This window comes from Papio anubis, chromosome 4 (assembly GCF_008728515.1).
Source record: "Papio anubis isolate 15944 chromosome 4, Panubis1.0, whole genome shotgun sequence".
NCBI classification, from domain to species: Eukaryota; Metazoa; Chordata; class Mammalia; order Primates; family Cercopithecidae; genus Papio; species Papio anubis.
In genome coordinates, this window is record NC_044979.1 from 162990638 (window position 1) to 163062726 (window position 72089).

General features: G+C 36.7%; 1 long non-coding RNA gene across 1 annotated transcript; it reads left to right on the forward strand.

Moving 5' to 3' along the window:
* The first annotated feature begins 23845 nt into the window (after positions 1-23845).
* LOC101001140 lies at positions 23846-53964 on the forward strand. The gene is made up of 4 exons (XR_160238.3): positions 23846-23880; positions 45768-45879; positions 48511-48725; positions 53800-53964. It is a non-coding gene; the product is annotated as an uncharacterized LOC101001140 (long non-coding RNA).
* Positions 53965-72089: the final 18125 nt, after the last annotated feature.

Consider the following 72089-nt stretch of genomic DNA (forward strand, 5'->3'; position numbering starts at 1 on the left):
GGTCTGTTGCCATCCTACCACCACCATCACTTGTTCCTTTATACTGCTACAGCTGAGACCCTGCTAGCTTTTCTCACTTGGAGCAATAACTAACATCTGGTGGCCTTCCAGTCCTCTTCCCTGGCCCACTATTTGTCAGCCAGTTGTCCTTACTAGGAGAACTGGTCAGACCTTATTGGAGATAGTGAGAACAGCAGAGAGAAATCCTTTTGAATAACATTAGACAATTGATTCTGTTTCTTTAAGTCTTTTGGTGTACTTTGCTTTCTTTTTTCTTCTACAGATGCCTAAGGGAGAAAAAAAAAAAGGGAAAGCCCGAAAGGAATCTCTGGTTCACTGGAGAATACAGGAAATATGTGTCATTTCGAAACTCAATTTTACATCAGACCAAGGGTTGGTAGTGACACATCCTACTAATAAAACCATCCAGACAAGTCCGCACAAGCTACTAGTTTGTTTTTTGATTTCTGTGGTGACCTCACTTAGAGGAGATGCCGTTGGTTTGGTGGATATTACTGAAAATGAACAGGGGACACTTATGTACCCGAGGAAGTGAAAACAAAAACATTCTGATGAAACTGTTTTCAATTTATTGTGCCTAAATTTTTAGCTAATTTTTTTCTACCATGATCAACTTGAGGAATCCTGTTCCTTTGATATCAGTTAGTGTTATGAAGGCATCAAATTCACTGGAGTACGGGAAGGGGTTATTGTCATTGTTTGTAGGTGTTGGGGGATGGGCATGCTGCCAGGGGACATGAGAGTTCAGAGATATTGTAAAAAATAGAAATTATATTTAATAACGCAAAAGGTATTCGCTAATATAAAAAATAAAGACATAGACTATACTTTTATAATTATATTAATTCATATTTTATAAACTAACAGTTCTATTTTTAACTGAGTCAATGACATTTTAAAACACTTTTTGTGAAAAAAATAATTTTGTTTGAATTATCAGCAGTTTCTAGATGTGAGGATTTGATTTTAATTTACTTGTTTATCAACATTTACGAGGTTAGAAATATTGAAAGAAAAGTGTGAAAAAAATTAGACTAACAAAAGCTTAAACATCAAACAAAAGTTAAAAAAATGAAGTTATCTCTGACAACTACATGGTTGATAGATAACTGCTGAATTATGTAAATAATATTACAAATATTTTAATTTATTTAATAATTCTCATGACATGTTGATTGCCTACATATTTGTGTTCATATAACAACCACATTTATTCACTACTTTTAAAAATCATATTAATATAATGTTTTTATAATTTTAATAGAAGGAATGTTAAAATAACCCTTCAATCAGATCTTCCTCTTATACAGATAAAATGGCACTTTTTAAATAAAAATACCTCATTAAATCATTTTTTCCACACAAAGGACACAAATAGCAAATACCTTCATTATAAAGAAAAAAAGTCTTCTGAGATCCTTCCCGATTTAGAAGTCTACTATTCTGAATTGGCTAAAATAAAAGCAATGACTTTACATAGTCGAACCCACTCCCCCCTTTAAAACTGAAATGTGTTAAGAGAGTGGTGAATAAAAATAACTGAGCTGACAGATTACATCATCTAATTTACACCCACACAACCACTAGCTCCTTTATTTCAAATAAAGCTCCTTTGAGTCTTGATGGTAGAGTCACATAATCTCAGATCTGCATGGCATTCCCATTTACGGTGTTTCTCCACCAGGGAAAATCGGTGAAACTCAAAGTTCCCAGGATTATGCTGGGAAGAACTTAGAGAGAAAACATGCACTGCCTAAGAGGAGTGGAATGTGAATGGAGATGAGGCTGTAGACCTAGGCAGGGGTCTGACCTGAGGACCCTGGTGTCAGGCAAAGATTCTATCCTGCAGAAACTGAGAATCATCAGAGAATTTTATCCAGAAGAGAAACACAATAGCATCTCTGCCCTTTATAAACCTCATTCCAAGCAAGAGTGACATACATTAATACCTTTAACAGACTGTTTATTTAAATAAAATTTTTAGAAAATATGAAATACCTCTAAAACCTGAAAATTTTTATGAAGCTCCCTTCCTTTCTTCCTCCCTCCCTCCCTCCTTCCCTTTCTCTTTTCATTTCTCTTTTTTCTTTTTCTTTCTTCTCTTTCTTCTTTCTCTTTCTTTCCTTCCTTCTTTCCTTCCTTCCTTCTTCCCTCCCTCCCTCTTTTCTTTTCTTTCTTTTTTCTTTCTTTCTTCTTTCTCTTTCTCTTTTCCTTCCTTCCTTCCTCCGTCTCTCCCTCCCTCTCTGCCTCCTTCCTTCCCTCCCTCTCTCTCTTTCTTTCTTCCTTTTTCTTTCTTTCTTTCTTTTTCTTTCTTCCTTTTTTTTTCTTTCTTTCTTCCTTCCTTTCTTTCTTTCTTTCTTTTTTCTTCCTTTCTCCTCTTTCTTTCATTCTCCTCTCCTTCTGTCTCTCTCTCTTCCTTTCCTGTTCTTTCTTTCCTTTCTTTACTTATAAGACCTGAATAGTCCTCAATAGCTTTACTTGTTTGTGTTTAGGAGTTATTCTAAGAATTATGGTTTTAATTGGTACAGGCAAGTGAAAAATGTGCAAAAGCATTCTACTAGGGTATTGCTAAGTGTTATTAAATAAGGATGACTTAAATAATGGAAATAAGATTAATTCATTATATTCTTAGTCACAGTGAGCAACCACATTTCAAATGACTTCTTTTGGTAAGTGATTAATGCGGTTTTATGTAATGACATAATAAAGAGAATTATATGATTGATAGCAAAAATAAGTGTGAAAATGACTTTTAATTGTAATTCTTCTCTCTTCAAAAGGCTATAAATTAAATTACTGTGGAATCCTTATCTAATATTAATCTTTACTTTGAAGGTTGGGTAACAGCTGCTTGGGTAACAGGTGCACCAAAATCTCAGAAATCACCACTAAATAACTTATCCATGTAACCAAAATAACATTAATCTTTACTAATCTTTAAAACCGCAATGTTCTCCTCAATGTATAAAAAGAGTTCTAAATATGAAAAATGTTAACTCTAGGCCAGCCACGGTGGCTCACGCCTGTAATCCCAGCACTTTGGGAGGCTGAGGCAGGTGGATCAAGAGGTCAAGAGATCCACAGCTTCCTGGCCAACATGGTGAAACCCCGTTTCTACTAAAAATACAAAGATTAGCTGGGCCTGGTGTCGCATGCCTGTAGTCCCAGCTACTTGGGAGGCTGAGGCAGAAGAATCCCTTGAACCCGGGAGGCAGAGGTTGCAGTGAGCCAAGATTGCACCACTGTACTCCAGCCTGGCCACAGAGCAAGACTCCGTCTCAAAAAAAAGAAAAAGAAAAATGTTAACTCTATATGCATTATGTTTCATAAGTCTTGGAAATAAAAGTTGTTTCATATTCATTTAAAAGGAGCTACTCAAAACATTAGAAATAATTTAAATAGCTTAAAATAAGGTATTGAATATGTAAATAATGCATATTGATACAATATCATACAAAGCTGCTACACGTTATAATGTAGAATGATATTAAATGACAGGAAACTTGTCAACAACAAGTTATTAAGTGCAAAGTAGAAGCAGGTTACACAACGCCTGATTCTAAGTTTGAGAAAGGCAAACTGTGATAAATAAAAGCATCTTGATCTAAAATACATCTTAACAAAATGCACCAACATCTTACAGTAGTTCCCTTCGAATATTGAGATGAAGCCTGCTTAGTATTTTTTTCCTTTTTGTAACTCAGTAATTTCTGTTTTCAACGATAAAGTAGGTATTACTTTTGTAATCATAAAATAATTTTTAAAAGATCTGAGATCACAAATTTTGCCGTATGCTAGTCAGTAGTTTCTGTTTACTCTTCTCTTGTTACAACAATATTTTGCTTTGTACAGTTAATATGTAGAGGGCAATAACCATCTGTAAAATATCTTCTTCACCTGTATCAATGTTTAATGAGTAAAACAGAAAATTGGAATTGAGAAAATGTATTTTTTTATTTTACAAAAATACAGAGTGTAGTTTTTAAATGAATGATATATTTTGAGTTCGTGGTTATAATACAAAATGACTTGTTTTTATCGACGATCTAGTTTGTAAAAAATTAATTGCACCAGTTTTATAGAGAGAGCAATACGCTTCTTTCTCTTTAAGAAAAATGAGCGGTGACATACTTTTGTGATCCAAGCCTGCCCCCTGGTGGCCAACCGGTCACCATGAGGCTGCAGACTGTGAGGCAGGCGGCGCCCTCTTTAAAGCTGCTCAGAAGTAACCTCGAAATGAAAACGTGGCGTTACTGGAGGTGTATTTCCCTGTAATGCCCCAGGCATCTCCATTAGTGTCTCAACATCATCACGTGCGGGAAAGATAGTATTAAAAAGTTATAAGATAAAAAAGTTATTTTCGTACTATCTTGACGTGCACACCGTGATGTTGAGACAGACACTGATGGAGAAGCATAAGAATGATATCATGGTCTTTGGGGACTCAGGGAACAAGAGTGGGAGGGGGGTGAGGGATAAAAGACTGCACATTGGGTACAGTGTACACTGCTTGGGTAACAGGTGCACCAAAATCTCAGAAAGCACCACTAAATAACATCCATGTAACCAAAAACCACCTTACCCCACAAAACTATGGAAATAAAAATAAAAATTAAAACATAATAGCGAGGTATAACAGGAATGTACAAACTGAAACGACAGGGTTAATTCTCAACACACTCGTCTGCTCCTTCTTAAAGGGAAAAAAATAACACAGATTTGGCCAATCTGAAGGAGGATCTCTAATAGGAAATAATCTGATGAAATTTATTCACCAGGTGCTAAGAAAATTGTATTTAAGCATCCATGTTAAAATCGAACGGGTCATGAACACTAAGTGAAATATATAAAGTATCAGTCTATTTCTATTATTATTCTAGACTTTTTTGTCTCTAATTCTGAGAGAAATAATATTTAGAATGGGAATTCAAAGAGGAAGCATGAGGAGAGCTTCGAGAGTAAGAGCAGCTTTGCCAGAAAGCAGTGACACAGTCGTCAGTCCCTTTCTTTGGGGAAAATACAGTCACCAATGCTACCTGTTATTTTGTTAAAACAAGACCGCACTTTTCTCCCTCTATAAAAGGCAGTACTGATCCTGGCATCATAATGAAGCCATAAGGCCATTTGGTAAAATGTGGTGCTTCCAGGGCCTCCATTTAGGTAGTTCAAAATTGCACTCAAAAATAACACCACCACCCTAAGGGGACGAAAGTAAGAATATCTGGTCCACATTGACATCACTGTCTGTCTTTTATAGTGGCTTTAAATGTATGTATGAATGTCAACATTCTTGATATAATTTTACCTTTTTCTTAGACATTGAAACCAGAGTCTTAAATTACATTACAAAGTTATTCAACCACTATTAGCATTCCTTTTTTAAAAATTGCCATAGGAAACTTGAGGTCAGGTGAGTCAGTTAACTTAACCATTAAGATTTGATTTGGGACCCTTAAAAGTCTTTAATGGAAGGCCTGTGTGTTCATAATATATGGAAAATTTGGAGCAGCAAGATCTGAAGTTAGAACATCAGAAAACCAGAATTAGAATCATGAGAAAACCTCCATGAAAATTTTCCTTCATTGTCTTAAGAATTTTAGTACTTGTCGTTGCTGAAATGCCACATTTTGGCAGGTCAAGGTGGGCGAATCACTTGAGCCCAGGAGTTTGAGACTAGCCTGGAGAGTATGGTGAAATCTTGTCTCTACAAAAAATAGAAAAAAAAAATTAGCCAGGTACAGTGGTGCACGTCTGTGGTCCCAACTACTCAGGAGACTGAGGTTGGAGGATCACTTCAGCCTGGGAGGTCCAGGCTGCAGTGAGCCGAGATCGCACCATTGCACTCCAAGTCTGGGGCCACCAGAGTGAGACCTGTCTCAAAAAAAAAAAAAAAAAAAAATTAAAATGGCATATAACTACTGCTTATATCCAGGAGCCTTATTAGTGAGATCAACAAATATATATCTTACTTGTTACTACAGTTCACATACAGGATCTTTATAAACTACACATTATGCTAAAAATAGACCAAACCAACAGTTTATGTAAAATCAAGTGGTATGTAGGATATAAATGGATTTTGATATTGACAGCATTGAAAATAAGAAGCAATTCAATGACTGTTAGGATTAAAAGGAATATAAGTTTTCCAGCCCTCATTCTTTAATTTACTTTTAAGGAAATAGGCCGTCAAAATATGGGCAATTTCCAGTCACGTAGACAGACACAGAGACAAAAATGAAATGAACATTCAGATGTAAACCCTCCTTCATCTGCACCCACTCCGTTCTCATCTCCTTCCTCTATCTATACTCTGAACCTATCCTTTCTCTAGGTCGTACGTATCTTGATATTTTTTCCCCCTCCTTTACCTTAGACAAGATTCTTTTCCATCAGCATTTGAATATATTCAAGTCTCTTTATCTAAAACAAAAATGAAACGGTCTCTCCGTCCAACACACACACACTCTCTTCCAGGCACTGCCCTACCTTCCTGACCTCTTTGCTGCCAAATATCTTGAAAAAAAATGTCCCACGTGCTAGCCTTGATGGTTTCACCTTCCACCTGCCTCATTATAATAAAATATGTATCGTTCCGCATGGCTTCTCCCTAGAGCTCACCAATGACTGGTGAGCTACTGAATCCGGAAGAAGGGTTCCGGTTGTTCTCTCCCTTGACATATCATCAATATCCAACATTATTAGACTATTAGCTGTGCCCTTTTCAAAGCACTCATCCTTTTGCTTACAGCCTCTTTGTCTTTTTCTGGGTTTGTCTTTGTTTTTTGCTTTTGTTTTGTTAGTTTGTTTGTTATTTGTCTTACTGGCTACTCATTTTCCATCTCATTCTCCTTCTAACATAGAACATTAACAGCTAGCATTTTTTCAAGGCTTGGCCCTGGGCTCCCTTTGCTTCTTATTCTAAGTTCTCTGGCTGGCAAGCTCAGTTGTACACATGGCTTTTATTACAAACCACATACTAGTAATTTCCAAGTTCACATCCACCTCTCAGACCTCTCCTCCGAGCACCAGGCATGTTACTCGAACTGCTCAGCTGACATCTCCACTTTTAATAGCTATCTCTCACGTAAAATGCGTTAATAGATTCACATTGTTTTATGGTTAAGGAACAGAACCTTTCCATATGGCCTGCAAGGCCGTGCATAATTTGGCCCCCTAACCTCAGAGGACTCACTATGCCCTACGATTACTCCATGCCCCACTTCAATTAGCTTTCTTTTACCATGTTTCTTTCATTCAGAAGAACTTTGCTATCTGTTCCCATTTGCTAAAAACCTCTTTTCTTTATCTCTCATTCTCTTTTCTGAAAGGTAAATTCCTACTTTAGTTCTCATTCTCATGTCGTATTTTTAGGAAAGCTTTGTTAGACTCATCAGACAAAGTTACAAACTGTTGGGTAACTACTCTCCCTGGCACCTATTAGAGCTTCTTTACGTGTTTATTTGTTTGATTGGTGTCTCCATTAGTATGTAAGAACCATGAAGGTGGAGACTATTTTCTTCTTATACACCATTGTGACCAAACAGTAAAAGGAGGCCTCACACTCAAGAAACATTTATTGAATAAATTAAAATAGAGTTTCATCTTTCATTATTCAGATGTGAATATTTGACACAGATATGTAGGTCCTGGTAAAAAAAAAAAAAAAAAGGCATTGGTGATGGCTCAGATTCTCATGGACTCCAGGCCAACAAACTGTTAGTTATATCCTTAACTGATAGAGAGAAGTGCTTGGCTCATGGCATGAGTTCAATAACTTGCTAAATGATTAACAAGAGAAGGTAGTAATCACAGAGAAAATAGGCTATTTAATTTATCTTGTTCCATAAAAATGTTCCATAAAAGTTTAGGGATTATAAAAGATTCAACAAGTAAGTGTGGCTATTTCGGACAAGAAAGAAAAAAGTGTTGGCAAGGACATGGAGAAATCGGAACCCTTGTTCATTGGTGACGGGAATGGAAAATGATGCAACCACTGTAGGAAACAGTATGATGCTCTCTCAGTCAATTAAACAGAGAATTACCATATGATCCAGCAATTCTAAGTATATGCCCCAAATAATTGAAAACACACCATACACACACACACACACACACACACACACACAGAGAGAGAGAGAGAGAGAGAGAGAGGAATATTATTCATCCTCGAAAAGGAATGGAAAGCCCCCCGTTTATACATTTATTTATTTCAGAGAGTATTGTAGATTCCTATTTCATTCAAGAGGGTGTAATAAAGATACCATGAATCTCCCCAGATTTGGCCAGTGGGAGCCACTTCAAGCTGGGCTCTGTCTTCATAACACGTCCCCATCATTCTTTGAGTACTTCTTTTATCTCATGCCTTCTTGTACTTTTTCTTCATGCCTCGTTGTACATCTTCATGTCTCCTTGTACATTTTTCTTCATGGCTTCATCTAGATTTTAAGCCCTGCATGCATTAGCTATTTGTCCTAATGCTCTCCCTTCTCTCTCCCCGCCCCTGACTGACCCTGGTGTGTGTTGTTCTTCTCCCTGTGTCCATTATGTTCTCATTGTTCAACTCCCACTTATGAGTGAGAACATGCAGTGTTTGGTTTTCCGTTTCTGTGTTAGTTTGCTGAGGATGATGGCTTCCAGCTTCATCCATGTCCCTGCAAAGGACATGATCTCATTCCTTTTTATGGCTGCATACTATTCCATAGTGTATATGTGCCACATTTTCTTGATTCACTCTATCATTGATGGGCATTTTGTTTGGTTCCAAGTCTTTGCTGTTGTAAACAGTGTTGGAATAAGCTTGTGTGTGCACGTGTCCTTATAGTAGAATGATTTACATTCCTTTGGGTATATACCTAGTAATGAGATTGCTGGGTCAAATGGTATTTCTGGCTATAGATTCTTAAGGAATCACTATACTGTCTTCTGCAATGGTTGAACTGTTTCCATCAACAGTAGAAAAGTGTTCCTATTTCTCCACAGCCTCATTGGCATCTATTGTTTCTTGACTTTTAAAAATCACCATTCTGACTGGCATGGGATGGTATCTTGAGGTTTTGATTGGCATTTCTCTAATGATCAGTTATGTTGAGCTTTTAAAAATATGTTTGGTGGATACATAAATGTCTTCTTTTGAGAAGTTTCTGTTCATATCCTTTGCCCACTTTTTGATGGGGTTGTTTTTTGTTGTAAATTTATTTAAGTTCCTTGTAGTTTCTGAATATTAGACCTTCGTCAGATGGGTAGATTGCAAATTTTTTCTCCCATTCTGTAGGTTACATGTTAATTTTAAGAGTTTCTTTTGCTGTGAAGAAGCTCTTTGGTTAGATCCCATTTGTCAATTTTGGCTTTTGTTGCAATTGCTTTTGGCATTTTCGTCATGAAATTTTGGCCCTGCCTATGTCCTGAATGGTATTGCCTAGGATTTCTTCTAGGGTTTTTAGGGTTTGGGGTTTTACATGTAAGTCTTTAATCCATCTTGAGTTAATTTTTGTATAACATTTAAGGAAGGGGTCCAGTTTTCTGCATATGGCTAGCCAGTTTTCCCACCACCGTGTATTAAATAGGAAATCCTTTCCTCATTGCTTGTTTTTGTCAGGTTTGTCAAAGATCAAATGGTTGTAGATGTGTGGTGTTATTTCTGAGGTCTCTGTTCTGTTCATTTGTTTGTTCTATATGTTTGTTTTGGTACCAGTACCATGCTGCTTTGGTTACTGTAGCCTTGTAGTATAAAGTCAGGTAGTGTGATGCAGTGGTTTGTAGTTCTCCTTGAAGAGGTCCTTCACATCCCTGTTAGCTATCTTTTTTTCTTAGCCTGGTTAAAGATATGTCAGGTTTGTTTAACATCTGAAAACACCCAACTTTTTGTTTCATTGATTCTTTGTATTTTTTTAATTTCATTTATTTTTGCTCTAATCTTTATTATTTCTATTTTTCTCTTAATTTTTTGTTTGGTTTGCTCTTGCTTTCCTAGTTCTTTTGGGTGCATTGTAGGATTCTTTATTTGAAGTTATTTTCCTTTTTTGATGTAGGCACTTATTGCTATAAACTTCCATCTGAGTGCTGCTTTTGCTGTATCCAATAGGTTTTGGTATGTTGTTTTTCCATATTCATTTGTTTCAAGATGTTTTTTTCAATTTCCTTAATTTCTTTATTGACCCACTGGTCATTCAGGAGCACATTGTTTAATTTCCATGTATTTGTAGAGTTTTCAAAATACCTCCTGCTTTAATTTCTAGTTTTGTTCCATTGTCGTTAGAGAAGGCGCTTGATATTATTTCATTTTTTTGCATAAGACTTATTATGTGATCTTACATATAGTCTATCCTTGAGAATAATCCATGTGCTGAGGAAAAGAATGTGTATTCTGCAACTATTGGATGAAATGTTCTGTAAATATTTACTAGATCCATTTGGTCTACAGTGCAAATTCAGTTCTACATTTCTTTGTTGATTTTCTGTCTGGAAGATCTGTTCAATGCTGAAAGTAGGGTGTTAAAGTCTCCAGCTATTATTATATTGAGGTCTATCTTTCTCTTTACCTCTAATAATATTTGCTTTCATATAATATCATGATGTTCCAGTGTTGGGTGCATATATATTTAAAATTGTTATATCTCCTTGATGAATTGACCTCTTTATCATTATGTAGTGAACTCGTTTGTTTCTTGTTATAGTTTTGGTCTTAAAATCTATTTGTCTGATATAAGTATAATGACTCCTCCCCTTTTTGGTTTCCATTGTCATGGAATATCTCTTTTCATCCCTGCATTTTCAGTCTATGTGTATCTTTATAAGTGAAATGTGTTTCTTGTAGGCATCAGATTTGTGGGGCTTGTTATTCATCCATTCAGCCAGTCTATGTCTTGATTGGAGTGTTTTGTCCATTTATATTCAATGTAATTATTGGTAAGTAAGGACTTACTCTTGCTGTTTTGTTATCTGTTTTCAGGTTGTTTTGTGGTTTCCTCTTCCTTCTTTCTTTCCTGCATATCTTTCTAGAGTGAAGGTGATTTTTTCCAGTGATATTTGGTTCCTTGCTTTTCAATTTTTTAATATTCATTGTATGATTTTTTGATTTGAGGTTGCCATGAGGCTTGCAAATACTATCTTATAACCCATTATTTTAACTTGATAACAACTTAACACTGTTTGCATAAACAGATAAACAAAAGGAAAACTAATAAAAATTCTACACCTTAATTTTGTCTCCAGACTTTTAAACATTTTCTGGTTTCTATTTATATCTTATCTTTCTATGTATGTCTGGAAAGGTTGTTGTACTTATTAGTTTTGATTGGCTCATCATTTGGTCTTTCTGCTTAGGATAAGAGTGGTTTACACACTATATTTACAGTGGTATAATGGTCTGTGTTTTTTTGTGTACTTACTATTATCAGTGAGTTTCGTACCTTCAAGTGATTTCTTACATCTCATTACCATTTTTTTTTTCTTTCTGATAAAAGTACTCTCTTCAGCATTTCTTGTAAGACAGGTATGGTGTTGATGAAATCCCTCAGCTTTTGTTTGTCTGGGAAAGTATTTCTCTTTAATGTTTTAAGGATATAGCAAAGTATTTTGAGGCAACTTAATGAAAAACAAAATAGTGAATAATATATAGAAGAATTTTACTTCCTGTTAAAGCCTTCTTAATACACTAAAGTCAAATTTAGACACTTGATGACTGACTTTCAGATTCCCATTTTGGCTCTCCGTGTACCTCTGCTGTGAATAAGAAAATAACAATCCTATATTCCCCCAGTATTCTCCTTTCTTTTATTTGAATCCTTAAATCACCAAGAAAAAGAGTACCTTTAGATGGCTTCCTCTTCAGTGTAAAAGAGGTAAATTTGGGTGATGCTGTTTTTGAAATGGGGACATTGATTTCACAACTTAAGTGTCACATGCAGGGAACAGAGCATGGGTATTTATTTGTCCTTGTCCATACAGCCAGCAGTGCTGACAGTCCCCCCTCTTCTGGAGTAACTGGAGCCAACACCTAGGCGGATTCCTAGAGGGATGTAGTTGGCAATGACATTGTTCAGACACAGAATAGTGAAATGAATGTTACAGCAACAGAAGCATTTCAGGCCATGGTGACGTTACCTTCAAAGTTTGCCTGGAAATAGAAATTTCTCTATTATGCTTTAATAAACACTTTTATATTCTATCTTTGATTTAGCTTACAAAACTAAAAAATGCTTGATCTGTTTAATATTTTACATTATACTGTTGATAGAATGATAAATAGGCTAAATTTTAACAAAATAGCAGATGTTCATTGTTGAGGTTATTTTATGTGCATGCTCTTAGTTTTCTTAATGAGCCCCTATGCCTCATGAGAGTAAATTCATCATTATTTATATTTTCTTTGGAAGGTCAGAGGCTTCAATGTGATTCATCCAGGGAAGAGCTTACTTTTCTTTTTCAAGTATAGTACAAATGAGGTGAAGTAAAGAGTAGGCTATTGAATTAAAAATATAATTGATGTTACTGTCTCCACATCTCAGTGATAAGGCAGACAGACATCAGCTTCAATGGATACGAATGTGTCACTATGTCAGTATTTGAGAAAATCTGCCTTCTATACCACCAGGTGAATGTTTGCCTGACTGAATGTTCACAGAAACGTAATACAGCTGAAAAAGGAAATTGAAAAAAATCCCAAAGTAAGTTTGACTCTGAAAGCTATAGATTTCCTAGAAAATACATGGTCACTGACTAGATCAATGGGGACAAGTTCCTTAGCTGTTTTCTGATAACATCTGTGGTGTGCAGGAGAGTTGAATATGCCGTGGCTTGCTGGGGATGGCAGTGAATTTGTATACAGGGAATAAAAAGATGGCTGAGCAAGCTAGCAGGAACAGAAATGAGTAATATATGCAGTTGCCAATGATACCCAAAAAGTTCAGTTATTAAAAGTGATCTTAGTTTCCCTTAATTGTAAATGATGTTACAAAATAGTTTTGTGGGAACATGTAAAAGCTATGGGACTTGAGATGATATAATTTGTTTAAAAATGGGCTAGGCATGTGAGTCACAGTGTACTATTTGGGTGTGTCAAAATAATAGATTTCCTTTATTTCTAGATGTACATTTAATTTCTGACACGAGGCCGCTGCCTTCCTAGTATGAACTCCTTAAACTAACTCACTGTGAATCCTCCATTTGTGCTTTTCTGAGAATTCTGCAATTAAACCAGAATTATTAGTCAGCATCTGCCTGGCTCACATCTCCATGTTACTCGGTCCTACTCCTCCTCTCAGTCCTGACCTAGCCCTCAAGGTTCATGGGTCTCTAGTCTACCAAAAGAAAGGACAAGTTACCCTAGGTGATTGTCACCTATTGGTGGTGGAAAAGGAGGGGCCTATTTCTTGTTCTCCTTTGCTGTTTGGCAGTGACATTAACTGGAACTGGCATGTTGGTACACATTTGGTTCACTGGCAACTCTCCGGCATTGCCTTTGAGGTTCCGGTTCTTTGTAGAAGTTGCAATTGCATTATAAACAACCTTCCATTCTTATTGATGTAAAACAGAAACTTTTTTTTCCTCATGAATGTGCTAGGTTAGCTGGGGCAACACAGCTACAAGAGGCTTGGTAAGTTCAGGTCTACTACAGGGTGAGCAACGCCCAGATGCTAACTGGAGTTTGCTCTTCTTATGGTGGTTGGCAGAAATCCAGGAGGAGAATAAGAAATGAATCGTGCCCCATAAGTTCTTGCTGGCCTAGTCTCGCTTTTTCCCATACGTCAAGCTCCAAAACAATCACGTGTCCAAGACCAACTGAAATGGTACGGGGAATTACACAGTACCACCTGGTGAAAGACGGCAAACATAGGGGTGAAGTAGACACACAATACAATGTAAAGGTCATATTTAATCAACCTCTGTCTGCCAAGTCCACTTTCAAATTCAAATCTAATGACAAGAAGAGTCAAACAGATGGCAGATCAAAAAATAGTATCCCAGCACTTTGGGAGGCCAAGGCAGGTGGATCATCTGAGGTCAGGAGTTCGAGACCAGCCTGGCCAACATGGTGAAACCCTGTCTCTGCTAAAAATAAATTTAAAAAAATAGCCAGGTATGGTGGCAGGCACCTGTAATCTCAGCTACTCAGGAGGCTGAGGCAGGAGAATCATTTGAACCTGAGAGTTGGAGGTTGCAGTGAGCTGAGGTCGTGCCATTGCACTCCAGCCTGGGCAACAGGAGTGAGACTCCATCTTTCTCTCTCTCTCTCTCTCTATGTATATATATATATACACACACACACACACACACACACATATCTGTCTCTCTCTATATATATATATCTGCCTGAATTTATATATATATATCTTATATCTCTCTCTCTATATCTCTTTATATATATATACACACACACACATATATATACATACACCTATGTGTGTGTGTGTGTGTGTGTGTGTGTGTGTGTATATTTTCTTACAGATAAGACTGATTGGGAAAATAAACATGATTCTGTAGACAAAACTGGACTTTCAAATACCCAACTCCTTGAATGTTACTTACCCACTGTATTATTTAGGATTCTTCGGAGAGACAAAACTAATAGATATACAGATGACAGATAGATAGATAGATAGATAGATAGATAGATAGATAGATAGATAGGATAGATAGATGATAGATATGATAGATGATAGATAGATATGATAGATAGATGAGAAATAATCGATGATAGATATGATAGCTAGATATGATAAAGGATAGATAGATATGATAGATAGATAGATAGATAGGTAGATAATAGATAGATATGATAGATAGACATCATATATAGATGACAGATAGATACGATAGGTAGATAGATAGATGATAGATATGATATATAGATGATAGATGTGATAGATATGATAGATAGATAGATAGATAGATAGATAGATAGATAGATAGATAGATAGATAGATGGATGAGAGGAAACTTGTTCTGTGAATTGGCTCATGTGATTAGGGAAGCTGAGAAGTCCCACAGTGGCCCATCTGTAAGTTGGAGAACCAGGAAAACCAATAGCACAGCTCAGTCCAAGTTCAAAGACCTCAGGATCAGGGACGCTGAAGATTCAACTTTTAGCATGAGCCTGAAGGCCTGAGAACTTGGTGCAGGGAAAGGTGCTGGTATACGGCCCTAAGTCCAAAGACTAGAAAACGTGGAATTTGGATGTTCAAGAGCAGCAGAATGTTGTTCTCAGTTGAATGATGTTCTTCAGCTACAGAAGAGAGACACAAAGTCAATTCACCTTTTGTCTGCTTTTTTGTTTTATCTCGGACTTCAGCCAATTGGATAGTGCCTGCTTACACTGAGGGTGGATCTTCCTTACTTGGTCCAGCAATTCAAACCAGTCGTTTCTTGAAACACCCTCACAGGCATCTCCAGAAATAATGTTTTATTAAATATTTGGGTATCCTTTAATTTATCAAGTTGATAACTGAAACTAACCATCACACATATCCAGAAATTCAGTCAGCAATTGTAACCCTTCTGTAATGAGGAAGAAAATACCAGATAAGCATCTCTAAAACAGAAGAAACCTTGAATAGAGTGACCCGTGCTCACAGACAATTTCTAACTCCCAATCTCACCGCAAGACACTATTAGGATGCACTTTGCCCTTGGGAAAGAGAAGTGAGAGGTAGGAAGAAGTTATATGTATTCTTAGCAGAATTTTCTTCCCTGAGGAATATAGACATTTTCTTCCCACTTTAGAATTATGGAGGAAAGATACTATGGTGTTCTAACCAACCACTCTTCTGATTCCTGTTGCAGTTTCCACGCTGTTTTCTGGTTGCAAGCATTTTCATCCTGCCTTGGAGAGCCTCTCAATTCCACCTCAGCTTAATTTGTGTTCTTCCCGGGTCCTTCTACTCTCTCAATTTACCAACATAATCAAAGTGAAGATTCTCCACTACCAGTGAGCCATGTGAGAAGGGAGGGAGGATTGTTTACGACCATGTATTTTCTGGTGTGGAACACACCTCTCAGGCCATTAATCCAAACAATTCCCAAAATGAGCATGAAACGAGCATAAGTAGTGGTGAGGCATCGACTTACTTTTCTTTTTTTTTTTTGACAGAGTCTTGCTCTGTCACCCAGGCTGATCTTGGCTCACTGCAAACCCTGGCTCCCGGGTTCAAGCAGTTCTCCTTCCTCAGCCTCTTGAGTAGCTGGGACTACAGAAATGCACCACCATGCCCAGTTAGTTTTTGTATTTTTAGTGGAGACAGGGTTTCATTATGTTGGCCAGGCTGGTCTCGAACTCCTGACCTCGTGGTCCGCCCTCCTCGGCCTCCCAAAGTGCTGGGATTACAGGCATGAACCACTGCAACCGGCCAGCATGAACTTACTTTGAATCTAACATCCCTCAGACAACAGAGCAGGCTTTTCCAAGAGTCTCGTTTCTTTGCCTCCCTCTATTGCTGCAGGTTTTATTCCAGGGTTGTGGAATAAAACTTGATTCCTATTTCTTTTCTTTCTCAATTCATTCATCTCCCCCATGCTACTCTTCTCTCCTCTTACGTGTTTGTACCACAAGGAAATTCTGTATCTCTCATACCCAGATTGGTATGTCTTCAATTTAGGATTTAATATCTGAAAGTTTCACATTTAGAGCAATATTTACAGTTTCTTTCTTGTGGCCGAAAGTGAAAAAGTAGAAATACAGTACAGAGAAGTAGATAAAAAATAATTTTCCAATAATAAAGCACTTACAATCCTACCACAAAGAAACCATATATACTTCACTCATTCATACATTTTTTCATTTGTCAAATGCTCCAAGACCTTCTTCTGCATTTAAAGTTGTCTTGTAAGGCTTGAATATTGCACTGTAATCACTACAGGAATGTATGTCATCCTCATATAGTTATAATTTATTGAGACACTGATTTTTATAGATTTCCTTTGTTTTCAATTAAACATTTCACAATTATATTAAAAACGTTTTCAAATGAAGAGTATCAGACTTTTCCTGACTTTTGGCTATTTTAAACTAGTAAGTTTAAGCTAAATTTCTTTTAAGATTACATAAAATCTTTATACATGGTTCAAATAATTATTACATTAACAACAACAACAAAACACAAGACACACAAGTCTCATTGTTGTGCTCTTTGTCCAGTGAGCATTTAACATATATAAAATAATGTGGAACACTAATATGTTAATGCATTTTGTTCCTAGCAAATTTACCAAATAATTATATGTAGTCCTGAATCATCGTTGCTTCATTTTATAATTTTTTGAAAATTCAACTTTCATTTGTGTTCCACAGCTGTGTCACATCCTAAGCATATCTCATATCCAGATTTTCTTTTTTTTGCTAATTCATTAGAGTTTACTTTTCACCAAAGAAAAATAATGGGGTTATTTTAGGATATATCCCCACTGATTTTGATACCAATTAATAACATATGAAATCTAATTTTGAAAGTATTTTCTCTGCTAACGTTTTTCTTTGATTTAAAATTACATTGTTTAAGAGCATTGAAAATTATATTGAACAAATCCTTGTCATCAAGCTACATGTTTACTACATTTTGAATTATTTTCAATAACCATTTTCAGCCTAGGCTTTTCTTTTTTCAAATTATCCCTCATTACCCATCTCTCCAAGCTGTAGACATTGACACCCTGCCTGGCACTTGACAATTTCCAAATCTGGGAGTTGGACTTTGTTTTCTGCTTCCCTCAGCAACTGGCTAGGATTAAGCCCACCCAGCTGATAAAACATTTGCCAAGAAGACAACAAACAGTGCACTGCTTGTCAAACCACTTTGGAATTTATCATATTACTTTTAAAAACTTTAAATTTTTTATTTTATTTATTTATTTGTTTTTGAGATGGAGTCTCCCTGTGTTGCCCAGGCTGGAGTGCAGTGGCATGATCTCGGCTCACTGCAACCTCTGCCTCCTGGGTTCAAACAATTCTCCTGCCTCAGCCTCCCACGTAGCTGGGACTACAGGCACACGCCACCACGCCTGGCTAATTTTTGTATTTTTAGTAGAAACAGGGTTTCACCATATTGGCAAGGCTAGTCTCAAACTCCTGACCTTGTGCTCCACCCACCTTGGCCTCCCAAAGTGCTGGGATTACAGGTGTGAGCCACTGCACCAGGCCAAAACTTTTTTACATGTCTTAAGGTGGGCTCAGAAGATATCATGGTATATGCTGGCAATAGGGGCATGTGCAATTATAGACCGCCAATTATATTTTGGGATTGACTCTTCCTTTCAAAATTATACCATGAATGTTACTTTTCCTCTTTATAGGTGATACATGAAAGGCTCGAAAAGATTTCAGAAGTTTTATGAGCTTATAGAGCTAGCAATAAACAGATTCCTTTCTTTCTTTCTTTTCTTCTTCTCCTTCTCCTTCTTCTTCTGATGGAGTCTCTCTCTGTCACCAGGTTTAAGTGCAGTGCCGCTATCTCGGCTCACTGTAAACTCCACCTCCTGGGTTCAAGTGATTCTCCTGCCTCAGTCTCCTAAGTAGCTGGTACCACAGGTGTGCATCACCATGCCCAGCTAATTTTTGTTTGTTTAGTAGAGACAGGGTTTCACCATGTTGACCAGGATGGTCTCAATCTCTTGACCTCGTGATCTACTCACCTCGGCCTCCCAAAGTTCTGGGATTACAGGTGTGTGCCACCTTGCCCGGCCCAGTGAACAAATTTCTTATTCAAACTCTAAGTTTCTGATTAAGTCAGAGTCCCTGAAATATACCAAGTCGTTCCTTCCTGAACCTGTAGCATTTAAATACTGATGTCCTGGCCGGGAATCTGAGCATGGTGGCTCACACCTGTAATCCCAGCACTTTGGGGGGCCAAGGCGGGTGGATCACGAGGTCAGGAGATCGAAATCATCCTGGCTAACACGGTGAAACCCCGTCTCTACTAAAAATACAAAAAAAAAATTTAAAACAAAAAATTAGCTGGGCTTGGTGGTAGGTTCCTGTAGTCCCAGCTACTCAGAAGGCTGAGGCAGGAGAATGGTGTGAACCCGGGAGGCAGAGCTTGCAGTGAACTGAGATCATGCCACTGTACTCCAGCCTGGGCGACAGTGTGAGATAAATAAATAAATAAATAAATAAATATTCATGTCCTTACATCAGCCAAGGGTAGCAATATTGGTAACTTTTAATTAAAATAGAAAAACATTTTATATTTTGAGGCAAAGGATGAGCCCAGTAGTAGAGCTACCAAACCTAATCAGAAACATCTCTCGTGTTCTTTCACAAAACATGCTTTAAAAGCCTTGACCCACACCATTTTATTCCCCTGCAGAAACAATGCATTTGTAACTGATATGGTTTGGATATTTTGTCCCTGTCAGGCCTCTGAGCCCAAGCCAAGCCATCGCATCCCCTGTGACTTGCACGTATAAGCCCAGATGGCCTGAAGTAACTGAAGAATCACAAAAGAAGTGAAAATGCCCTGCCCCGCCTTAACTGATGACATTCCACCACAAAAGAAGTTAAAATGGCCGGTCCTTGCCTTAAGCGATGATATTATCTTGTGAAATTCCTTTTCCTGGCTCATCCTGGCTCAAAAATCTCCCCCACTGAGCACCTTGTGACTCCCACTCCTGCCCACCAGAGAACAACCCCCCTTTGACTGTAATTTTCCTTTACCTACCCAAATCCTATAAAACGGCCCCACGCTTATCTCCTTTCGCTGAGTCTCCTTTCGGACTCAGCTCGCCTGCACCCAGGTGAAATAAACAGCCATGTTGCTCACACAAAGCCTGTTTGGTGGTCTCTTCACATGGACGCGCATGACAGTCCCCCAACTCCAAATCTTTTGTTGAAATGTGGCCTCTCATGCTGAAGGTGGAGCCTGGTAGGAGGTGTTTGCATCATGGGGATGGATCCCTCATGGATGGCTTGGTGCTGTCCTCACAGCAGTGAGTGAGTTCTCTCTCTGTGAGTTCATTTGAGACATGGTTGTTTAATAGAGACTGGTAGCTCCACCTCTTTCCTCTTGCCCACTCTCTTGCCATATGATACACCTGCTTCCCCTTTGCCTTCCATCATGATTGCAAGCTCACCAGAAGCAGATGCTGGCACTATGCTTAATGTACAGCCTGCAGAATCATGAGCCAATTAAACCTCTTTTTTTAATGAATTAATTACCAAGTCTCAGGTATTACTTTAGAGCAAGGCAAATAAACGAACACAGAAAATTGGTACTGAAGAGTGAGACATTGCTATAAAGATTCCTGAAGTTGCAGAAACAGCTTTAAAACTGGGTGACATGCAGAGGTTGGAATATTGGAGGGCTCAGAGGAAAGCAGGAAGATGAGAGAAAGTTTAGAACTTCTCAGAGACTGAATAATAGTGACCAAAATGTTAGTAGAAATATGGACAGTGAAGGCCAGGCTCAAAAGGTTTCAGATGAAAATGAAGAAGTCATTGGGAACTGGAGTAAAGATCACCCATGTTATGCCCTAGCAAAGAATTTGGCTGCATTGTGTCCATGGCTTAGGGGTTTGTAGGAAGGTAAACTTAAGAGTGATGACCTAGGGTAAAAGGTGGAAAAGTTTATAAACAGCAAATCATTCAAGGTGTGCTGTAGCTGCTTCTAACAGCCTATGATCAAATACAGGAGCAAGGAAATACCTTAAAATTGGAACTTGTAATTAAAAGGGAAGCAGAGCATTAATAGCTTGGAAAATCTGCAGCCTGGCTTGGCCATATGGTAGAAAGGGGGAAAACATTTTCAGGAGAGGAATACAAGAAGGGCATGGAGCAACCACTTGCTAGAGAGGTTTGTGTGACTAAATGGGAGTCAATTGCTAATAGTCAAGACAATAGGAAAAAGGCCTCAAAGGCATTTCAGAAGTCTCTGGGTCAGCCTCCTCCCATCACAGGCCCTAAGGCCTAGCAGGACAGAATGGCTTCCTGGGCCAGGGCCAGGGACTTGCTAACCTTCACAACTTTGGAACATGGTTCTCTGTATCCCTGCTGCTTCAGCTCCTGCCTGACTCAAAAGGCTGAGCCAATGCCCTAGAGGGTGCAAACCATAAGCCTTGGTGGCTTCCATGTGGTGTTAAGTCTGCAGGCACAACAGAATGCAAGAATGAAGGAGGCTTGGAAGGTTCCACCTAGCATTCAGAGGATGTATTGAAAAGCCTGGGTGCCAAGACAGAAACTTGCCACAGAGGCAATACCCCTGTAGAAAGTCTGTACTAGGGAAATCCCAAGGATAAAGGTGGAACTGGAGCCCATGCAAAGTCTCTACCAAGGCACTGCCTGGAACAATGGGATGGGGGCTGCTGTCGCATAGACCTAAGAATAATAGAGACACTGGAAACTTTCATTTGTGCCTAGAGAAGCCACAGGCACTGGACTCCAACCTGTGAGAGCAACTACAGGTGCTTCACCCTGCAAAGCCACAGGGGCGAAAATGCCTAACGCCTTGGGAGTCCACCCCTTGCAACAATGCACCCAGGATGGGGGTCACAGAGTTAAGGAAGATAATTTTGGAGCTTTAAAGATTTAATGACTGCTCTGCTGGGTTTCAGAAATGTGTGGGGCCTGTTGCCCTTTTCTTTTGGCTGACTTCTCCCTTTTGGCGTGACAATGCTTACTCAATTCCTGCACCACCATTGCATCTCAGAGGTAAATACTTAATTTCTTTTTTTATTTTTTATTTTACAGCCTCATCGGTGAAAGAAACTTGCCTTGAGTCCCCAATGAGACTTTGAATTTTGGACTTTTGAGTGATGTTGGAATGAGTTGAGGCTTTTAAAGACTACTGGGAAGGGATGATTGTATTTGACAATGTGAGATGAACATGACATTTGGGGTCCCAGAAGTGGAATCATATGGCTGGTATATTTTGTCCTCTCTAAATCTCATGTTGAAATGTAACCTCCAAAGTTAGTGGTGGGGCCTGTGGAAGGTGTTTGGGTCATGGGAACAAATCCCTCGTGAATGGTTTGGTGCCATCCTTGAAGTAATATGTAAGCTTTCATTTTGAGTTCAAGTGAGATCTGCTTGTATAAAAGAGCCTGGCTCCTTCTCCTCTCTCTTCCTCTCTCTCATCATGTGATATACCTGCTCCTCATTTGCCTTCCATCAGTTGTAAGCTTCCTGAGGCCCTCACCAGAAGCAGATATTGGCACTATGTTTCACATACAACCTGCAGAATCATGAGCCAATAAACCTCTTTTCTTTATAAATTACCCAGTCTCAGGCATTCCTTTATAGGGATGAAAACAGACTGACATAGTTACTAAAAACCTCTATGAATAAAGACTTTGTCCACATTTCCACTATGTATCCAGATTTTCTAGAAGATATTTCTGAACATCATTGCAAAAGCAACCACGTAATAGTAGTTCTGATTCCAGAAATTGTAGAGTAACTTGTATCAGACTATCCATTAGACAGATAATAAATAAACTAAACTGAATTCCAGCTTTGGCAGCAGAGTTAAAACCCATCTCCAATATATAAGTAAGTAGATAAATTAAAAAAATAATAAATAAGCTTTGAACAAATAGAGTTAAAAAAAAGTTTGAAGATACTGGAGACTAGACAAAAATGAGCGAATCCTGGATGGAGTTTGGCCCTTGAAAAGGAGAATGGCAAGGATGAGACCTCATTTGTACATCTTTTCCCTCTTAGGGGGAAAAAAGACAAAAAGTATTGGAAACAGTAAATGGGAGAATATATAAAATTTTAAAAAGGAACAAAGATATAAATAATTGCTAATGTCACAGTAAAAAAATGAAAATAATAAGAAAATGAATCTTATCTTTAAATTCCTTAACACAAAAACAAAAATTTTAAATCAGCATGCTACATCGAGTCAAAATAACTTACTTGGTTAAATAAATATATATTTTAGGTAAAGGAAAGCTGAAAAGATATATTTCTCAAGTTCTGTACTATAAGAAGTACTAAAAGAAGTTCTTCAGAATAAAGTGAAATGACTGTAGATAGAGACAGAGATTCACAGGAAGGAATAAAGATGACCAGAAATAAGAGCTCTAGGTTACATGAAGGAACTGTATTTTTTCTTTTAATTTCTTTAAAAGAAAATTGGCAATTTAATGCAAAAAATATAAGGTTGAATTATAAAATTTATAAGTGGATTTAAAATGTATGGCACCAATAATGTTACTGAATTCATATGGGTCTGCAGCAACCTTATTTTTTTCCTCTTCAGGAAAAACAAATTGACCGAAGAGGCAGGAGATACCAGAGCAATTTTTAGAGCAAGAGTGAAAGTTTACTACAAGTCTTTAGAACAGGAATGTAAGGAAGTAAAGTACACTTGGAAGAGGGACAAGTGGGTGACGTGAGAGAGAAGGTGCACAGTTTGACCTTTGGACTTAGCATACTTCCAGGATCTTGCATCCCTTCTCTCCTGATTCTTCCCTTGGGGTGGCCTGTCACATGCAGTGAACTGCCAGCACTTGGGAGGGGAGCATGCACAGCGAGATTACTGGATCTGTACACTTGCTCAATTGAGGTGTTCTCCCCTTACCAGCCGAATGTCCACTGGTGGTAATATACCAGTTAAACTCTACCATTTTACCTCTTAGTGCACATGCTCACGCCCACTCACTCAACTCCTGAGATCTTACTGGGAAGCTGCTTATCACCAGTTTCAGGTGTTTCTGTTTCTTGGGAGACTGCCTTTACCTGGCTCTGGATGTGACCATTGTTATTTAGAGAGACGATTTACTAACCACCTGACCATCATCTGATGGATGTCTAACATTCCTAGAGAGGGAGTGCTCTCCTACCCTGCTTGTGTGTGACTAGCTACCTACTGTAACAATTTCCCCCTCAACAGTCCAAGACCACAATTCTTTGGAGAAAAATGGATGAAGGTCAGTTTTCTGTAACTGCTTCCTTCTCACAGAGGGGCAAGGGTGGTTCTGTGGGTCTTGGCCTCTTGCTAGTTGTCAGGGAAGGGTTTGCTCTGTGGGACAGTGAAAGCAGTATCCAGCCAGGTCCAAGGGAGACATGGGCAGGATTTCACCTGTGTCATGTCTCACTGATGGGCAGTCTAGGGGTTTCCTGCAGGAGGGTGACTCTTAAATATTGAGAGCTCAGTATCCCTCACTAATGATCATCTAGAGCTTGATGGCCTGAAGGCAAGAGAAGACAAATCAGGTTATTAGATTTAGCAGAATGTTAAAGTGAAATAAGGGGGTGATGACAGGTGACACACCCAGGTAGCTGGTGGCTATAGTCATAACTGCTAAGAATTGGGTGTGTGGGGGTGCTAGCCAATTCCAGTATGTGCCAAGAATTGCAATACTGATCCAGATTTTTTCATTACCCATCCCTTTTGTTTCTTCTGAGCTGCAGCCGGAGATCACTAGTTGGTTCACTGGAATAAGTAGGGTTAGTCTAAATTGCAGACAAAAACTCAAAAACAACTGATGAGACTAGAACTTAAGAACAGTGTACCATAGTTCTTAAAACATAATTTTTCTCTCTCTAGATCTTATTTTTATGAAAAATAAATCATGATAGGACTTATTTGTTTGCAAAATAAGTTCTAGTCTTATTATACTTGGCCAGATTATTTACATGAAATACACCAAGATTAATCATTTTCCAGAAAGTGAAATTTTTTGCTTACCAGATGTCAGGAACCCTGTACAGGGACTGTGTAGACAAGGTACGAGGCCAGTTTTCCCAAGGGGTTTTATTGTCTCTATAAGTCAAATTTGATTCCTTAAAAAAAGCACATTATTTCAGTCAAAGCCTTGATAAAACAAGCAGTGTCTCTAATTGTGTCCTGTTGCAAAAGAAAACAGATTCATATTGCATTTATGCAAATAACTGTATTGCCATGAGTTAAGAATATTCACAAATAGTTTTCAAATTCAGGAGAAATCAGGGAGGGAGAAAAAAAAACTATGCTCCAAATTATGTTGATAGTAGTATAATTTATTTACTCAATTTTTAAAAGCTGTAAATAGCTCAAAAGATAAGTTTTCTTATCTTTTAAAAACAAATGAAGGATTAACAACATTTTAAGCAAAAATTCATAAAAGAATTATTTTAGTCTTCTATTCATTTAGTCCATGTTCTGCTTGATACTTATGAACATTTTAGCTCTCCATATCTCTATTCTAATGACACAATCTTGAAGTTATGAAAACCTGTGTTTTAGAATACCTGTTAGAGTACTATAGCTGTTTATAAAACCACCTTCTAAAAATAATCAAAACAAGACAACTAAAGTTCATGGATGACAAAACGTCTTAGGGCAGACACAGTCAAAGTCATAATTGACAAGGAAATTTGTTACCTTGGTGGTACACAATAATTTAACATAGTAATTATAATTATTCCTGATAACATATATTAACTTATGTCAGAGTTATAGGAGTTTTGCATAATTTTGGAACACACGTACCAATAACACATTTATAAAAATATAGTCCAAAGAAATCCAAATGTTACCTTTGCATTAGTGTGCTATTGATTAGTGTGCTATTGATGTCAAACCCAACTCAATAAGACCTTAATAGGCAAATCTGTTCCATTTTAATCAGCCTGACTGTAAGGTAAGATTCTCATGAACATTTTATAACCCTGTACAATTTTCTGTTAAAGAGCAGAACAATACTCTAAGAAAACTGTGTTGTGTTTTTATTCCAATATTTAATTTACAGACAAACTGAATAATATCCTTTTAATTTTAGCTAATATGTTCACTCACACAATTTCTTTTACATGATTAATTTTTCATAAACATTCCACAACTTAAACTTCTAGCTTTATCTAATCTAACTTTAAACAACTTAACCCTCTAAAAGAGGCAACAAACTACATTCCCATGCTTTCTTATAATCTTTTACCAAAAGCATATTCTACTTTCCTTACCTGTCTTGCATGTAAAACTCTTTTCAGTAGTCTCAAGTACATGAAAAACAGTAAAACTATTTTTCTAGTAGTCTCAAGTCTCAAGTACTAAATAATTAAGTAGTCTTAATTCTTAGCAACTTTTACTTTTATTAAAAAACTTGGTAAGTGATTCTAACTATGTATGAGGTTTGGAGCACAGGACATCAGACAGAAATGAAGATAAGGCCTGACTCTTTCCAGCATAGCTAGGGGTCACGGCTAACACTGTATATGTCTCCTGGACTTGCCTAGCTTTAAAGCAGAGATATTGTACAGTTTAGAGTCATATGAGCAGTTTAGGAAGCATTAAGTAGGCCTAATATCCTTTAGAATTGTATATTATTTCATAAATTCCCTCTTATAAATCTTTTCATGAATTGCACAGACCATGAACAACATGCTTGGACTTTCTGACTTGTCCTAGACATTCCTCTATTTAAACCACCAGTCACTTTACTTTAGGACAAGATTTTACCATACAAGATTCTTTCTTATATAAAATCTATTTTCTTTATAACCTTCCTTACCAGAAATACCTCTTTATTTTTATAAAGTTTGAATGAGACAAGTCATTTTCTTTCTGTTAGAAAGTTAAGCTTTGTACTGCTTGTTACTGGGTGAGTTCTGTAAAGGAGGAGCAAATGAGGAGGTTACTTACATACTATAGAAGTCATCCACCCTCAACAGATTGCTCAGTTAAATTTTTACTAAGACTTGTCTGAATAAGTATGGGCTATTTCTAAACCCCTGAGGTAGGATAGTCCAGACTGAAGTTATTGGCTGAAGCTTTAGGTAGCTTTCACAACAGAAATAGAGCTACTATAGGGAAAGATGAATTCAGAAGTTGAGTAAATATTAAGCAGGTACCTATCTTGGTAAATACATTTTTGCCCCGAAGAGGGGTGAATTGTTTCTTTTGGAGGGAGGAGGTGCAATTTGCCTCATTACCTGACAGAATTTGGAGGAGAGTTGCTCAAAGATTAGCACAGAGTAGTCATCCCTTGAAGCCAAAAGGGAAAATTATAATTTTACTTTCTGCCTCCATAATTGTCCTTGTTCTGTTGATGACAGTGTCTGAACTGGGAGACTGCTACAGCAGAGAGCCTTTTCAGGTCAAGGTCACCAGGGGTTGGGATTCTGTCCTGGGGCCCTTAAGCCCTCGGGGAAGTTCCATTTCAGTGGTTGAGCTTGTGGCAGAGAGGACAAGCCATGTGGATCTTTTTCCTATTTATCTCATTGGAGTAGTTTACCTTCCAGTGGCCTGGCTTCCAACACCAATGGCAATTACCTGGAGGAGTGTCCTTAGGACAACCTGGAGGGAGCTTGAGAGCTTGTAAAGTAGCCAATACTTGATCCTGCCTTTTGTTCCTGCATTTTTCCTTTTTCTTAACCCTGTTCTCCTTACTCTACTCTTGGTTATACAAGACTGAGAAGGCTAATCTGAGGACCTCCTGCATAGGGTCACTGGGTTCCACAACTGACTTTTGTAATTTCCTCCCAGTTAACACTTAGGCCAAACAATATTACAAAGGAAACCTAGTTTTTTGTTTTAAGGTTTGGGGAAATCAAACTTTTCCCACTTTTGGGGGATGCATCCGTGGGGCATGTCCTATAGTATGAAGACATAATTACCCATCTGTGAAGAGAGAACAGAAAAGAGAGAGAGAGAAAAAAAAAGGAATAACAATGTCTTCCCTCTACTTTCCTATTATCTTGAATGGGGTGTCCCCCAATATCCTTAGGGATGAACTGGTAAAACTGTGTACATTTGGTCCCATGTCATCACAATTAACCACTTAAGAATATGTACCCCTAACCTTTCACTTATCTTTGTTCTAATGGTAATCTGTTAGCCTGGGACCACAGTTCATCTCTGTCCTGTGGGTCTCTTGTACCTGTGGCCTTGGGCCAGCCTACATCCTTATTTCCATGACCTTGTAGTGACACTTGCTTGGAATATTCTAGAAAAAAAAAAAAAGATACTCTCTTTTCTCAGATTTCCATTTTCCATGTTCTTTCAGTAGAGGAGAAGCCTCTTTTTCACCTAACTGCCCAAAGGGGACTGGACTTTCCTCCACTCTCCCTTCAAATATGACCTTGAGGGTCTTGATGCATGTTGTGAAGAATGCAGAAGTAATTAGAGAAATGGAGGATACAGAAGGAAGTGGTAGGAAGCAAGAGGAATAATCATGGAAAGCCTTGAATATATAGCAGCCCTTGAATTCAAGAGGGCAATGTTTGTTTTCCCTCTTGATATAAATGAAGAACCTCTGGAAGACTTGGAGCTTGGTGGAAGAACTCACAATTGGCAAAAGAAGAATTCTCCCTCCTTCCAAATGGGTGCTAACTCAAAAAAAGTAAGTAGGTGGGATCCTTAAAGGATCAGAGTGAGGCCCTATGCAGTTAGACAAACTGCTTCAAAAGTCACTGAAAACTCGACTCTGAGGTATAATAGGAACAGAAAGTATATGGTAAGTCATAAGGAACTGGGAGAGCTGGAGTTCCAAGTAGTGGCTGTCCTGGAAATGTGTCAGCAGACAAGGGAAGGGTTTGTGGTCATCTGAGCTGGTAGGGTAAACACGAGTATAAATCTCAGGGGATTTCTGCAAGGCAGCCTGTGTCTTTGCTGCCAAACAAATGCAGCAAGAGCCATGGGTGCACAAATAACAGGGAGTGTGTGTTTAAGAATTCACGTGGCATGTGAAGTTAAAGCAAAGAGGCAGACTTGCCTCCAAAGCAGATAGTTCTGTGGGTGTGCAAGGTCATTTCAGAATACAGGCAGAGAAAACAGGAGAATATGCTGTTTGGGTTTTTGGAAAGAGCTGATTTTAGTTGAAAAAGCAGAGGAAACCCAAGACACTGCATGGTTTTAGGCTTTAGCCCTACCACTCTCATAAGCCTCCTGTCCAGGAGGGCCTGTCTCAGATCTACTCAGTGTAGACCCCAAGGTTATTCCCACCTCTGCAAGTTGCCAGTCAGGGTGAGCTGAGAGATCAGCCTTGTGGGTGAGTGTGAGCAGAGTCGCTTATGGCCAAGAGGAATTGTTCTGAGGGTTTGTTAGTAAGCAGGAGAAAGAAGGGGAGAAGAAAACTGTGTATGGGTGTTGAATGCCTCCCGCCGAAGCAACTGAGGAATAAAGATCTCTTACCATTGAAGACTGTGTCAAAGTCACAGAAACAAAATATGTTAACGGCCAAATGTATTTGAGACACACGGCACCAAAGTATGTTAGCAGTGGAAGGTATCTGAGTCACATGGTACCAAAACACGTTCCCAGCAAAACATATCTATGTCATGGCACCAAAGTATGTCACCAGCAGTAAATCCATATGGGTTGACAGCAACCCCAATTCTTGCCACCTCAGAAGAAAGAATTCAACCAAGGAGGTATAAGACAGACGGAGAGATACGGACAAGTTTTCGAGCAGGAGTGAAAGTTTGTTAGAAAGCTTTAGAACAGGAATGAAAGAAAGTAAAGTACCCTTGGAAGAGGGCCTAGTGGGCGACTGAAGGGATCAAGTATGTGGTTTGTCCTTTTGACTTGAGTTTGATATGTTGACCTGCTTCCTGGTTCTTGAGTCCCTTCTCCCTTGATTCTTCCCTAGCGGTGGGGTGTCTGCATGTGCAGGGGCCTGCCGGCATTTGGGAGGTGAGCAGGCACAGCATGTTTATCGGAGTTGCATGCATGCTCACTTGAGGTGTCCTTCCCTTACCAGCCAAATATCCCTAGAAAGACATATATCAGTTAAACTCCACCATTTTGGCTCTTAGTGTGCATGTTTGAGCCCTGTCACCCAGCTTCTGGGATCTTATCGGGAAGGTTCTGATCACCAGTCTCAGGTGTTTCTATTTATTGGGAGACTGCCTTTCCCTGGCACTGGCTATAACCAATTATCATTTTAGAGAAACAGTGTAACACCTCCCTGACCTTCACTTGATGGTCCCCTGACATTCCTGTTTGGCACAGGGGAAGAGGCTCTCCTACCCTGCTCATATCTAACTACCCACTGTAAGAGCAATACACAGAATAGATACAGGATCTTATACATATATCTTACATACAATATCATTTCAAGCTTCTCACACTTCAAATTAAATGGTGCCATATTGACCCTAAGTAGCTTGCAGTAAGTGAAAGATGCCTATTGTAATCCTTACAGTAAGCACTATTATTCACAAAATGCCATAGCCAAAAATTCAACGGTAGAAGTAAAATGTAACACTGAGAAATTAACATAACCCAGAAGAAGGCAGAAAAAGAAGAACAGCAAAGCAAAATCAGAAGAAATTAAAACAAAATTACAGAAAATTAGCTAATGGATATTAGAAAATTGACAAATGTAACCCCAACTATACCAATTATTACATTCGCTGTGGTTATATTGTCAGATTTAATGAAATAATCAAGATCCAAACATCCTCTTTAAAAGATATGTGTATTTAACATAAAGAAACAGGTAGCCTAAAACAAGCAAGACCCAAACAACTCTTTTTTTTTTTTTTTTAAACTTTGTTTTAGGTTCAGGATATTTGCAGTAAATATCCTCTTTAAAGATATGTATATTTAATATAGGGCACAAATAGACTAAAACATAAAAGATGGAAAAAGATATACTCTCTAAAATGTGAAAATGTAAATTGTGTGAATACTGTAATATCAAAGTGCGCTCCAAGACAATAAACATTACCTGAAATAAAGTGCAACATTTCATTAAGACATAACAATCATAAATGTTTGCATACTTAATTAACAGAGCTTCAAAATACAGCCATGTGCTGCATAATGTTGTTTCTGTTTTGCATATATAATGGTGGTCCCACAGCATTCTAATGGAGCTAAAAAATGTATAGCCATTGTAATGCAGTGCAATGCATTACTCATGTGCCTGTAGTGGTGCTGAAGTGAATATACCTACTTTATGAAGTAAAAGTGTTGTAGTAACTAAGTTGAATTCATGATTGAAGAAAGAAAAATATTTTTGATAAGTTTCATGTAGCTGAAGTGTACAATGTTTATCTGGTCTACAGTAGACTGCAGTGATGTGTTCGGACTTCATATTCACTCACTAGTGCTTCATTGACTCATCCAGAGCAACTTCCAGTCGTGCAAGCTCCATTCAAGGTAAGTGCCTTATACAAGTGTACCAGTTTGTTATCTTTTATACGTTATTTTTACCATACCTTTTCTCTGTTTACTTATGTTTAGATGCACAAATTTTTAACATTGTGTTACAATTGCCTACGGTATTCAGCACAGAAGCCCGCTGAGATTTGTAGCCAAGGAACAAAAGGCATACTATCTAGGCTTAGTGTGTAGTAGGCTATAGACTTGTGTAAGTGCACTCTATGATGTTCACAGAATGACAAAATCACCTAAAAACGCATTGCTCATACTGTATTTTTGTGGTTAACTGATGCATGACAGTATATAAAACAAAAGCAGAAAAAGTAAAGGAAAAAATGGACAATTATAGGTTTTAATATTGAATTATCACTGACTGATAGATTAGTTAGACACAAGACCAGTAAAGATACATAGGATCTAAAAGACACTATAAATGACCTTTTCCTAATTGACATTTGTAGAACACTGAACAATATGTCACAGTTATGAAACTTCAGAAAATGCATTATTTTCAGTTGCATATTAAACGTTCACCAAGACAGAATATATGCCGGCCCAAAATAAATCTCAAGAAATGTCAAAAATCGAAGTCAGATAAGAATATTTATTCACAACCATTAAATTAAGTTTGATACTATAACATTAAACTAGACAGAATAGTTCAAATGTTTGGAAAAAATAATTAATAGAATAAAAAAAGAAATCACAAGAAAACCATTTAGAATCTCATTATAATGATAACAACACTCATCAACATTTGTGAAACGCAGGTAACATTGTGCTTAAAGGGAAATACATAGCTGTAAATATTTTAAGAAAATAAGAAAGGTTAACATCAGTGATATAATTTTCCATCTTAAGCAACTAGAAAAAGATAGGCAATTTATATACAGAGTAAATAGAAGGAAATATATTATAAAGATATGAGAAATTAAATAAGTAGAGAATAGATAAAAATGTTTAGATTAAGAAATTGATAACCCCCTAGCAAGACTGATTAAGAAGAAAATGCTTATTTATTATCAGGAATAATAAAAGGTATTACAATATGCAAATATTTATGAAAAACTCTATTCCAACAAACTTAGATTTTGATATGGATAATTTTTTTTGGAAAAATACAACATAGTAAAACTGACATAAAAAATAGAATGTCTGAATAGTTCTATACCTATTAACTAAACTGAAATTGTTATTAAAAAGCCTTTGTCCAAAGAAAAATGCAAGACAATACATTGATGAAGTATATAAAATATATGAGTATTAAATAATACTAGTACTAAGCAAAACCTAAAACATTATCTGGTTGCTCTTATCATAAAAAGCAGGAGCAAGAAAAAGAAGAGGAGAAGGAAGAGGAAAAGGAGGTGGAGGAGTAGAAGGAGTTAACAATGCAGAAAAAGAAAATTCAATTTTTAAAAACTCAATCCAATTTACATTTTTACTCCCCTAAATTATGATTCGATTTCTATCATTTCATTCAACATTAAACTCAGTTTCCACCATGGCCCTTGCAACTTGTGTTAAATCCTGAACTGACTAATGAAACTAATTTCTTGAGAGCAAACAAATTTACCTTCTCTCTCTTCTTTTATTTGAACAAGTTCTTTACTCTTTCAGGACTTTTATTTCTTATCTGAATGGTTTCTGCTTAGCTACAAATTTCCATGATTATAGTGTTTCCATGAAATTTTAAGTGAAGAGGATACTAGGATAAAGCTCAAAACACATGGTTGGCTTAGAAAGGCTTTGCAATTGATATTAAAAGAATAATTGAGTAGTAATTGTCCCCACGTTCGAATGAAATTTTTGACTTTTTATCTTACCAAATTATTGTCTCCTTCTGCCACAATAAGTAAAGAACATTTAATTTAAAAAACAAAATTTAAATAGTAGTACTACAATAAACTCATCAATATCAACTAACTGTTTTAAACATTTATTCAACTGAATAAGATCTTTACTATAGATTGTAATAGCTATGTTTAAGAAAGGTATCTCCTAATATTAATCAAAAGATTAAAATGACTTGTTAGATTTCTGTTACAATATAACTGTCAACTCTATAATTTTCAATCAATAGAAAGTTCATTCTGCAAAATTATTTGTATTTTATTATTTATTTATTTATTTATTATTTTTTGAGACTGAGTCTCACTCTCTTGTCCAGGCTAGAATGTGGTGGTGTCATCTTGTCTTACTGCAACTTCTGCCTTCCGAGTTCAAGAAATTCTCATGCCTTAGCTTCCCGAGTAGCTGAGATTACAGGCACCCGCCACCATGCATGGTTAATTTTTGTATTTTTAGTAGAGACGGGGTTTCACCATGTTGGGCAGACTAGTCTTGAACTCCTGACCTCAAGTGATCCACCATTCTCAGCCTCCCAAAGTGCTGGGATTACAGGTACGAGCCACTGTGCCCCACCTGCAAAACTATTTTTAATGTCATTGTAGAAGTGTCACCTTATCCATACTAAGAAATATAGCTATACAGACATGACATGCAACTTCCAAGCTTGATTCGTGAGATTTCAAAGAAATTTAGAAAGTCTTCTATCTACCACATGTGTGTATTTTTAGATTGAGTGTTTTTATTTCAGTAGTATGTTTGCCAAAGGGGTCCATTATTTTCTCCCTCTTACAATGAAATATTTAGACTCATGGCTCAGTTTTGCAAGTGAAATGCTCAAGGGAACATGGACTAGGAGAGGACAAATGAAATAATTTAATATTTACAGCACATTATTTTTGCAATAGTTATTTTGGAGTCAGATTCAATATTATCCTTTTTTATCTTATTACTTATGTACATAATTTATTTATTTTTTGAGAGAGAGTCTGCCTGCATCACCCACGAAGAAGTGCAGTGGCATGATCTCAGCTCTATGTGTGTGATTTATAATAATATATCATGATTAAAAACATGCTTCAAATGTTTATTTTACAAAAGCTAGTTTTATATGCTTCCTTTGAAGTTAATATAATTGCCTTATCTCCAATTAAGTCAATATCCTTAGATTTAATAAAAAGTTGTCAGAACATGTCCTTAAGATTTTAGTAATTACAAAAAGTGGTATGCATGTAATAATATTATAAATTTTCCTTTGGCACAATTTCTATTTTTTAATATGCTATAATAAATAACATATTTGTGTTATTTTCCATAAAACCAGGATAAAACACAATCAAATTTTGACTATGAACTGAGAATCAATGAACTTCAGGAGATATTAATAGCCACATGTGCTGATTTTAGTTAATTCTATGGACTGTTACTATATACAATAAGATGTACTACATTTCTGAAAGACTATGCTATAGCTACAATTTGAATTCTTCAAATGAAAGGTGTTACATTAAATCATGAAGAATTCTTCACACTGTTCTTTTGAAAGCTCTAATTTTAGAAGAATCCTTTTATAAAGAACAAATTTCTACCTTCCTTTTCATTTTAACTGATTGCTAGCAGTACTATTGTCGGCAGCTATGCAGCCCTTTAGCATAAGCTTCTTCATTCTAAGTGACAGCTCATCCAACATTAAAAACCATCATCTCTCTCCATAACTGCCTTGAGTTCACCAACACTTTCACACACGTATTACCGCCACCTATTCATGAAACACAACATTTTTTTTCCTTCAGTATATAGTGTGTTCGTAGTTCTTTTAGCTATCTGAATATACTGTTTCCCTTGCCCTGATGATATGCCACCATGATTATCTCATAAAAGACTTTTTCTGTGCCAATTGTATCATGGTCCTACAATCAATTAACAGAATGCCAAGAAAAGTAACTTCATTTCTTTGTATTTCTAAATAGTATCCTGATATAAAACAAGAAATTAAATGACCAAATTATATTTCTTTTTCTGCTAAAATACATAAAGCAAATCAGGGAGACAATGACTTGACTGAACTGTCTCAAATTTTGTGTTCTTTTTATGTACACAAATACAAAAAAAATACTTTGTACATTTAGGAAATTTGACAAATTACAGACTAGATAAAGAAAACGTGGCACATATACACCATGGAATACTATGCAGCCATAAAAAAGGATGAGTTCATGTTCCTTGCAGGGACATGGATGAAGTTGGAAACCATCATTCTCAGCAAACTATCACAAGAACAGAAAACCAAACAGCACATGTTCTCACTCATAAGTGAGAGCTGAACAACGAGAATACATGGACACAGGGAGGGGAGCATCACACACCAGGGCCTGTCGAGGGATAGGTGGCTAGGGGAGGGATAGCATTAGAGAAATACCTAATATAGATGATGGGTTGATGGGTGCAGCAAACCACCATGGCACGTGTATACCTATATAATAAACCTGCATGTTCTGCACATGTATTCCAGAACTTAAAGTATAATAAATAAATTACAAAATCAAAGTTAAAATTTTCATTATAGAACTTGTACCAAACATTCAATGATGTGCTTTACTGGAAGATAAAATATGGGTAATTCAAATAGGCAAATTTTCTTTACTAAAATGGTAGTGTGGACAAGCCACCATAATCCATTTTAAGTTGATCTTTATGGTAAATTTTCTCAGAACAATTAGATATGCACAAATATGTCAATGGAAAAATTGATTAAAAGTTTAAGGAGATAAAAAGTAAATGCAATAAATTATTTGATCAACTTGAAGTCAGTTTGAATGACAACAAGCACTAAATTTGCATATAATTATGAAAAATATTAGGCAATTCATTTTTTGTTACTGATGATTTACTGTAGTGTGATCTGTAATGAGTAACTTCCTTCTGAACAGTAATTTGGCAGACTTAAATACCTCTGAAATATTCATAGACTTAGAAACAGTAATTTGCCTTTTACTCTGAAAGCTCTAATTTTAGAAGGATCCTTTTATATCAAAATATAATAAATAACTTATTTATTCTATTTTAAGTTCTGGAATTTATTATACTTTAAGTTCTGTGAGTTTATTCTATGGGCTGATGAAATGTACCCACAAATACTTCTTTCTAGGTGTCTTCATTATGTTATTATTTGTAAAGGCAGAAAATACTGTGCATCTCCTGAATGGTCAAAATAAGGGATAATTAAAATGTTATTCATTTATTTCATGCAGTGGATTGTACATATTCATTATACTCTATTTTCCTGAGTAATATTTCATACATTTAATAATCTCATAATTCATTTTTGATGGGAAAATTATGGGACACAGTAGAGCTTATATAATATTATAAAGAGTTTTAATTTTTTTATATTGCCAAAACCAGGAGAAGATACACCAGAATACTAATTTCAATGTAAGGATTATTTTTAATTTCAATATATTTGCCCTAAGAGAGGGTGAAAATTCCGAGAGATATTACAAAGAGAAAGGTACAGCTAGAGTAAGTAACATGTTAGGGATTTTATTGTATTTCCCCAAATTTATGTTTTATAGTCCTAACCCTCAGTACTTCAGAAAGTGACTGTCTTTGGAGATAGGGTCTTCAAAGAGGTAAAGTTATATTAACAATGAGGTCATTAAGGTGGGCCCTGCTCCGTATGACTGATGTTTTTATGAGGGGAGAAAATTAGGACAGAGACACATATTAGAGAGGAAAGACTGTGAAAACACAGAGAGGAGGCCATTTACAAGCCAAGGGGAGAGACTTCAGAAGGGAATAATCCTGCTAACACCTTGAGCTCAGACCTGCAGCCACCAGAACTTGAGAAAATAAACTTCTGTTGTTTATGTCCCTCAATCTTTGGTACTTTGCTATGGCAACCTTGGCAGAGTCACATAGAACATAGTCACTAAGTAAGAAGATAAGAATGACTGGAATTTGCTAATAATGCAGACTATAAGGTCTATGTGAAAGCAGAACTATCATTCACAAAACTGGGAGGACTTCACCATTACCAATGTTTCAAGACTTTTTTCTTTTTGCTTTCTCAGTCTTGTGACTGCTTCTTTTCCTTTTGGCCTGATTGTCCTTTTGCAATGTCTCTCCTTCTTCAAAAGTTCAAGGTTTGAATATGCAACAGCTGATTCTGGACACCAAGGGTTTTTAACATCTTGATGATTAAAAAACCAGAGTGCCTTACCACTCCAAGCTTATAAAGTTGGCTTGAGATTTTTGAGGTTGAGGCTTGAATTTACCTCCAGAGCAGGCAAGTTTATAGTGTTCAGATAATCACTTTAATGGGCTTTCAATTATGAAATGTTCAAGCGATGTTCCCAATCTGGGATGTTGACTCTCCAGACACCCTGACTCCGATGAACTAAACTATGCTACCAAATGATATAAGAGACTCTTCATTCATTATGTCTGTATATCAAGATCCCACTTAGAAATGTTTCTTTTGTAAATATGGATTTAGACTGCACTTTTTCTGATTATATTTATTGCTTCTTGGCAAATACATTTTGTTTGTGCTGGTCAAACAAGCATTTGATCAAAGGATATTAAGAGCAAAGATGCTGTGTTATATGTGGATTCATGCTGTCTGAGAGACCATAAAGAAGAACCAACTGGGATTTCTGAATTCTATTCCACAATCTACAATTTAAGACTCATGCCTGCTGTTATTTTTATACGGAATAACTCACACATGGACAAATGTAGTGACATAGAATTCATATGTTCACATACATTATGTTCATGAAGCCTAAGGCAGATCCAGCCTCTGTATGCAGAGAACATGGTTTTCCACAAAGTGTGTTGGAATTCTCAAGTCCAGTCGTCTAGGAAAGCATACTGTCCTGGGGAGGAAATGAGCACTAGGGAGGAACTTAGACTTGACAAGGGAGGTGTGCAATTTTCTCTTCCCCCTGGGGAGTTCAGGTACTGAGTTTTAGGTGAGAGATACTCAAAAATATGCCCTGGGGAACAATAAGATGGCTTTGTAATAAAGAGAGCCCAAACTGGGTCATAGAAGGGCTTGTGTAGTACAGGGCGGACATAATTTGCCCTTGTTCCAAGTTGTCTATGTGGTAGTTCTGTTTTCATAGGTTCATATTTACTGAATTACACTCCTGATTCTAGAAACGGGATTGTGCTGTCAAATAGTATTATATGCACCTAATTGCCAAGGTCCATCCATGAACAGATTTTCCTGAATAATTGAACAGAGACCACTGACCATAAGAGACAATATTAATTGTAGAACCAATATAATGAAATCAGATTCTAGTTTGGTTTTGAAGAATAAATATATTTTTAACCTTGAACCAAGAATCTTGTACTATCTATGCTTCCATTCCTAAATAAGTGTCTTGAATAAGGTGATCTTTACAGTCAGCTATCAGCAGCTAAATTTTCTGGTTTAGTACATCTCACTGTAATCTGAGTCATCATTTTTGAACCTCAGATATTGTACTGAGTTGTTAATGTTAAGAGAGGATCATATAGTTTTAATTCTGGGTCAAATTAAAGTATTGAACCTGAGTATCTGAGGTTCCATGTAAGATTAAGAGTTTTCAGTACCTGTGGACCTTACAGGGTACACTTCATGCCTAAAAACCACATACACAAAGGTCAGGGAGCAAAGGCAAAAGGAGAGAGAGTGTGGGGCAACTAGCAGTCTAGATTGGGGATGGGGTGTAAGTCGCCTTAAGTTTGAATGCATGGTCTGAATGATCCATTAAAAGGAAGTGGTGGGAAATTGGGAAGCCCAGTCCACCAGCAGGAGAGATGCCTCTAAGTTCCTATCTCTGGCAACCTGCTCAAGCGATTTGAGTGTAGTGTAGAACTGAAAACTTTGTCAAGGTTGACTGAGTCCTGTCTCTGTTACAAGAAAGCTAAATAAACTTGCATTTAAAACAGATGCTGAGGCAACATAATATTATGAGATTTCACTACAACTAGGTATAACTTAGGTACTAAAGTGACTGAAGGTATTGGTGCAAGTTCTAAAACTGAGCATTATTTCTTTGTGGTCACCATTGAAGTCATGCTGGACTTAATACTGGGAACTTGAAAAAATGGAATTCTAAACCCTTGTTTTAAAAGTAGGGGAATCCGGTCAATGGCGTGTTTTTCTTGACACCCATGATTCTCAAGGACCCTATTACCTCCTGGACCTTCCTAATCAGCAGTAATGTTAAAAAGTTTCAAAGAGATTGTGCATATCTGCCTTCCAATCTTGAGTGAAATCCTCTGATTGATTAGGTAATTAATTCACTCCTAGTGTCCAAGCTTCAAAGAAGCCTCAGAAACAGTTTTACTTTTCTAACTTCTCCAAATGAAAGATGCAGTGCAGGTTGAGGGCCAATCCAAATATCAACAACAAACCAAATAAATCAAAACATTCATATCAGCATTGTTTTAATCAAAGAAAACACTTCAGAAAAAAAAGACACAAAACAACATTCTCCAAATCAAAATATTTGATTTAATGAAAATATTAGTGACAAGAAACATTCAAAGAATGTGAAGTTCACTCAACTGAAATAGTTTACAATGTCTTTTGGCTTTTCTACTAGCTTTAGAAAGACTGATTTTTTTATAAAAAATAACCCTAGGAACAAATCTCAGTTTCTTATTAAGTTACCTGTTATTCTGATCCAAAATCTGTAAAGATTATTGAGGAGTTGTCTTTTTTAAATAAACTAAAAAAAATGTATTCCATGGAAATTTTTTCCCTTTAAACTTTATAACAATTGTCTCTGTTTTGTCATTTATTTATTTATTACTTGAAAATATTAAAACACTTATATGATGTATTAGTCTGTTCTCATGCTGCTAATAAAAACATACCCAAGACTGGGTAACGTATAAAAGAAAGAGGTTTAAAAGAATCACAGTTCCATATGGCTGGGGAGGCCTCACAAAAATGGTGGAAAGTGAAGGAAGAGCAAAGGCATGTCTTACGTGGCAGACAAGAGGGCATACGCAGGGGAACTCCCCTTTACAAAAACATTAAATCTCATGAGATGTATTCACTATTAGGAGAGCAGCATGGGAAAAACCTGCCCCCATGCTTCTATTACGTCTCACTGGGTCCCTCCCCTGACACATGGGGATTATTACACTCAAGGTGAGAATTAGGTGGGGACACAGAGCCAAACCATGTTATATGAATTAAAGGAAATTCATTCTGGTTTTCCAATGTAGTCAGCCCTCCATATATGTAAGGATTTGTTCCAGGACCACTGAAGATCCCCAAATTTGTGGATGCTCAAGTCCCATAATTGGCCCTTGTTATCTGCAGTTTCTGCCTCCAAGGATTCAACCAACTGCAGATGAAAAATGCAGTAATTCATGACATATTTTCAATCACTGAAACTCTAGAAAATGAAAAAATTTTTAATTGAAACTGAGAATGGAGAAGGCCAACTTAATTTATTTGCCTTATGAAACATTAGTACATTGTTAGTGATTTAAATTAGTTTCGTCAGTAACACAGTTTTGTTGCTGAATACTCTTATGTGGCTACATTTTAAGAGCCTTTTGTGTTACACATTTTGTGTTAGTCCATTTTGGGTTGCTTTAAAGGAATTTCTGAGACTGAATACTTATAAATAAAAGAGATTTATTTTGGCTCAAGATTCTGCAGGCTATACATGCATGGTGCCAGCATCTATATCTATTCTGGTGAAACCTCAGACAGCTTTTACTCATGGCAGAAGGTAAAGGGGGAACCAATGTGTCACACTGAGAGACAGCAAGAGAAAAGGAGATGCCAGTCTCTCTTTAACAGCCAGCTCTTGTGTGACCTAACAGAGTGAGAACTCACTCATTGCCAAAAGGATGGCAACAAGCCCTTCATGTCCCAATGACCCAAACACCTCTCACTGGGTCCCACTTTCGACACTCGGGTTCACATTTCAACATATTTGGTGGGGACAAACATCCAAACTATATCACTTTGGAAGATCCTTCATATAATCTTATATATACATATTTAAATATAATCATAAATTATATGCTCTAACATTTTGACAGAATGTTATATTTTTTATTTCTGAAATTACTATTTGAACTATGAGTGAGTTCCATTTAATTTGTTTGGCATTTACTTCCCCAAAATTATCATATAATCTTGCGAATTCATGTAGAATCAAATGCAATCTCACTTTTGAATACTATAAATCCATTTTCACTTTTAGCTTCATAATTAACCAACTTCTTATGCTATAAATATAGATATTTTATTAAAATTGTATTCATTTCAATTTTGTGATGCTGTGTAATCAACTGGGGCTTGCTTTGTTTTGTTTTTGATCATCTCACATATTTCTGTAGGCTCCTGAAAAGCATTATGGAGCTGTTCACTAACGTTATGGTGCCAACACAAAACAGTCTGATTTTAGAAGTGGTTTGAAATGCCTAGCCCCTGAGAATGCTTCCCAGCACACATGGCTGCTGGTGTCTTCATTTTTCTCTTCATTTTGTCTTTTTCCCACCCAGAGAACAGATAAATTAGTTATGCCTGTATTATGGTCCATAGTTTAAATATATTAACATCTTGTATAACCATCTCTCCCCAAAAGATAGTGTATTACGTACTGTGTTAATATTCCAGGGCTGCTGTAACAAAATATGACAAACGATGTGGCCAAAACAATAGAAATGTATTATCTCACATTTCTGTAGGCTAAAAGTCTGAAATCAAAATGTCCAAAGAGCTGGTTCCTTCTGAGGGCTGTGAGAATCTTTTCCATGCTTCTCCCAAGCTTAGCTTCCAGTAAGTTGCTGGCAATCTTTAACATTTTGGTTTTTGCTGTATCACCCAGATCTGCCTTCACCTTCACATGGTGTTCTCCCTGTGTTTATGTGCCTGTGTCCAAGTCTCCCTTTTTTAGGACATCAGTTATGTTGGACTAGAGACCCACCCTACCACAGCATGATTTTATCTTAACTAATTGCATCTGCAATGACTATTTTCAAATAAGGTCACATTCTGAAGTAATGGGAGTTAGGACTTCAACATACAAACTTTAAGGGGGATACGATTCAACCCCCAGCACATATATTGGATTCTGATTTTTTAAAATTAATGGCCTCTGTACAATGAATGTTTATTTCAATCTAGTAACTCAGGAAAAAGGCCTCTTTCAATGTCACTGTTAGCAATAGGTAGCACAACATAACTAGCATACTCTGTTTTGCATCCTATGCTAAGAGTTTTCTCCTCAAGCCAGTATCTTGTGTCTGGTGGATTTGGGAGACAGAAGGGATAAAATATGTCATCCTCTTTTGTACCAAAGCATATTCATATTTTTGCTTGTTTTATTCTATATTTTTCATGCTCGTTGACATTAGAACATTCTTTGTTTTTTTTCTTCTCTCTCTCTCTCTCTCTCGTTCTTTCTCTGAAGGTTTTCCACCACTAAGAATGTTGTACGTTAACATGGGAAAGCCCAAATTAAAGGAAGCTAGTGGTTTGGCACTTTAAAATAGTTTAGAAATAGTTTTGCTAAAATATATTTCCACTGTCATGTTTTAACTTGTTTTAATAGGGTGAATATATCCTTTTATTAGTTGTAGAGCAGGCTGTGAATATTTACCTGTCGGTTAGGTGCATCTATTACAGGGAACACAGAGGAGAGATTCTTTAACTTTAGGGCGCTGTTCATTTGCTGAGAGTGGGTTGGTTAAAACCCAAGTTTGGCTCACCTTAGTGGAAAGTCACTCAGGGGTAAGAGGGAGAAAAGAGTGTTCCTATTTCCTTGTCTGTGTAATGAGTATTTAGTTTCCATGGTCATTGTCAGTTCACGTCAATAACAATTGTGTTGCACTAGAGTTCTACTTTGTATCCAACCTTCTGGCAGCTGTCCTTTCATTTTGCTTTCTTAAATGGCACATTGAAGACATGCTGATTTTGTTTTTGGGTGGGCCTAGGTTAAAATGTGAACTTGCTAACTCTATCACTTGTGTTGCTTAAAAGTTTTGTAGTTTCAATTTCCTCAAGTACCAGGTGGAGATACTAGGATTTATCTTACCATTTTACAGTAGGGAGGATTAAAACTAAGTAAGATGGCATATGGAAAATATAAAGTGCAATGCCTAATTTCCGCTCATTTGGGAAAAATAATTCTTCTTGAGATATTTGATAATTTCTTTCTTTCTCATTAAAATTTGACAATTTTGCCATATTTACCATGTATTAGTATTTTTTTAATTTTTGTGAGTACATATAAGGTCTACATATTTATGGAGTTCATGAGATATTTTGGTCGGGCATGAAATGCATAGTAATCATATCATGGAAAATTGGATATTCATCCCCTCAGGCATTTATCCTTTGTGTTACAAACAATTCAGTTATACTCTTTTAGTCATTTTTAAATGTACATTTAAATGATTATTGACTATAGTCCCCTATTGTATTATGAAATACCAGGTCTTGCTCATTCTTTCTAACTACTGTTTGTACCCATTAACCATTCCATCTCCCCCAGCTTCTGCATTACCCTAACTAGCTCCTGGTAAACATTTTTCTACAATCTATCTCTATGAATTCAATTGTTTTGATATTTAGCACACACAAATAACCGATGACATGAGATGTTTGTCTTTCTGCGTCTGTCTTATTTCACTTAACACAATGATCTCGAGTTCCATCCTTGTTGCAACAAATGACAGGATCTCATTCCTTTTTATGGATAAATGGTACTCCATTGTGTCTATGTACCACATTTTCTTTATCCATTCATCTGTTGATGGACACTTAGGTTGCTTCCAAATCTTGGCGATCGTGAACAGTACCACAACAAACAGGGCAGTGCAGGTATCTCTTCGATATAATCGTTTTCTTTCTTGTGGGTACATCCCCAGCAGTGGGACTGCTGGATCATATGTTAGCTCTACTTTTAGGTTTGTTGAGGAACCTCCAAACTCTTCTCCATAGTGGTTGTTATATTTCCACCAGCAGGGTATAAGGGTTTCCTTTCCCTCATATCCTCACCTGCATTTGTTATTGCCTGACTTACATATAAGAGCCATTTTAACTATGGTGAGCTGCTATCCCATTGTAGTTTTGATCTGCATTTCTCTGATGATCAATGATGTTGAACATTTTTTATATACCTGTTTTCCATTTGTAGGTCTTCTTTTGAGAAATGTCTATTCAAACATTTTTCCCATTGTTTAATCAAATTATTAGCTTTGTATTTCTATAGAGTAGTTTGAGCTCCTTATATATTCTGGTTATCAATTGCTTGCCAAGTGGGTAATCTGCAAATGTTTTCTCCAGTTCTGTGAATTTTCGCTTCACTTTGTTGATTGTTTCCTTTGCAGTGCAGAAACTTTTTAACTTGAAGTGATCCCATTTGTCCATTTTGGCTCTGATTGCCTGTGCTTGTAGAGTATTGCTCAAGAAATTTTGGCCCAGGACAGTGTGTTGGAGAGTTTCCCCATTTTTTGGTAGTAGTTTCATAGTTTGAAGTCTTGTATTTAAATCTTTAATGCGCTTATATTTGATGTTTGAATAAGGCAAGAGATAAAAATCAAGTTTCATTCTTCTGCATATGGATATTCAGTTTTCTCTGCACCATTTGTTGAAGAGGCTGTCTTTTTCTCAATATATGTTCTTGGCTCCTTTGTCACAAATGAGTTTACTATAGGTGTGTGGATTTGTTTCTCAGTTCCCTATCGTGTTCCAATCGGTCTATGCGTCTGTTTTATGCCAGTACCATGCTGCTTTCGTTACGATAGCTCTGTAGCAGAATTTGAAGTCAGGTAATGTGATTCCTCCAGTTTTGTTCTTTTCACTCAGGATAACTTTGACCATTCTGGGTCTCTCATGATTCCATATAAATTTCAGAATTTTAAAAACAATTTATGCAGAATATATCATTGGTGTTTTGAGGGGGTTGCATTGAATGTATAGATTGCTATAGGTAGTATGCATATTTTAACAATATGGATTCTTCCAACCCATGAACATGAAACTCTCTCCATTTTTTGTGTGTCCTCTTCAATTTCTTTCCTCACTATTTCATTGCTTTCATTGTAGAGATCTTTCACTTGTTTAGTTAAGCTAATTCCTAGGTATTTAAATTTGTTTCAGCTATTTTAAATGAGATTACTTTTACATTTCTTTTTCAGATTGTTCACTGTTGTCATATAGAAATGCTACTGATTTTTGTATGTTGATTTTTTTATCTTGCAACTTTACTAAGTTTATCAGTTGTAGTCGTTTATTTGTGGAGTCTTTAGGTTTTTCCAAAAATAAGACTGTATCATCAGCAATAAGGATAATTTGACTTCTTCTTTTCTAATTTGGATGCCCTTTATTTCTTTCTCTTGTTTGATTGCTCTAGTTAAGACTTTCAGTACTATGTTGAATAATAGTGAAGAAAGTGGGCATAGTTGTCGGTTCCAGATCCTAGAGGAAAGAATTTCAGTTATTCCCCATTCAGCATGATAATTCTTGTGTTTGTTTTAGATTTCCAATCCAAGTTCTGTTCATAGTGTGGAATTCTTTCTTCTATTATGCTATTGATTATCATTTTTGATGTGCATTCTGTTTCCATCTTTTAAATTGCTTATTGTTTGCAGATTATTTCTTTGTGATATATTTTTCTATATAGCAAATGGTCTCCTTTGTTTCAATTATTTTCTTAGGCTCTGTGATAGGATGTGTCTAGTCTTTCTTCTATTCAATTTGTGTTTTTCACAATGTTATTTGCACTATGTATTGCTTCTGAACGTGATTTTATTGAGCATGCTTGGTTGACTTCCTGGCATCTATTCCACTACCCCCCATTATGTAGTAGCCATAAGGTTTGTGTATTTGATTGATTCTTCTCTTAGTTCTAGGCATGGAACCCAAGAGATCTCTAAGACAATTCATACATTTTACCCATCTTAGAGTAGCTGGTTTAGGACTGGACAAACAATCTCAGCTGCTTCAATCAGACTCATGGTAAGTACTGAAATGGAAGATTCTTTTCTCTTCTAGGCACTGTTAAATATTTTTTAAATGTAAACTGTGCAACTACTTCAGCTACTTTACTTTGAGAAAACTTAAGCTGAGAACAAATTCTACTTGACAAGGTGAGAAATACTGAGAGAGAAAATGGGAAACTAAACAGAAACCCTGATCAAGTCTTCCTTTGAGTATAACTTAACTGAAATTTCCAGTCAGACAAAGTGTTCTCTTCATAAGGTCAATTACTTTGAATTAGATTTTATTCATTTAAAACTTGCAACATTTTAACCTATTCACTTTTCTGTGCTGTCACTACCATTTATTTCCACTGATTTCTTGTCTTTACTTGTTATAATTATAATATATTCTTTTATCTAAGTAAAAATAGATGATAATCATTTCCTAAATCTAAACATTTCCTATGAAAAAGCTTTGGGACACAATTACATATTTCCTTTCACTCTTTTATAGCACTTCCATAATTTTGTAACATTTCAACCACTTTCTTTGTATTCATATTTACAAAAGGTTAATTAAGAGGTTTTTATTATGCTTGCTTATGGCAAGTGGCCTCTACTCGGACTGCTGCACTCAACGCTTTGCAAGAGGGAGCACGTGAGCAAGTAAGTGTGGGATCCAGCCAGCTGTTCCAGGCACTGACACAAGAGCACGCTCTGTACAGGGCCCGTGGCCAAACCAGGAGTGTCACCCTGAGGGGAACATGGTGGCTCCCAGGTGAGGATGCCCATGACCCTGAAGCCCCAGAGCGGGTGTTACAGTGCTCTCTATTAGTTCCACTGTTCGCGGATAGTGGTGTGTTAGCAGCTCGGTTGACCCCTTGCCTCGTCGCATGGGGTGACTGCACTCTGCTGGCAAAAGCTAAGGGCTGGTGTGACAGTATTTCTCAGTACCTGTGCCATGTGGGTTCTGAGCTCTTGTCTGGCATCCAAGAAGAACTGAGGTCACAAGGACGGTTGAAGGACGGTGAAGGTGGAGAATTTTATTGAAAAATTAAAATGGCTCTCAGCGGAGAGGGGACCTGGAGAGGAGACTGGAAGGGCAGGTCATCTTCCCCGAAGTTAAGCTGTCTCTTCCCTGGAGATGGGTTGTCTCCCCATCTACCGACTGAGTCTGGGGTCTTTATAGGCACAAGCTGAGGAGTGCATGCTGATTGGTTTGTGAGTACGCAAAAAAGGTTAAAGTGAAGACACCACTCAAAGGTGGGCATAACAGTGTAGAAAACCAATTAGGAAAGGGTAGGTATATGTAAAATAGGTAAAGGGTGGGAATCAATCAGAGAAAAGCACACCAAACGGGAGGACAATTTCTAAATCTGGTCTGAGGATTAAACTTGTAGCTTGGCTTTCAGGCTTTAAACCGTCTTTGGCTGTTACTGTGTACTCTCCCCTATATTCCTAGGCATTTGGCTGCCTCCTGTCACTGTTAATGGGTTACAATTATGCCATTTTCCACTTGATTCTTGGACTACTTTTGAAATCATATGTTTTCATATATTTGGGGTTTGTTGCCTTTTATTTGTTTTGTAGGATAAAAATATTTTAAGACTTTTCTATTCATTATTTGTATCTCTTTATTTATTTATTTATCTATGTATTTGAGATGGTCTTGCTCTGTCACCCAAGCTGGAGTGCAGTGGTGTGGTCTCGGCTCACTGCAAGCTCCGCCTCCTGGGTTCCTGCCATTCTCCTGCCTCAGCCTCCCGAGTAGCTGGGACTACAGGCGCCATCACCACGCCTGGCTAATTTTTTGTATTTTTAATAGAGACGGGGTTTCACTGTGTCAGCCAGGAGGGTCTTGATCTCCTGACTTCATGATCCCCCTGCCTTGGCCTCCCACAGTGCTGGGATTACAGACGTGAACCACTGCACCTGGCCTGTATCTCTTAATTATAGAAAGTATCTGTTGATATTGATTCTTTGTCTTTCGTGTGTTGTAAATTTTTTCTGTTGCTTAGGTTTTCAATTGAAATTGTATTAGTTAACTATTTTTTGCATATTGTAATGTTTTTCTTAAATTTGTGACTTTATAACATATTTTACTTTGTCAACTAGAATTTATAGCTAGTGTTTATTTGTTACAACTGGGTACTTCTTTTTGTATTAAATAAGGTTTTTATTCTAAAGCCACTTCAAATACAAAGGAAAAATACTATTCTCATCGAAATAATTTATAAATGTTACATTCACTGAGAAGTCAAATGCAATAATGATTGTGGATTCAGTGCCTCATGTGATGTTTTACTTGTGTTCTCTACACAAAGCTCAGTTTTTTAATACATATAAATATATGCTATTCAAGTGCTATAAAAGTCACTTGCTTTTATGTGCTCTAGAGTCATTAAAGTTTTTAACAGTATTTAAAATCCTTTACCTTCTTCACTTTAGATGATTATAAAATTTAAACTTTTAGAAGTAAGGTTTGGTTAGGCAACCCAAAAATTTCAATGGCTTCACAAGACAAATGGTTATTTTTTGTAGGAGCAATAGTCAAACACGGATCTGATTATTGGGATTAGACAGCTTTCCTGGGCATCTTTTCTCCCAGTGGCAATTTAGGGTTTCAGCCTCTTTAATCCTTTGGCTGACTTGTTCTTTGTCTACGTAGTCCTTTTATTCAGATGGAAGATGGGAAAACACAATGCTATATACTTTGGAATACTGTATGGGCTTGTAATCAGCATACTTAATTTCAAGCCATTCCTTGGCCACTCAATGGTCACTACTAAATCACACAACCCACCCAACTGGAGAATTAAATTAAATATCTGGAGCGATTTAATGAACATGCATTTGTGGCCACAAAAATGAAGATACAAATAAGTAGGTGATGAATTTTTACTAAAATTTGATGATTTTCTATAGAAATAAATTTGAATCTATTCAGTATATAACTTTAGGCTAGTGTCAAAGCATTTAATTTTTGTCTGCAAAATCTGCTCATGCACATCCTTGTTCAAAGAGCCACTTGCTACTTAGTGACCTTAACTGAAACATTAATTGTTTTGTGTGCCCAAATTTAATAACCAGCTATCCGGAATGACGTTATGGAAAACATTGTTATTTAAATGCCAAGAGTTTGTTCTAGATCCTGCTGTTCACTGAACAATAAACCAATCACCGAGACAGTGAGTATTGTCAGGGAAGAAGCCTTTAATTGGGTGCTACGACCGGGGAGATGGGAGATCAGTCTCCAATCCATCTCCCTGGTCAACTAAAATTAGGGATTTATGTAACAGGGAAGAAATGTAACCATGTATGGGAAAACGGGAATTAGGAAGGGGTAATGAAGCAGAGTTCATCAATAGGAAGCAGACGGTTGGCTAGTTAATAATGGCAGGTGAGGGATCTAGCATCTCATTGTCCAGATGTGTTGATCTGGTAAGTTTCAATTCCTTGATGCTATCTGGGAGGTTTGGTGGCTGGTTTCCTGAGAAAGAAACTCACATAAGACAAATGTAACTTTCTCAAGTTTCAAGATGGGACAGTAAATGTCTATGTTTATTCAAAAGAAACCATAAACATCAGTTCTATGGGACATTTGGGTAGGTTTCCACATGACTTATGGAAATTAGTATTAGAGACATTTTGAATATTAGTTGCAATAAAATAGTAGTTAATATTTAAGAGGCTGTGCTAAATTCTTTACATTCAATCAAATTGCTTAAGATGTAAAATAATATATCTGTACATTTATATTCATATACATAATTATATCTCTATCCATCTATCTATCTACTTATGAAGATGAACGAATAAAGTGATCATATCCTTTTATTTTAGTCTCTGATCATCCTCACAATCTACCCATTAAACTCAATCTGATTCCCAACCTCTGCAGACTTCTTTATCCTCAGCTGAACCACTGGACTCTCATTTATAGGCTTAATTCTCTTTCATCCTTATGACAAATGCTCTGGCCATTCAGGAGTAAGATAAGGAACTCACATTTACCCCTTGATATTTATAATAATGTTGCCTTAACTTCGTGCTATATTCTAATTCTGCACTAATGCCTATTCCTAGAAATATGGGCTGGACTTCACACCTCACTTCAGCTGACTGGTATTCTGTTTTACACTTTGAGTCTCAGTCCTGGTTTATAACCTCCCTGTTTTTTATTTTATTCTAAACATGAGGTGATATCTTACTATTTCTGGGTTCCTCTTAGTACTAATTCCCTAATCCTATACTTCCATCTGATGGCTAGGACTGTGATACCCTATGCTAATCATCTCTGCTATGACCTGCCTATGTCAAAACCCAGCTTAAAGTTGTCATAGTTCATCAGACTAGCCTTTCCCTAAATTGGACCTTACTTATGCCTACTAAAGTCAGCTACCCTAAGAGCTACTTGTGGTCTTAAATCTCTAACTAATGAACTGCATCAGGCTCTTGTCCTTCAGGCCTTTCCCTAATCCCAGGTCCTGTCTAATTCTAAACATTTTCACCCACCATTTTACTCAGTTCTCCTCTTCTTGCTAGGGCCATATGCAGGATTGTGCCCGGTCTCAGGTAAAAATATTGTGTGTGTGTGTATGTGTGCATATTCATGTGCGTATATCTGAGCATATGTGTCTGTGTTTACTATATTTGATAATAAACCATTATGCAAGAGACATTAATTTTGTTGCTTTTGCTCACTTATCTTTATATATTTATTTTAATTGCACGCTCACTTGAAACAGCTTAACTTTCTTTGGTTAATTTTTAAATTAAATTATATTTTATTGGTTGCAATCACTGTTATCTTCCCTTGTTTGTTTATGTTATTAATGTCAGGCCTTCAAAGAACTGTGGGAATACTAATTATAGTTTGAGCGTGCAGATTGGGCCATTCATGTGATTATTTATTTCCTCAAACATTAATTTACTACTGTGTAGAAAGGTGCCAAAGTATTCTGAACCCACACTAAACGGTTGCATAGCATCTTGTGGGCTTCACTTTGGAAAGAATGGCAGGATCAAAGAGACCAAAATATCTGATTTGTTCCATATGTTATAGCTCATCCCTAATGACAGAGTGGAGACCTGTCAATATTGCTTCTATTGCCCATGGTGAGTGAAATGATCAAATATTTCAGGCTCAATATGGTCCTGCTTGAGATCATACTCTGGGAATGCTAGAAGAATAAACATTACACTTCCGCAAGTTTTACAAATGTTTGTCAAAGATTTTGTGCTAAAATTGAGGATATACATACTTGTTTTTGGTCTACTGCTCAGTATAATTATTATTTATAATTTATATCTTCATACCACCTGTTTGTTAAAACTCCAAGCCTGTGTCTCTAATCTTTGTCAAATAAAACTGAACTCCTATTTTTCCCACTTTCACCCAACAAAATAAATATACATGACCTCTTTCTTTATTTGTCTTTAACCTAGATCCTACTACACTATTCTCTTCATCTCTATTGTTTCTTTCATTATTATTATTATTATTATTATTTTCAAGAGAGAGTTTTGCTATTGTTGCCCAGGCTGGTGTGCAATGGTGCGATCTCAGCTCATTGAAACCTCCACCTCCCAGGTTCAAGCGATTCTCCTGCCTCCGCCTCCTGAGTAGCTGGAATTACGGGAGCCCGCCACTATGCCTGGCTATTTTTTTTTTTTCATATTTTTAGCAGAGATGGGGTTTCACCATGTTGGCCAGGCTGATCTCTAATTCCTGACCTCAGGTGATCCACCTGCCTTGGCCTCCCAAAGTGGTGGGATTACAGGTGTGAGCCATGTGCCTGGCCTCTGTATTGTTTCTTGATCATTTCTCATGAATACTCTCCCTCACAGAACAGGAACAACTGTTTTGGACCCCTCCTCTTAGATCATATCTTCTTGTTTTAATTTCTCATTTTATTAAAAAATAGTTTTAGTCAACATTCTCATTATAATTTGCAATAATACTTCCTTGTGTTTTAAAACATTGTTATACGTCTTCCACAGTAGACCAAAAACCTCATGAAAGCAAGTCCATTGGTAGAGCAAGTACATTTGTTAATCACATAATCACTCTATCATGAATAATATCAGCATATAATTATATACCAATGTCTTAAACAGTAGAATATCTGAGCATAGTTTAGATATAATAATACATATTCCTCAGCCAGAGTCAACCTAAAGATAAAAGTACCCGAATTCCTTCCTTCCCTCTACTATCTACTCATATCCCTGCAGGTTTTCCTGTCTTTCACATGACCCTCCATGGTAAACTGTTAAGACTTGCAATCAACTGCTGAAATCACCTGCCGGTAACTCTCACTGGCTGAACCCAATGAGATGCCAGAGAACAAGAGAGCGACTGACTTACTTTTTTTGTTTTGTTTTGTTTTGTTTTCGTTTTTGAGCGCTATATTTACATCATACACAATAAGTTGTGTATATTTCTCAGATAGAAAAGTCCTGGTGAGTTAGAAGCTATTTCTCAAATTTTAATGTGAACAGTAAACTGGGTAATTTGTCCCGCAGAAATTTTTTTCAGGATATCTGGAATAAAAGTCTGAGTTTCTAAATTTCTAGCAAGCTTACCAGTAACACCAATGTTTTGGGCTCAAGAAGAATATTGTGCCAAACATCAAATCAGTGGAAGAGCCTGAATTTTTCCCAGTTTTTCTGACCTGTAAACAAAGATGAGAGCCTTCATTTCCAAAGAGAGATATATGTAAAAAAAATTCAAGAAGGAAGGGAAGCTTCCAGATTAAATGTGACGGTTTATGCACATTATCTGGCAAATCTCCCTAAGATACTTAATAAACAAGAGAAAAATAATTAGCTCTATAATAGAAAAATCTGTCAGAAATCTCTATGGTTGAGTAAATTTAACATTAACTGTCCTAGGACAAATCTTTATCATGTGCTGATTTACACAGAAAAACACAACATCACTGCGGTGATATTGCCACCCCCCACAAAGTAAATTATAAACTAAATTTAATTATAAAGAAACGTCAGTTCTATGCAAAGTTCAAAATACAGATGTCTCCCATGTTCTGTAAATTGTTTTACTTTTATTTTAAGTTCAGGGTTACATATGCAGGATGTGCAGGTTTTTTACATTGGTAAACCTGTGTCATGGGGTTGGTTGTAAAGATTATTTCATCACCCAGGCATAACACCCAGTATCCCTTAGTAATTTTTCCCACTTCTCTCCCTCCTCTCACCCTCTGCCCTCCGATAGGCCCCAGTGTGTGTCCCTCTATGTGTCCCTCTGTGTGTCCATGTGTTCTCATCATTTAGCTCCCACTTATAAGTGAGAACCTGCAGTATCTGGTATTCTGTTTCTGCGTTAGTTTGCTAAGGATAATAGCCTCCAGCTCCATCCATGTTCCTGTAAAGGACATTATCTTATTATTTTTTATGGCTGCATAGTATTCCATGGTACCACATTTTCTTTATCCAGTCTATCATTAATGGGTATTTGGGTTTGTTGATGTCTTTGTTATTGTGAATAATGCTACAATAAACATATGCATGCATGAGTCTTTATAATAGAACAATTTATATTCCTTTGGGTATCTACCCAGAAATGGGATTGTTGGGTTGAATGGTAGTTCTGTCTTTAAGTCTTTGAGGATTCACCACTCTCTCTTCCACAATGATTGAACTAATTTGCACTCCCACCAACAGTGGAAAACAATTCCCTTTGCTCCACAACCTAACCAGCATCTGTTATTTTTTATTTTTTGACTTTTTAATAAGAGCCATTCTGTTGTGAGACAGTATCTCATTGTGATTTTGATTTGCCTTTCTCTAATGATCAGTTATGTTGAGCTTTTCTCATATGATTGTTTGCCGCATGTATGTCTTTTTTTTGAAAAATGTCTGTTTATGTTCCTTGCCCTCATTTTAATGGAGTTGGTTTTTCTTTTTCTTGGAAATTGGTTTAAATTCCTTATAGGTGCTGGATATTAGACTTTTGTCAGACACATAGATCAGTGGAACAGAATAGAGAACCCAGAGATAAGAGAACACACCTTCAACCATCTGATCTTCGACAAACCTGACAAAAACAAGCAATGGGGAAAGGAATCCTTTTTCAATAAATGGTGCTGGGAGAACTGGCTGGCCATATGTGGAAAACTGAAACTGGACCCCTTCCTTACACCATATATAAAAATTAACTTAAGAGGGATTAAAAACGTAAATGTAAAACCCCAAACTAAGAAAACCCTGGAAGACGACTAAGGCAATACCATTCAGGACATAGGCATGGACAAAGATTTCATGAGAAAAATGCCAAAGGCAACTGCAAGAAAACAAAAAATCGATAAATGGGTCCTAATTAAACTGAAGAACTCTGCACAGCAAAAGAAACTGTCTGCAGAGTGAACAGACAACCTACGGAATGGGAGAAAATATTTGCACTGATTTACTTTCACGAAGTCAGTTTGTGAAAGAAAAAGAGAACAAGTGGCATTTGAAAGGCAATGGCTAATTTCTGACGAAGCAATGAAGACGTTGGAATCCAATAGAGTTGAGTGCAAATATGAGCACACTGCTTTCTTACTGTATAACTTTGAATAATTCACATAAATGTTTGAGTAGATTTTCTTATACCAGTACTCATCACTTAGGATTGTGATCAGGATGGAAGTATTATGGTCTAAAAGTTTCACATACAGTAATACCTGGCATCTAACATTTAACAAGCGGTAATATACTTATCTTCCCATTTGAATTAATGCATTTTAACCTTGAAATATAAAGGAATTTGCTAGGTCACACTGACTAACGACAAAGGTTAAATTGATTAAAGTTTCTGTACTTAGATTTGCCTGATAAAATATTGAAAAAACTATGTATTTTGATTTCATAAGCCTGGCTACTCTAGCTGTACTTCAGAGAATTTTATAAAATATTTCAGAAAGAAGAATGAATTTTTATTTTATCAAATCCATACATACAACACTAGGCACTGGGTGATTGCCTCCATCACAATGCTTAGAATACATTATCCCATAATCAGAGTTCTTTTATATAAGGATGATAGGAAAATAATTGACAAATGCATTTAAATCAGTCTAAAAATTTTGGAGGAATAAGAATTCACTAAGTTTATATCAATGCTTATAGAATGAAAATCAACAGCTATAAAAGCATTTATTTGTTGTATCTTTTATTTTAAAAGCAATTCATTATAGCTAGACCTAACTAATAAGCAAACTATGTTGCAACTAGGATCAGAATCAACATTGAGCCTAGTCAGTGAAAAGGCACATAAAAATTAAATTTATCAAGAAAAAGTTTGCTTGTGCAATGTACTACATTCTCTTCCTCTGTGGTTCTCCATGCTATTTCTATTTTCCCTATTTAAATGGCTTACATATGTTTTGCATGTTTCTTCTTTCTGTTCACGTCACGTCTATTTGATTTTCAAAGCCAAATCCAAATAGTGGTATCCTTTTTCTTCTAAATTGGAACAGTGTTTACGTGTCTTAACCATTTCAACACACCTTTTACATTATCATACACCTATCAGAGGCATATATCATGCTCTCCATCAACTTATATATTTTTGTGTATACATTCTGCAGCTATTGGTATGCAAACACTTCAAAAATATAACCGATCATTGTATTCTGCACAATCTTTAATCATTTACATTGATTAAAATAAATTTTTGAATAAACAGTGTTGTTCCCAACTACAATTTACAAATTTCAGATTGTGCAGTTAATTTTGCAATTAAATTACTCTTGATTTATAGTTACTTTTATTATTTAGATACATTAGACTTGCATACATTTATGGGGTACATATGAAATTTTGTTTCATGTGTAGAATACGTAATGACCAAGTCAGGATATTTAGGGTATTCATCAGTCTTAGTATTTACAATTGCTATGTTTTTGAAAGATTTCAAGTCTCCTCTTCTTGGTATTTTGAAACATAAAATTCACTGTTCATTTATAAACTATAGTCAGGGTATTTACTTGTCTGTGTGTACTTGTCTGGTTTTGGTATCAGGATAATACTGACCTTGGAGAATAACCTAGAAATAATTTTCTCCTCTTCAGTTTTTTGTAATAGTTTGAGTATAGTTGGTATTGATTTTTATACATTTGGTAGAGTTTGACAGTGAAGCCATCTGGTTGGGGCTTTTCTTTCTTGGGAGACGCTTTATTACTGATTCAGTCTCGCTACTTGTTATGGTCTGTTCGGGTTTTCTATTTCTTGTTGAATCAATCTGGGTAGGTTGTGTATGTCCTGGAATTTATTCATTTGCTCTAGGTTGTTCAGGTTTTTAGCACATAGTTATTTATAATAGACTCCAATGATCTTTTGCATTTCTGTGGTATCAGTTGTAATGTCCCTGTTAGTATTTCTGATTTTGTTTATTTGGGTCTTATATCCTTTTTGATCGGTTAGACCAGCTAGCAGTTCATTGATTTTATCTTTTTTAAAAGTCAACTTTTTATTTCATTGATCTTTGGATTGGTTTTTTTAGTCTTTATTTCATTTAATTCTGCTCTGATCTTTATTATGTCCTTCCATCTAGCAATCGTGATTTTGGTTTTTTCTTCCTTTTTTAGTTTCTTGAGGTGCATTGTTAGATTGTTTATTTGAAATCTTCCTACTTTTCAATGTAGGCATTTATTGTTGTAAACTTCACTCTTAGAACTGTTTTTGCTGTATGCTGTAGGTTTTGGCATACTGTGTTTCCATTTTTTATTTGCTTTAAGAATTTAAAAAAAATTTTTCATCTTAATTTCTTCTTTGACCCAATAGTTGTTTAAAACATGTTTAGTTTCCATGAGTTGGTATAGTTTTCAATGTTCCTCTTGGCATTGATTTCTAGTTTTATTCCATTGTGGTCTAAGAAAATACTTGATATGATTTTGATTTTTTAGAATTTATTGATACTTTTATGTGGCCTAACATATGGTTTATTCTGGAGAATATTCCATATGCTGATGAGAGGAATGTGTATTCTGTGGTTACTGGCTAAAATGTTTTTTAACTGTCTGTTAGGTCTATTTGGTCTATCGTACTGTTTAAGTCTGATGTTTTCTTGTTAATTTTTGTCTAAGTTATTTGTTTAATGCTGGGAGTCTGGTATTGAAATTCCCAATGATTATTGTATCAGACTCTAGCTCTCCATTTAGATAGGAATATTTGCTTTATTTACCTGAGTGCTTCAGTGCCGGGTGCATATATGTTTAGGACTGTTACAGCCCCTTGTGGAATGAATCCCTTTATCATTATATAATAACCTTTTTGTTTATTTGTACTGTTTTGAGCTTAAAGTCTGTTTTATTTGATATACATATAGCCTCTCTGATATGGTTTGGCTCTGTGTCCCCACCCAAATCTCATCATGAATTGTAATTCTTATAATCCTCAAGTGTTGTGAGAGGGACCAAGTGGGAGGTAATTTAATCATGGGGGCTGGTTACTACCCTCATACTGTTCTCATGACAGTGAGTGAGCTCTCACAAGACCTGATGATTTTATAAGAGGCTTTTCCTCCTTTGGTTTGGCACTTCTCCTTCCTGCCTCCATGTGAAGCAGGATGTGTTTGCTTCCCTTTCCACCGTGATGGTAAGTTTCCTGAGGCCTCTCCAAGCCCTGTGGAACTGTGAGTCAATTAAACCTCTTTCCTTTCTGAATTACCCAGTCTTGGGCAGTTCTTTATAGCAGTGTGAGAATGGACTAATGCACTCTCCGTTCATATTATTAGCCTTGTGCCTTAACTACTATTACTCTACTTCATGGGCCCTATGGTTCTGCCATGCCCCTATGAGGAACTAGGGCAACATAGATGAGCTGTGCAACTCTATCGTTTTTCTTTACTCATATTCTCTTTTTACATATGTATTCTATGCAGTTCTTGTTTCCTGGTTTAGTAATAAATCAAATTTCAAGTGAAATAAGTCTAATTATTAGTCACACCAGTTGGCAAACCCAAACATTCTTTGACTGAGTCCAGATCAGCCCTTTGCAATTCATTTTAACTAACAGCATTGCTTCATGTGGTATTTGTTTTATATAACAACTAATAGTATCTATGCTCATTGGCCTTTAATTTTATTATAAGGAACCCCATAATTTAGAAACAACTTGAGAAAAATACTAAGCAGCATATCTCCAAGACTAATATTTTGCGAAAGACCAATCCTGTAACTACAACTTTCTATCAGACTTTCCTACTTGCATGTCCAACATAAGTTAGAAAATAGACTCACATTCAAAATTATCCTCTACGTTTCTACTCCTTTTCTTCCTCCAGCTGCATATTTCTTTCTCAACATTTGAAATTTTAGGTACTTAAATTCTCCCTCATCTTTGATCGCCATAGAATTTTATAAAGTTGGTGGATCATAATCTAGTCCAAACTTAAGTCCGTAAATATCCTGCATTTAAATATTGAAGTTTTAGCTCTATAATGTCTACATTAATAACAGATTCTATAGTTTGCCTTTCCATTCCACTTCTGCTACTATCACAAGAACATGGCTTTATTTCCTCATACATACATATTATTGTAATGACTTCTAATTAATGAAGCTTCTAGTTTCCATTTAAGTGATGAGAATAAAGTGATATTAATATTTTCCTCATGTATGTTTGTTATATGGCTTATTAATTTTTACAAATCTTAAATTTAAAATTATTTTAAAAGAGTTGCTAGTGTGCAATATTGTTTCTTTTACAGGAATATGAAGTGATGATTATGAAGGACCTAGTTGGAAACATTCATTAGTTGACATGTAAAATATAATCTGAATACTTAGTAGGACAAGGTTTTACTTAGCTGGACACAGCTCACCAGGAGTATAAAGTTATGGCTGTGATCTGAATGTTTGCATCCCTTCAAAATTTACATGTTAAAACTTAATCACCAATGCGATGGTAATAAGGAGCAGCACCTTTGGAAGGTGATTAGCTTATGTAGACAGAATCCTCATCAATGAGACTATGGTCCTTATAAAAGACAACCCAGGCACTGTCTTTTCTTTTTTACTATGTAAAAACATGGGGAGACGACACTATCTATGCACCAGAAAGAGGGCCCTCCCCAAACACTGAATCTGCTGACACCTTGGCCTTGGACTTCCAAGCCTTCGGAACTATGAGAAATAGATTTTTGTTGTTTATAAGCTACCCAATCTATGGTATTTTGTTATAGCAACCCAAATAGACTAAAGTAATTATTATAAAATAGGTTGTAAGATAAATATGAATGTGATACAGAGTGGAGTATCCCATTAACAAAATTCAGGCAATAAACAGGAGTGAAAGATGTTATTGAAAAGAGAACAGTAGATAAGCAGGCAGAGGCTGAACATAAAGAGTCTGAGTTTGTTAACTAGCATGTCAGTTAGAAGTACAGTAAAAAAAATTGTTTAAAATCATGCCAACAATATGACCAACCAGTAAGTACAAGCAAGTCCTCCTCATTATTTCATTCAGTCTTGCTTATTCCAAAGAATCTTGGGTCTGCAGTCTACTCTCATCAAGTACATTTGCTTCTAGACTTGAGAGTCTTAGAAATTATAACGCAGCCTATCACGCAGCCTGAATGCTTTCTGAGCCATATCATTATGAAAGTCTGTGCCCAGAGAGTCTGTTTTATTAAGCACAATTATTGGGCAACTAAATAATTTCTAACTAGTCTGAGCAGTGTAACATTGATTACTAAGAATAATTTTAATCTATTTACTTTTGCTTCTAATTCTTCTATACGATGGTTCAAGTTGGTAACCACGTGAATGAACAAGTAAAATTTGTCACACTAAGGTAAAATAGGGGTGTGTGGCTAAAGGAAATTGTTTTAGGTATTCTTGTGAAGGCTATACACTTTTGTGCTTATTTGTTCCTCTTCCATGAAATATATTTGTCAAGTGGGAAAAAAATTGTAATTTACATAAAACTTCATTAAGCCTGGGACTCTAATTCAATAGTAAATACTGAACTGAACTAAGTACTTTACCCTAGATGATTAGTTATTAAGCATTAGCACATATCAGATCCATCTGGAGGGCTTGTTAAAATACAAACTGCTGAGATTCATCCTCAGAGTTTTTGATTCAGTAGATCTTGGCCTGAAATTTTGCATTTTTCTTAAGTTTCCAGGTAAAGCTAAAACTGTCGGTTCAAGGCCCACACTTTTATAACTATTGCACTTTTTGCCTTTTATAATATCCGGGTGGCCTTTTGATACAATGATAGAGGCAGGAGTCTGAGAAATTCTAGGCAGACAGGGGCAGGCACCTGGCAAAACCCCACCCCTGAGTCAAAATGCCTGAAACCCAATGGCCCAAAGTGAGACCTTCCATCCCTGTGTACCCACTCTCTCCTGATTGGTTCTTTCTGAGTAGTATAGTTTTACCAATTAATGTTGATTTTCCATAACTACCTATGGCCCACCCCACCCCAATTCTGTTCCTATAAAGACCTCAGACTCAGCCAGCAGAGAGGAAAAGTGGCTGGATATTGGAGAGAGGCAGTTTGACTCCAGAGATGGCAGCTGAATGTCAGAAAGCAGCAACTTGGCTTCACAAGAGAGAGGCAAAGAGGTGACTTAACATCAGAGGAGAGCGACCTGCCCTTCCCATCCCCCTTCCATCTCCCCTCTCTGCTGAGAGCCACTCTCGTCACTCAATAAAATTCACCACATTCACCATTCTTCAATTTATATTAGTGACCTCATTCCTCTTGGGCACCAGACAAGAATTGGGGATGCACCAAGTGTGGACACCCACAAAGACTGCTGCCACTGCCAGCAGAGGGCAGCCACCCCATGCAATAAGCCAAAGGGCCCACTGAGGTGATAACACACTGCTTTCTGTGGACAGCGGAGCTAAAAGAGCATTGTAACATGCCCTCTGGGGACTTGGGGAACCCCCACCTGGATCCTGCCAAGAGGCCTGCATGAAGTTTGCTCCTGCCAGCACTAAAGTGGCCAGTTGGTTCCTGCAGTCACTCGCCTGCACGCTCCCTCCTGCGACGGATGGGACACAGCGGAACTGAGTGAGCAGAGTTTGCTCCTGCAGGCACCTAGGTTGCTGGCCAGTTCCTGAGCTCATTCGCTTCAGTTCCCATACTCATTCACATGTGTGCTCCCTCCCACAAGGGGTTGAACAGGGCAGGATGAGTAAATGGTGCAGCCCTCTTTTGAGTCCCATAAAGCGTCAAGAAAATATCCTGCATCACTTCGTCAACTTATGCCACCTAAAGGATATGCGGCCTACCTTTTAGACTTATTTACAAGTTTGCATAATTTTTAGACATAGACAATGCCATGTATCTCTGTATTTACTATCAGTTCTAACCTAGGAAACACCAAGTTAATGGCAATAAAAAATAACAGAATAAACAACTGTTCCCAGCAACATTATTAATTCATTGCCTTCCAGAGGCAAATTCACTATTGCCTGTTCTGAGAAAAAGAATCTGGGCCCTGTAAATAGTTGCCAGAATGTAAAAATTTTCCAGCAGATGGTGGTGGAGAGATGCTGGAGATGGAAAGGATTTCATCTCAGGCCTGGTATGCTCTCTCATCAGGGTCTTACAGTGGAACACCTCCAACACCTGGCTCCTGTTCAGCAGCACCCAGAGACCACCAGCTTCCTTTTGCACTCCTTTCAGATAGTTTAGCAGTTGAGTCTCACTGGAAAAATAAATGGCTTTCCACGACACCCCAGAGGATGAATTTTTGCCAGCCCCAAAGGCAGACTTTCAACAATTTCTTCTGGTACAGCCCCACTGCAACTACTGTGCAACCCAGTGAGCCACATTCTTCTCTTTTCTTTTCTTTATTTCTTTTTTATTTTTTTGATTTCCAAATTTTAAGCTCAAGGGAACACGTACAGGATATAGGATGTGCAGTTTGGTACATAGGTAAGCGTGTGCAATGGTGGTTTGCTGCACAGATCATCCCATCACTTAGGTATTAAGCCCAGCATCCATTAGCTATTCTTCCTGATGCTCTCCCTCCTCCCATCCTCCACCCTCCAACAGGCCCTAGTCTGTGTTGTTCTCTCCCCAGTGATTCCTCAAAGACTTAGAGGCAGAAATACCATTTGACCCAGCAATCCCATTACTGGGTATATACCCAGAGGAATATAAATCATTCAATCAGAAACATATATGCACATGTATATTCACTGCAGCACTATTCACAATAGCAAAGACATGGAATCAACCTAAATGTCCATCAATGACAGACTGGATAAAGAAAATGTGGTACATATACACCATGGAATACTATGCAGCCATAAAAAGGAATGAGATCATGTCCTTTGCAGGGACATGGATGGGGCTGGAAGTCATTATCTTCAGAAAACTAATGCAGGAACAGAAAACCAAACTGTGCATGTTCTCACCGATACGTGGGAGCTGAGTATTGAGAACACATGGACACATGGTAGTGAGCCACATTCTTATCTTTTCCAATAAGGTTTGAATCTCATCTTAGTAGGGAGGGAGCAGTCTTGCTAGATGCTCTCTTTCAGCACCAGGGATTGGAAAGCACTCCCTCACGTTTTCATCAGCTAATCCTGTACTCTATAAAATTATTTTCATGTATTAACAATCCTATTTCTCTTTACACAAATCTCCTGTTAAAATTAATAACCTTCATATCAAACTTCCTCTGTTCAAATTACTGTGTTGGTTTCTCCCTCTTGATTGGATCACAACTGATACAATTGAGTTAAATAATTTTTCATAAAATAAATTATTAAATCCATTCCTTTAGTGTGTAAGTATTTAGAGTTTACAAAGTTTACAAATTACTGAGATTTAATTCTACAAATTATACATATTTACAATCCTAGGCGAAGGCATTTGAGATATTTAAACATTTCTCCCCTTAGACACCAGTTTAAAGAAGGAAGGAAGGGAGGAAGGGAGGGAGGAGGGAGGGAGGAGGGAGGGAGGAAGGAAGGAAGGAAGGAAGGAAGGAAGGAAGAGGAAGGAAGGAAGGAAGGAAGGAAGGAAGGAAGGAAGGAAGCCCTTTGCTAGCACATAACAGTCACCAAAACCTTAGTGTTGGGGTTGAGAAACTGATACCTCCTATGGCACTTTGGTATGCTGAGTATTTTGAATCAAAGGAGTTGAAAGACCATAGAAGCAACTTCAGAACCAATGTCTCTTTGACCTTCTCCTGCTCTTCTGTCTCTTACCCTCTTTCTCTTGTCAAGTGCAAGGTGAGGCTCTCCCTGAGCTTCCCTTGTCTGTCTGAAGATTGGCCCTCCAGAAGGCATACATTTGTCATGAGTGTTTTTCCTGGGAATCTCATCAGCCAAGGAAAAGTAAAAGTATCACAGGGGAGGAAACTGAAAGCTGACAACATGCCCAGGCAGACTTTATCACAGACTTTATCACAGCCTCTTTTTCTGAGACTGTTTGTTACCTGAAAGACCTTTTGTTCGCATAACAAGACAACCTTTGTTCACCCTGCATTTTCTCCCCTCACCCTCCCATACCTTGTGTCACTACCAACCCTAGACTCCCCAGGCCTGTATTCCTTTCTTCAGCTCGAGATGTTATATATGTTTCAATCATTTGCCACCTTTTAAAGTCTGATATTTTGTGGGACTCCTCTGTGTATGAATATAATGAAAATGTTTTTTTTCTATTAGTAATTATCAAACCTTCAGAGGATAAAGAAAGTTTCCTTTCTCTATATTAGTAATCCCTAGTCCCAACATTCCATTCCTCATTCTCCAGCATGCACACACACATTTCCATGCTGCTTTTCAACAAAAACTTTTATTTCCTGCAGTGTAGCAAAATAAAATGATTCTAAGTTCTCTTTTATAAAAGCTGTTGGCTATTATAATTCCTTCATTCACTTCCCCCTTTGTAATAAAATTTTCCCTGTCCATTAAAATAATATAGGCTTAGTAGAATGCTTAAAAAATAAAGATCCATATGAAAAATTTAAAGTCATGGATAAACATATAATTTAAGTGAAAATAATGCTAACATTTTGGCTCATTTTCTCTTTGTCTTTGTAAAATTACATTAGTCTTGGATTTGTTTCTTTTCCTACCCCTATCACAAAAGATACTCCTCTTCATCCATGGTTACTATTTTAGTGTGCCCTAAAGGATATCATAGCTGATATGTCAAGCTATAGTTGTAACTTCCCTAAAATTATGACCTTCTTCTATCAATGATGTTGTCACCACATGGTAATGAAATCTTAAGATATTATAAATAGTTTGGTATTTGATTCTTGTATTTAATAATGAATCCAGAGATTTCAGGGAAGAAATAAAGTCGATATTGTTTGGATATTTGTTCCCTTCAAATCTCGTCTTGAAATTTGATCCCCAGTGTTGGAGGTGGGGCTTAGTGAAAGGCGTTTGGGTCATGCAGCACTCCTAGTTCCTCCAAGATCTGGTTGTTGAAAAGAGTCTGGAGTCTCCCTTTACTCACTTTTTCCTTCTCTCTCACCATGTGATACTTTCTCTCCTTTCCCTTCTGCCATGAGTGAAAACTTTCTGAAGGCCTCATCAGAAGCAGATGCTGGCACCATGCTTGCACAGCCTGCAGAAGTGTAAGCCAAATAAACCTCTTTTCTTTATAAACTCCCCAGTATTCCTTTACAGCTATGCAAATGGACTAAAACAAGAGTTGATCCCCTTCAACCACACAGAAAAAAGCTTCCACTTTATTGAATTTTCTTCATTTACAAACAAAACTCTAATAATAATAGTATACAGAGAATTAAAGAATACAATTAATCATATGCACTGACTTAGAAAAGGAATGCACATGGAATGACAAAATAGAGAAGGCTTCATGTGAGTGTGTGGGGGAGGCAGGATAGGGTTATCTGGGTCTTTAAAAAAACACTTAAGCAGAGAGGGCTATGAGAAGGCTTAATAAAAGTACACAGGTAGAAATACACAAGAGTTATAAAAATAACAAATAGTCTTATGTGATTACAACTTAGCATACATAATTTAGCGGAAGCATTTTCTACTTCTGAAACAAATTATTATTAACAATTCCTATAATAGGTTTATAATTATGCAAACCTATTTAAATCAATCATTTGCACAACAAAATGAATGAATTAATTTGTTGCAGCTGTGTTTACTGAGGCACACATGCAAAGCAATTTAAATGTTGTTAAGTAACATAATGATTTAGTTTCATGACTCACACTAAGTAAGAAATTCTGATTTTTTTTTAAACAGAGTTTAAAAAATCAAAAACTTAAAACTCCTGGAACAAAAAGCATAGAAGAAAAGCTTCATGACTTAGGACATGACAATGTGTTCTTACACATGACACCAAAGCACAGGGAAAGAAAGCAAAAATAGAAAAAGGACTATATCAAACTCCAAAACTTTTGTGCATTGAAGAACACACCTAACAGGCTGAAAAGGCAACCTATGGAGTAGGAGAAAATATTTGCAAATCGTATATATACATACATACATATATATATATAATGATAGTAAATTGATATACAGAAAATTAAAAGAACTTCTATAACTCAATAACAAAAATGGAATAACTTATTTTTTAAATGGGTTAAGGACTTGAATAGATATTTCTGCAAAAAGAATATACAAATAGCCCACAGTCATATAGAACAAACATTTGACATCATAAATAATTAGGGATATGCAAGTTAAAATCACAAGATATCATCTCACACTCACTAGCATGACCACTATCAAAAAAATGAAACAAAACAGAAAATAACAAATGTTAGTGAGAATGCGGAGAAATTGGAACCCTAGTACACTGTTCGTGGGATTGTAAAATGCACTCAAGGTTCTCCACAAAGGCAGGACAAGTAAAATTAGCAGATGATTGATAGCTAGCTAGCTAGCTAGATTAGATAGATAGATAGATAGATTAGATAGATAGATAGATAGATAGATAGATAGATGGATGCAGATAGATATAGATAGATGCACCTCAAAAATGCTTTTTTAGAGGAAATCGCTTACATGATTATGGAGGCTGAGAAGTCCCATTATGGGACATTTGTAAGCTGAAGGTATTGGGATGCTAGTAGCACGACTTAGTTCATGTCTGAAAGCCTCAGATCCAGAGGAGCTGGTGGTATAATTCCCTATTAGAGGGTGAAGGCCTGAGAATTCAGGGGGCCACTGGAGTAACTCCTAAGGCCCAAAGGCTAGAGGAGCTGGAGTTCTGATGTACTGGCAGGAGAAGAAGTCTCCCAGCTTCAGGAGAAAAACAATCATCCTTCTTCCTTTTTTGTAGACCCTCAATATTTTGGATGTTGCTGTCCACATTGAGGGTAGGTCTTTCCCGCTCAGTCCACTCCCTCACATGCCAGTCTCCTAGGAACACCCTCACAGACACAATACTTTACCAGTTCTCTAGCTGACATGTAACATTAACCACCTCAAGAACCTGACATCTGTTTACACCAATTTAAGTAGCAATGGGTTATCACAGCATCAGGTTACTACTGAAGATGTTCATGACTAGGTCTGTTTATGCAGTATTTTAAAAGATTTTTCAGTTACTTCAATTAATTGCAGCCCACATAAACTTTGTTAACATTATTAATTACTAAGAATGCTTTTCTCGTGTATCAGGTTACTACTGAAGATGTTCATGACTAGGTCTGTTTATGCAGTATTTTAAAAGATTTTTCAGTTACTTCAATTAATTACAGCCCACATAAACTTTGTTAACATTATTAATTACTAAGAATGCTTTTCTCATGTATTATTGGTACAATACCTAGGAGAAAATGTAAACATCCCCCTAGGTAGAAGCCATGTATTTTGTTAGAGATGAGAAGATTATATTAATACTTTTTAAAAATTATTTATTATTTATTATATTTTAAGTTCTGGGATACATGTGTAGAACGTGCAGGACTGTTACACAGGTATACACGTGCAATGGTGGTTTGCTGCACCCATCAACTTATCATCTACGTTAGGTATTTCTCTAAACGCTATCCCGCCCCTAGGCCCCTATCCCCCAACAGGCCTTAGTGTGTGTTCCCCTCCCTGTGTCCATGTGTTCTCGTTGTTCAACTCTCACTTATGAGTGAGAACATGCAGTATTTGGTTTTCTGTTCCTGTGTTAGTTTGCTGAGAATGACGGTTCCCAGCATCATCCATGTTCTTGCAAAGGACATGAACTCATCTTTTTATGGCTTCATAGTATTCCATGGTATATATGTGTCACATTTTCTTCATCCAGTCTATCACTGATAGGCATTTGGGTTAGTTCCAAGTCTTTGCTATTGTTACAGAGCTGCAATAAACATACGTGTACATGTGTTTTTATAGTAGAATAATTTATAGTCCTTTGGGTATATAACCAGTAATGGGATTGCTGGGTCAAATGGTATTTCTGGTTCTACATCCTAGAGGAAACACCAGTCTGTATTCCACAATGATTGAACTAATTTACAGTCCCACCAATAGTGTAAAAGCATTCCTATTTCTCCACATCCTCTCTAGCATCTGTTGTTTCCTGACTTTTTAATGATTGCCATTCTAACTGGCATGAGACGGTATCTCATTGTGGTTTTGGTTTGAATTTCTCTAATGACCAATGATGATGAACTTTTTCCATATGTTTGTTGGCGACATAAATGTCTTCTTTTGAGAAGTGTATGTTCATATCCTTTGCCCACTTTCTGATGGGGTTGTTTGGTTTTTTTCCTGTAAATCTGTTTAAGTTCTTTGTAGATTCTGGATATTAGCCCTTTGACAGATCAATAGATTTCAATAATTTTCTCTCATTCTGTAGGTTGCCTGTTCATTCTGATGATAGTTTCTTTTGCTGTGTAAAAGCTCTTTAGTTTAATTAGATCCCATTTGTCAATTTTGGCTTCTGTTGCCATTGCTTTGGTGTTTTAGTCATGCACCTTCAGCAAAGTCTCAGAATACAAAATCAATGTGCAAAAATTACAAGCATTCCTATACACCAATAATAGAGAGCCAAATCATGAGTGAACTCCCATTCACAATTGCTACAAAGAGAATACAACTTACGAGGGATGTGAAGGACCTCTTCAAGGAGAACTACAAACCACTGCCTAAGGAAATAAGGGAGGACACAAACAAACAGAAAAACATTCCATGCTCATGGATAGGAAGAATCAATATCGTGAAAATGGCCATACAGCCCAAAGTAATTTACAGATTCAATGTTATCCCTATCAAGCTACCATTGACTTTCTTCACAGAATTAGAAAAAACTACTTTAAATTTCATATGGAACCAAAAAAGAGTCTGTATAGCCAAGACAATACTAAACAAAAAGAACAAAGCTGGAGGCATCACGCTACCTGACTTCAAACTGTACTACAAGGTTACAGTAACCAAAACAGCATGGTACTGATACCAAAACAGATATACAGACCAATGGAAAAGAACAGAGGCCTCAGAAATAACACCACACATCTGCAACCATCTGATCTTTGACAAACCTGATCAAAACAAGCAGTGGGGAAAGGATTCCCTATTTAATAAATGGTGTTGGGAAAACTGGCTAGCCATATGCAGAAATCTGAAACTGGACCCCTTCCTCACACCTTATACAAAAATTAATTCAAGATGGATTAAAGACTTAAATGTAAGACCTAAAACCACAAAAACCCTAGAAGAAAATCTGGGCAATACCATTCAGGACATAGGCATGGGCAAAGACTTCATAATTCTTTAATTCATATATTAATCCACAAACATTTATAACGACTTCTTTATGCCTTAGGCATTGTCATAGTTTCTATATGGAGTTGTAAAAAAAAAAAAATAAGCCATAGTCTGCTCTTGACTAGGCCACAGAACAGTTGGCAAGACAAATGTGTAAAGAGATATGCATAATACATTGCTGTAGACTTAAAATAAAATGTGGGGCAAAGGTTGATGGAAAACAAAAGAAGGAAGTACCTTGGGAGCCAGAAAAGGCTACACAGAGGAAGTGACACTTTAACTTGGCTTTGGTGGAACTTTCTAAAGGTTGAGAAAAAGTAGAAGGAGAGTACAAAGACAAGACTGTGAGGCCAGGTACAAAATTGGGAAAGGTTCTTGGGAGTGAAAAGTCGGGCTGGGTGAGTTTCAGGCAGCCTGAGAACTTTCTATTTCATGCACAGGAAGAAAAGCTAAATTTCCAGTTAACACAAAGTTTCTTTTGATTTCTTATAATGAAATAAAAGTTATAATTACACTACACCTATACAAAGCAATGGACTTTTTCTCTCTCTCTCTTTCTTTTCTTTGAATTTTGTGGCCAGAAGTCTGGAACACAAAGTTGATATAGACAAAATTTTTACTGAAACAGCTAGGTTTCAATGATTGTACATTGAATTAGTACAATGATTGGTACTAAATTGCCCTAGTCTTACAGTACTGTTGAACATAAATTTGGGCCTCTCCAATATTGGCAAAAGCACATTTCATGATGGGTGTAGACCTGTACATATGGGAGGATGGTGTTTACCTATATCACCTTTCCATCAAGTACACTGAATGTTGGAGACCATTAAGTAATTTGGCAAGTTAGAGTTGAGGACAGGCAAAAAGACAGCACCAGAAGACTTTGCATATTGTTATGACTAAACAATATGATACTTTTCTTACCTTTTCCTTCAAAGCTATGCATGTAAATAAAACCAATTTCTGCTTTAATAAGCCAGCTCACAATAACTAGAAATACCAATAGAAAAATTGTATACATGCTATAAAATTGAAGAGGGAATCACTAAAGTGCACTTTTATCCATTAAAATTCCTCCAAAAAGCAAGATGCTGATAAGCATACTTCTAATGTTTTACAATCTGATATTAATATCTGCAGAAATTACACAAATAATATTTTGGTAATAACTGACATTATAAATAGTAATATTCTTATAATCTATAATGCTCTTTAATTTCTGTATCAAAAATACAGATATAATTTCATTTTTATATAGCAACACAACTTTTTAATCTTTATTCAGTCTCAGTTTAGCATATTGTAAAATATAATGCTACAACACTTCCCAAGATTTATATATTTCCTTTGCAAAGAGAATGTTAAAATCACCAGCTCGAACATGAAACCAACAGGAAAACATTGTTTTCTAATCAGCTTCATGGTATCAAGAGAATTCCTTGGGATAACCTTTGCCCCAATTTTACCTTCTCATTTTTGTAAGAGAGGATGTCCAGCAGCATTTGTAGATATTCACAAGTAAACAAGTATTTACCTAATTGACTATGTTTCCAGCTACAATTTCATCTTCACTGTAAGAGAAAAAGCTTCTTCCTGAGTGTCAAACTCTCCTTTTGCTTAGCATTTCTTGGAAATTAGAACAGACAGTTTGAGATCATGTATAATGACATAAGACAACAGAACTCTGTCACTTAAAAATCTGACCCGCGGGATGACAATCTTTGAATACTGCTTTGGAGATTTATTTTCTCATTAGGATCTGCGTTATTTTTATAATTTCCTACAGGAACCACTCAGGACAGCACAAGGTTCAAAAGGAAGGGCAAAAGAAGAAATTCTTTTGGAGTTTTCTCCTATGAAAGTATCTCTATGACACCATTGTTATTTTAAGGGACAAATTGTAATTGTAGAGAAGAATGAGGTCATATTAAATTAAATTATTCTGAAAAAATTTCAGCATATGATAAAATGGTGTTGAAGAAATATTCTCATCTGTATGTTATTGAGAAACATTTTAAAAATCTAGAACCCACATTGTGTGAGCATGCTTATTGACAGAAGGAAATTAAAAAGAAAATGAAGGCTTATCAATTAGAAAATAATAATCTGAGTGATTAGAGTTTTATACCCTCAAGCAGTATTCAAACACGAGTAAATCAAATCTGATGTAGGTAAGCAGTTTTAGAACTGATGGTAAAAATGAGACCACATCGAATGTCCATGGAAATGTTGGAATTATGAATTCTTGCCTCTTTTATTTCCAAAGGGCCAGTTTTCGGGGATGGAAGAGAACACATATTCATGAAAATCTTCAGATAGGCCATGTTTCTGTCTTAAAAGCTCCAGAATAAGAGAGCTTTGTGTGGTTTTATTTTTAGAATAATACAAGTACAAAGTAGGAAGGAACTTATTGTTTCATGTAACAATAAGAATGGAAATTGATTTCTCACTTCCTGAATTTTCTTGAACCCATCTTTATCTAGTCATCTGACTCATTTCCTTGCCTAAATTAGAATGAAACTTGAACATTATTTATAATTTTATTCAGGCTAAAATTAATTCTGTGGAAAGGTCAAGTTACCTATGACACCTTCCTCTTTCTTTGAGCTGGAAGTTACTATAGTGGCATCACTCTCATGAAGGAAGTTAGACCAGATTGGCCTATCACACTTTCTTCTATAGAGAAGTTTAACATGCTTAATGAAGAAAAAGTTTAGGAAGATTTAAAAAGAAATGGTAAATTTAAATTGCAAAGTCATAAATACTATTAATAAACCAATACAAATTGAAATTGATAAAAAATGTTATCCAAACACCTTGATAATAAAAGTATCAGATCTAATATTCCAAAGCAAATATTTCCCTTTAAAAATCATAGTATTAATATTCAGAAGAGAATTGAATTTTTTTTTTTGAACACAGTGAGAGCAGAGATACAATTGTAGTGACAGAGACAGAAAATTCTTATTTATGTTTTTCTGTTAAAAAGGTCCTGAAATCTAAAATCTGTTCTGGTCTTATTATTGTCACATTGCAAAAACTGTAATATGTAAAAGATACTCACTACTAAATCGTTAAATTAAAAATGGTAACACCTTTACAAATTAACTGGGTCAGAGACTGAACTTGGAGTGCTCCATAGGTTGACTTGGCAACTTTCATCTCCTAAATTGAGAAATTAATCTGTGTCATTTAAGAAATTGCTTGGGAATATTTGCTCAGCAAGAACCCCCTCCTGGTTGCCACACACTCCCCAAAATGCCATGTTTTTATGTATAATGAGAGGCTGAAATAATCCAAGAATTTTGGATTGGTCCCAACACATAGTGAGCTTGGCCTGAAACATAGGAATGTTGGATCAGAAAAGAACCTCAAAATTGCAACTGAATGTCATCTTGACTTCTCTGTAGCAAGCAGATAATTGTTAGGCTATGTCAAATAAATAAAAATAAAGTAAAATATTAATGCTAAATACATAGTTGAATGGTTATTTGTAAATATTTTCCAGATTCATTACGGCATAAGAGCATATACCCTTTCCATTTGCAATATATGACATCAT